This window comes from Mustela erminea, chromosome 7 (assembly GCF_009829155.1).
Source record: "Mustela erminea isolate mMusErm1 chromosome 7, mMusErm1.Pri, whole genome shotgun sequence".
Lineage (NCBI taxonomy): Eukaryota > Metazoa > Chordata > Mammalia > Carnivora > Mustelidae > Mustela > Mustela erminea.
The window spans coordinates 4347978-4407175 of record NC_045620.1 but is presented as its reverse complement, the minus strand read 5'-3'; the positions used below and the strand labels follow the sequence as shown (position 1 = coordinate 4407175).

The 59198-nt window shown below is 52.4% G+C and overlaps 1 protein-coding gene across 1 annotated transcript; it reads right to left on the bottom strand.

Moving 5' to 3' along the window:
• Positions 1–7828: 7828 nt before the first annotated feature.
• Positions 7829–57956, bottom strand: APCDD1L (APC down-regulated 1 like). Its single transcript, XM_032350217.1, has 4 exons — positions 57508–57956; positions 18185–18323; positions 14726–15278; positions 7829–10128 (listed from the first exon to the last, which is right to left on the bottom strand). Exons 1-4 carry the CDS (start codon positions 57554–57556, stop codon positions 9361–9363), a joined length of 1509 nt encoding a protein of 502 aa, XP_032206108.1. The 5' UTR covers positions 57557–57956; the 3' UTR covers positions 7829–9360.
• Between the last annotated feature and the right edge of the window lie 1242 nt (positions 57957–59198).

Below are 59198 nucleotides of genomic sequence, written 5' to 3'. Positions count from 1 at the left end.
GCCAGGCGCATTCTCGTCCTTCCTGCCTGTTGGGGGTGGGTGGGGAGCATTCGTCATGGACTGACAGAGCCCTGGCTGGTGGATGTTGCTAGCAAGTCTGCAAGGTGGGGCAGCCTCTGGCTTTAAGCGGTTGTGGGCAGCTCTCCATCATACGGTGTTATCCGGGTGAAGCGTGAGTGGCAACATTTCCATTTCTTTTGAAGAAGCGACACGCAAACGTTAAGACTTAACACCGGTCCAAGAGACCGCATGAAGATCCACCGGCTCCCCTGCCCCTGCCAGCAGCCCACACACCCACCGCTCTTCTCCAGAAACTCCGGAATGTCCCATTTCCCGTTTGCCTCTTTCCGGAGATCCTCTCCGCACATGTGTCTGAGCACACACCAGCCCGTGTCCCCTTACACACAGAGGGCAGCACATGGAGCCTGCCCTGCCCTGTCATGACTGTTTTTTGACTTTGTCACATGTTGGAGATCATTTCCTGTCCACACACATTTTCTTGATGGCTCTGTCGTTTTTCTCTGTGATGTGCCCATAATTGACTGAACCAGTCCTCCACAGAGGTGCACGTCCCCTGTTGCTAGTCTTGGCTGCTACAAACACAGCTACAGCGGGACTCCTGCCCACGAGCGGGAATAATGGGGCACAGTTCCTCGGGGTGCCTGCATTTAAAATTTGATCCCGTGACTTCCCCACTGGGTTTCGCGGAGGACATGCCAGCTCTGTTCCAGCACCGTCTGCCCGTCCCCCGCCCACTGCTAGCACGTTGCCATGTCAGATTTTTGCCTTTCTTTGCTCATCAGGAAAGGGCACACGGTTTCTTGGCTTCAGTCCCCATTTCTTTGCATGAGGTTGAGCCGCTTGTTCGTGTAAAGGTTGTTTGACCACACACGTGATGATCAGGAATGAAGGACGTTCAAAGGAAGGGGAGTCTTAACCACGGAAAGGGCCAGGGGTGAAACAGCAGAAATGCAATTGTAAAGGGGTACATTTACGAATGTGGAAATAGGAATGTACAGTATTTTGGTCCTGGGAAGAGCACTTGCCGCAGAGGATATAGAAATGGATTGGGCGGGGGGCGGGGGTGATAAATAACACTTTATTGCCAAGTGATCAGGCTCTCGTTCCTGACCTCTGCTAGTGACGTCCTGATGGCCTTAGTCTAATGAGCCTGTCGTCTTGCTGCCCAGGGGTCCTTATCACAGAGGCCGTAAGTGAGGCACATTTCAGTGTTCCAGACCCCAGGGGGTTCTGGAAGAGGGACTAGAGATGGTGGTCATCCTTAAAGCTGTGAAATAGAGGTGTTTTCTGCTCAGCAGTCACAGGAGCTGTTCTGGCATTATCTGTCGTGAGCATCTCGTTATTAGCGCATCAGGAAGACAGACACCGTCTGGGAAGTTGCCAGGGTCCTGTGATGGGGGGGAGATGAGCCCTGCCAGAAACAGATCCCCCCGCCACCGAATCTGCACTGAGAGTGGAGGCTTTCCCTTGTCCAAGTAGAACTTCTCTTTGTTTTCTTAGCAATGCTTGACCACTAAAATCACTTGAAAGAAAAAAAGAGTAAAAATGTCGAGAAACACATAAGTGCTACAGACTTTTCGAAGAACGGACCTTTATGCTACTTCAAAAACGTTACGAGAATGTGTACGGCAGGCAGGAGGCTTTTGAAAGTCAAGCCAAGACCCATTGTTCTATCTCGACCCCAGCCTTGCAGTCACAGTGCCCGACCTCAGTGCGGCTCCAAAGCACAGGAAGTGTTTCCCGTTCGTAATGGTAAAACCACCCAAAGGTATCTCTCCACTCGCTGAGAGCTCACGGCTGGTGCTTTGGGCATTTTCTCCCTTGTTTCCTTCAGTCTCAGACTCTGAGGACGAGTCTGATTTGTACAAACTCAGCTGCTCCCTCTCCCCGACCCTGGGATGCCTGCTCCACCAACCCTGTCCCCCAAAGCATTTTGATGCCTCTCTTGCCATAGTCTGTCCATACTGGATTGAAAGCAATTTGAAGGGAAGTTCTAGGTTTTGTTGTTGGATTTGGTTTTGCATTTTTTTAAAAGTTTTTTTATTGAAAGTCCAGCTAGCCAACAGGCAGTGTTACGTTAGCGTCCGCTGTTAATACGGAGACTCAGCACTCCCATTCATTGCCCGGCACTCATCACAAGTGTGCGTCTTCATCCCCATGCCCCCGCCTCCTGCCCCTTGAGAACCGCCTTTGTGTTCTCTGTAGTTAAGAATCTGTTTCTTGGTTTTTCCTCTCTCTTTTTTACCCCTGTTGTTCATTGTTTCTTAAGTTCCACATATGAGTGACATGATATGGTAGTCGTCTTCCCCTGAAATACGTTGTTGAGCACAATATTCTCTAGCTCCATCTTTGTCACTGCAAGTGGCAAGATTTCACACTTTTTTTGTGGCTGAGTAACGTTCCCGCATATGCATACACCACATTTTCTTTATCCGCTCCTCTGTTGGTGGACGCTTGGGCTACATTCACAATTTGACTATTGTAAGTAGTGCTGCTGTAGGCATCGGGGTGCACGTGTCCCTCTGGATTCGTGTTTTGGTGTTCTTTGGGTAAAAACCGAGTATGGCAGTTGCTGGGTCCTAGGGCAGCTCTATTTAACTTCCCGAGGCACCTCCATGCTGTTTTCCACAGTCGCTGCACCAGTGTGCATTCCCACCCACCGTGCATGAGGGTTCCTTTTTCTCCACGTCCTCGCCAACACGTCTTGTTTCTTGGGTATTGTTGAGTTTAGCTGTTCTGACAGGTGTGAGGTGGCATCTTGTTGTGGTTTTGACTTGCGTTTTCCTGGTGTTGAGTGATGCGGAGCCATCTTTTCATGTGTGATGTGTTTTGCGGCATTTTTCATTTTACCTTCTACCAAAGCATTTCATGTGCATCGTATAAAATGCCAGATAGTTCTAACAGGCTCATAGTGAAAACCAGCAGACCCTCCTGGCCCTGTGCTTCCATTTCCGGGAGGAAGCCATGTTAGCGCTTTCTGTCTTCTCATATTAACATCTATATTTCTCAGTTGTGTGTTTATATTACCTTTTCTTTCACTTCTAGATATTATCTGTTGACTTCCTTCTAAGGAAGGTAAGGAAGTGGCTCCAGCAACCTTTCTCTCCACCCTTGTCTCAAACATAGTCTCCTTCCCCTCCCCCTCATAGTGTTATGTCATGATTTTTGGCTATGTCAGTATCCTTTTGTTTGATGGAGACTTAAATATTGTTCACAGCAAGGTATTGTCTGTTCTGTGATTTTATTTCCCTTTTATACTTAATCCTGCACCTCTCCACTGCTTACTTTCTTACATATCTTTCATTAATTCAGCCCCAGACTCTGACAGACGTGTAAGAGCATTCACACATTTGGTATACTATGATTCTTATGTATTTTCTCAGGAAGGTCCCTCCTAGAGAGCACCCTGTTCTCTTGCTACTCTGCACTTGATCTTAGCCAAAAGGCCGAGAAGCGATTCTCTTGCTACTCTGTGGACTGACTGGCCTCCAGAACTGCTGCCTGACTTTTATCCCAGGAAGGCCCTTTCTTCACCATCATCTGGGGAATTCCCTGTGTTCTCTTCTGGGTGGATCTCCTGTTTCCTGGATCTCTAGCGTCTTCATTCTTGTTTTACCTCCTGCTTGCGGTGGAATACATCCTCAGGCTGGTTTCTGAGAAAGGAGCATGTGGGAGATAACTTTTCTGAGAAGGTTACATATCTGAACATGTTCCATTCAGCCCTCTCACTAAACTGATAGTTGTACTGGGTATAAAAATCATGTTCAGGATCCCGAGAATGTTTGCTGATTGCCAGCTTCCAGTGTTGGCCTTAAGAAGGTTAATGCCATTAACTCCTGATGCTTTTTTTTTTTTTTTTAATTTTTAGAGAGAAATTCAGCTTTAATTTCCAACTTTCTCTTGCTTTGTCTGTCATCATATTCAAAATTTTCAAGAATTCTTTCCTTTCTAAATACTAGTATTTGTTTTTTAACAACCTGCTTTTGCTAGATAGTTTATATTCTTTTCACTGAGGATATTCTAGTTCCTTTTTTTTTTTTTTTTTGTTCTTGTTCTGTAAATAGGAGGGACTGAAAAATGTTGATGGTCTTTAAAAGGTTAGCATTGTTTTCACCCAGGGTGGTGTAGGTCTTTTTGTTGTTCTGTCCTCTGCATTATCTGCTTCTTACTGGTTACTTTGAGTGTTTTTTAAGTTCATTTATTTATTTTTCAGTAATCTCTACACTCAGTATGGGGCTCTTACTAGTCTCTTTGGGTTGGGTTTTCATCTCTAGCATTTTGGAGGCTTTCCTTAAATGCCTGGTAACCCTTGAATGTCCTTTTATGTATTTATGAGTGAGGCCCTGAAGAGCTATGTTTGTGTAGGTGGGATTTGCTGGGTTTTGGGTCTCTGTGCAAGCGAAGGGGCTGGGGACCGCTCAGGTGCCTCCTCGGGGGAACTTCCAGCTGTCAGTATCTGCAGTTAGTTCAGTATGGGCTCGTTTCTTGGGAATCTTCCTGTCTCCTGCCTGGCAACAGAAGCCTGGCCGCTATTTCTCAAGGAGAAGGAGGCTGTGCAACCCAGCCATTTAATGGGTAGAATTTTCTTTGATATCTCTATTTTTAGTGTGACACCTTGCTCTGGATGGTCTCCTAAGTCCAGACATCTGTTTGACCTTCTGGTTTCATACAGGGGTTGGGAAGAGGATCTGGGGATAAAACTCCTTTGTAGACTTTTGGATAGTCCTGTTTTCAGCCCCAGTGCTCTCCTACCCCCAGACTTCTTGGACCACTGCTTCCTAAGACTTTGGGGGCATGAGTGGACTTGCTTCTGACCCCTGCCCCGAAACTGGCCAGGCAGCACCTTTCTCCCTGCTGTCTGTCACCTCTCAGCTTGTTGCCCATGAGCCCTCCAGACTCTGGAAGTTTGCTACCATCTCTTCTTGACTCTTCTCCTTTCCTGTGTATCCGTGTGACCTTGTGCCTCTATTCCTTTCCCAGAATTTACTGGGGGCTTCGGAAAGAAGTAGATGTGAAAGTGTGTGCTCCCCCTGGCCTGTGCCCGGTACTCAGTACCTACGTGGAATTCTTAATAAACTGACTGTTGATGTTAACAGTGCTAATGACCAAGAAAAATAAGTTTTCTGTTAATTATTTTTATCCTGCGGGATTGAAAAAAATACCAAGTGTAGGAGTGAGAGTAGCAGATTATTAATTAATAACCCTTAGGAAGTAAATCCGGCATTGCTGGGAGAAGACCCATCCTCCCAGAGAGTTTTGTTTCAAGCCATTCCTCTTATAAAATGACATTGCTGCTTCGTGAATCTCCTGCCAGGCGTGGACCTTCCAGGTGTTCGAGTTCGTTTTCCTGGTGAGGAAACTGCAGCCGGGCGCTCTGTAGCTAAGGACGTAAAGTCTTAGGTGCCTGCACAAGGCTGAGGGTCTCCCCGTCTCCATGACCTTGATACATGTGAAACCTGAGGGGGGCTGTCAGGATCCTGCCGATGTCAGGCTGTGTGGCCCCCTATTCTGGGACAGCAGCTGGCCCCAGTACCCTTCCTAGGAAGAGCCTGGGTAGGAGAAAACAGATGTGCTCAAGTTCACAGCTCTGGGCTCTGCTCTGCCAATCTTATAATAATAATAATAATGATAATCAGTGTCAAAAATTCCAAGCCAGATTTAGACAGAGTATGTGGCTGTCCTCTGGCTGCTTGAGTTCATAGCCTCCAGTCAGCCTTCAGAGGGTTTACTCCCCCAGCCCGTGTTTACTGAGCTCCCGCTGTGTGTCAGGCGCTGTCCACATGCTGGGGGCGTGGTGGGCGACAAGATGGACAAGGGCGAGCCGTCAAGGGACACCTAGAGGAGAGAGGCCGACGATGAGGAAGTGAAGCTCAGGGTCCTCCATGGTGACTGGTGAGACTAAGGTGCTGAAGCTTTCCAGGCAGTGGGGGGTTGAAGAGAAGGCCCTGATGGGTGGGGGCCCAGGTTAGCCCTCGGTCCTCACACCCGGCTAGTGGGGTTTGTGTGAGGGGGATCGGTCCAGGCGCTCAGGCCAAGCTCACCCCCACGGAGCGGAAGCGGCCCCCCAAGCCCTCCTGGGGCCCCACTGATGGCCCTGATGCGCCTCCCCGCTCCTCTGCATCAGGAGCTGCCGCTCCCCACACCGCCCGGTCCTCTCCAGCCTCCCTAATGCCTGAGTCACCAAGGCCCCATGAGACCGGCCTGAGTGCAGCAGAGCCCGCGTCACTGCAAGCTGCTCTTTCTCAGGCCGGGAGCACCATGGGGAGATTAAACACATTCGCTTAGAAGAAGCAAAGAAATAGCTTCTTTTGATAACCAGCATCTGTTAGTTAATGGGCCTCCGAGAGCTGTATACAATTTAAACTTTTTATTAAAAAAAAAAAAAAAAGAAAGCCTCATTTACTCTCCTGGGAGCTTGCACTATGAAATTATAAACTGCATGGGTTTTTTTTTTCCCTTCCCTTTTAAACGTGACTGAACACGGAATGGAGAACATTAATTTTGTTTTTGTTTTGTTTTGAACTAGAAGTATGGGTTTTACTTTCCCCTCTGTTGATTAAAGCTATCTTGGGTTTTATGCGGAGGGTTCTCCAAGGAGCCAAGAAAGGGGCCAGAAGGCTGGTGTCTGCAGGCTTCTCCCCCAAACCCCTTGGCCCCCTGGGTCCTCAGATGACGCCTTCTGGTTTCAGCCCAAGGGGAAAGGGATTGTTGTCTTTTCTCTAGCCGTGATTCTTTCTGTCGGCGTCCACTGCTCCAGAACCAAGAGGCCCTGGGAGGGAGGGCACCTCGGTCCTGTCAGGAAGACTTGAATTTGAAATGACTCATGCTTTGCCCCATGAAGCAGCTCTGACTTCCTTTCCCCAAATACAGTCAAGGAGTCCCACTCTTATAAAGGGAACTGGAACCCTGGAAGGACACCCCAGGACAGATGTGCAGCCCTCGGGGTCTGGGGCCCGGCTGCTGGCGACCTTGGGCAAAGCCCATTCTCCTCTGTGAGCCTTTAGCATCCCCAAGAGCAGAGATACACCCCTCACCTTCTGGGGTGCCCACCCACCCGCCCTGCTACGCCTGGAGGGGTACTATGCCAGCCATGTGCCTGTGTCCTCGTCGTGGGTCTTGGTGTGAGGATTAACTGGGACCGTAAACATTTGTTTCCTCGATTGTGGTTCTGAGCATGTTCAAGCTCTGCTGGAGAAGATGGCAGAGACTGACTTGGTCCTTCCCTGTTGCACCGAGCGTACGGGTGTGGTAGAGGAGGCGGAGAATAAGCAAGAACCGATGAGGTCATCTCCGACGGTGAGCAGTAAGCGTTAGAAAGAAGGGTCCTCATGATGGGATGGGTGGACAGACAGAAGGACAGAAGGGGAAGGGAGGCTGCCATTTGGGGGTACTGATGGCTGACCTCCCTAAGCAGGTGACATCTGGTCTGAGACTTGAAAAGGTCAAGCTTCTGAGCATCTGGGGGATGAGAAGCAGCAGTGACACATGCAAAGGCCCCGAGGTAGGGAAATAGTTTGTTGCAATCCAGAGCCAGAAGGAAGGCCAGTGCGGCCTGTGTGGGGGGAGGCACGGCTGGACCTTGCAGACAGCACTGACCCAGGAGCAGGGATTTTCTTCCCAGTGCATTGGAAGTTTCCAGAGAATTTGCAACAGGGCAGGGCAGTTGCCTGAACCGAAGGGGCGTAACAGAGAGCCAGGGTTAACCTCCACTGGTTTTATTCTCTTTCACACATTCCCTGGAAGACACTTCACTTCTTTTCTTTAGAACCGTAATCCCCTTGGTTGACTTTAATAACCGGCAAGAACATTTTTCAGGCTGTTTAATTTTATTAAAAGATTCAAATTTGATGACAAATGGCGTCACGGTCGCCTGGAGCCTCAGACACGAGACTTGCCGAGCCACGGCCACACCACCACCCCCACCCTCAGCCCCACCGGGAACCGCACCCCCACCCGCGCAGTCGGAGACCGTAAATAATCTAATTATTTCTTGTACTTCGGTAAATACTCCGGAAACACACGTAGCTCTCTGAGACCTACAGAGAATATTAACTTGGTGGGTCTTTCTTCTTTTCAAGAACAATGGGTAGATAAGTTGGAGCCATTTCAGTGGGCTGATGGAACCCCACACAGTATAATGGAGGACCAGGGCTTCCCTCTGAAAGCCCCGTTAACCTCACAGACAATTGTTCAAGATCAGTGATAAGAGCCAGAGATAGGGATCCGGCGGAGAAAGGAGGGGCGAGTCCTAGGCACAGAGTCCCCCAAACCCTCAAGCCCATGAGGATCCCAGTCAATTTCGCAGCGTGCAGATGAGGCCTCGGGAACACGGGCAGGGTCCCTGCAGAGGCACAGCCTGTCCCCCACCTGGATGACAGCCCCCTCCTAGCAGAGGAGGACATCGGCATCTCAGCACAGGGGCGAGCAGGCTGTGTCCCCCTCCAGAGGTTGCCGTGCAGCCTGGTGACCCCAACCTCTCCTTAGGGTGGTTCCAAAGACCCGTTCAGAGGTCTCTGCCTCCTCGTCAGTTGAGTGCAGAGAATCCTGAAAACAGAGGACGCCTGTACAAGGCTGATTACGGAGCACCTTAGTGTCACCGCTGTCGTTAGTATTAATTACTTTCTGAAGGCGGCAGGTGCTGCGCTCCTCCACAGACCTGCCCCCAGCAGCCAGCCGGGTGTGGGTGAGGCGGGCGCCCTTGTGGGCCCCAACGGGCGGCTTCCTTCGCATCCTGGCCCGGGAGGGCCGGATTCAGCCACGTGCGGTGTCGACAGCTCCGGGCTTGACTCGCCGATGCACAGTCAAACCCAGGAAAGCCGAGTCGCCCCGAAGAGACAGGCGCTCTTCCAGAAAGCCGCCAAGCACCGAAAGCCCGAAGCAGCATCTTTAATTCATAGCCCTGGTTTGAGTTTGTATTGCTAAATTCAAATTAATAAACTTTAAAATAAGAATCCACAGGCTCAGCAGAGCGGCGGTGGCCTCCCCGTGCAGGGCCTCACTCCCGTCCCCAAAACGCCAAGGACGGGGTGAGAGAAGGGCCTGCTGTCCTCCAACCGCCCCGGAAAACCAGGAGCTCGCATTTAGAGCCGCAGAGCCCTGGCCATGGCCATGCCCAGGTGCACGGCCAGTCCTCGAGGGCAGACCTTGCAGGTGCCGTGGGACTCAGGGGCTGAGCACTGTGGGGCCCAAGGCTGGTGGACAGCAGTGGGCGGGGAGGATCCGCAGCCGAGCGGAGGGTAGAGCGGGCCCTTCTCGCCGACGCAAGAGGAGTCTGTGCCCAGAGGGAGGCCACGGGGCACCGAGTGTCCCAAGCGGCGGTCTAGAGCTCAGAGACCGATTTCAGAGCCCCTTGAGGAAGGCCAGCCCTAGAGCCAGGGGCAGGACTGGGAGAGGGGCCGCTGGAGGACATGGCCCCCCACCACGGAAGGGCTTCGGCAGAGGTCTGTGCTGCAGGGGTCCGGACACCGCCTCGGCCACCCCGTCGCAGAGCACCAGGGGCGCTTGGTAGGACGTGGGGCGCTTCTCCGGGGTGTCGGGACTTGACCCGTCCGTGGGCCTTTGTCCGATGAAGAGCAGGCTTTGCCCGAGGGGGTCTAGCTCCATCTTGAAAAGCTCGTACTCCACGTGGGGGAGCCTGATGCCCAGCGGAAGACACCCGTTGGTGGCTGTGACGTCCCGCTCGGTCCCCAGGGACCAGGCCCCCGGGCCCCCGCAGCTGCTCGGTTCAGAGTAGTTGAGCATGGCCGTGGTGACCTGGTCCATGGGAGTCACTCGGGCCCGGGTGACCTGAAACACCAGTTCGGTGCCGCCGAGGACCTTGCTGGAGGGCCTGCCCCTGGTGTAGTGGCCCGCGGCGTAGACCGTGAAGGTGGGCTGGCGGCAGGCGGGGTCTGAGAAGTGGCGGTAATACCCTTCCCAGGAGCGGTTGTGCCCGTGGAAGGTGAAGAGCCTGGTGAGGAAGAGCACGGCGGGGCGCACCTCGCACCCGGGGCTGATCCACCGGCCCCCCAGGCGCAGGGGCAGGGCCGCCTGGGGGGGCAGCACGGGCGGGTGGTGCTCGTCAGAGCGCGCGATGAGGCTGCACGCCGGGCAGGGGCGGGCGTGGTGCTGGCAGGAGACAAACAGAAACAGGACAGCGATCGTCCGAGCTGCGGGAGCAGTCGGGGTGCGGCCGGGGGTGGGGGTATCGCGGGGTCCCGCCCGTGGGTCACTCCCCGCCTCCCACCGCAGTGGCCACTTCGCTCGTGTTGGATCTCAGGGAAGTCCTCCCTCTTCTGGGCCTGTGCACCTGCTGGCCCTCTACCTGGAAATCCCCCCACATGGGGCCTGGTGGGCTGCTTCTGGTCTGGGTCTCGGCTCAGTGAGGTCTTAGCGAGAGCTCTGCAGATCACGGACCTGTCCCTTCCTGCCTCCTTCCTGTCCGCCCCTCTGCCTCGCTGGATGGTAGGCTCCCCAAGCCGGGGGGCCCCGGTGGCTACCTCTTCCAGCCCCTGGGCCTGGCACAGGGCCTAGCTCATCGTAGCCCCATGCTGATGGGATGAATGGGTGGATGGATGAAGGAGAAAGGCCTTGGGGCTTGGAAGGGACCATTTCCACACCTATCCGGCTTGGTCCTGGGATTCGACCGTTCAAGTTTATCTCCCTTCTCCTGGCCCACTGTGACTCCCCCTTCCCCTGAGCCCAAGCACCAGGTGTTGGGCTCAGCCCTCCTCAGGCAGGTGTTAGGTGTCCGGGCCGAAGATGCCGGGCTTCAGTGGGCCTGGCAGCCTGCCGCGTCTCCAGCCCGAAGTGGTGGACACAGGCTAGAACGTGCCTCCTGGTGCCCCTTCGCATCCCCTCCGTACTGAGAGCTTCCGTGCTCTCACAGAGGTGCCTTCCCCACCTTGGGTGGAGAAGAGAGGCTCTTCTAGCTCCAAGAACCTCTCCCGGGGAAGGTGAGCATCGTTCCCTCACTGCCTTGGAGAGTGCACATGGTAACAGGGACAAAGTCCCATTTAAATACCCCTGCACGTGTGCCTGCCCCCGCTAGAGTCTGCCCTGAGGAGGTCGTGGGAAAGAGATGGCGCGCAGAGATGTTCACTGTAGTGTTATTTATAATGGGGGAAACCAGCCGCCCTCCAGTGGCCAGCTGGACCTTGGTCCCCGTTGTCCCAGGCTGTGCATTGCTTTGCCGTCTCTGTGGCCTTATTTACAGTTGTCCGTGCTTTCCGGAGTCATGGAGCTGGGCTCACTGTGAAGCATGTCAACGGGGAACAGATGCCAAACCAAAGTGTGTGGGCGTAGTCACTCTGCATTTTGGAAGGAAAAAGCTCAACGGAGCCGGATAGAGACACCTTGGTGTGGTTTTTTGTTTTCTTTGTTTTTGTTTTGTTTTGTGTTTTGAAAGGGAGCTCTTGCCCAGAGTTCAGTCCAGAGCATCACTCTGAAAGGTAAACACCCTGGGAACAACGGCTTGTCTAAGCAAGGTTGATGGGGGAACTAGCGGGCATCCCCTGCTTTTGCCATTCGAGAAGGAAACCTCAGGCCAGGGGCGCAGGCAGGACGGGCAAGGGCAAAGAGGGACATTTGGAGTGCCCAGCTGGGAAACAGCTCCGTTTTTTCTTTTCCTTGCAAAAACCAGAAGATTTCTGCAGGTTGCTGTTGGGTGAGTTTTATGCCAGACAAGTGGCGTTCAGGACTTTTTGTCTAGAAAGGAACTATCGGAGGACTAAGAAACTATTTGTGTTCTTTTTCAGTTTGTCACATATTCAGCTCTTATTTGTGTCTGTGATAAACCTAAACTTGCCTTGATCTCCATAATATGGAAGATTATATTATTTTTGGTTTGGGGGATTTTGACTCGAGGACAGAGGCCTCAAAGGCACTTGGAAATGCTAGTAAATGGGTCCAAAAGTGTGATGGGAAGAAATGAGCCGGCTGGGTGGTAAGCTGGAGTGCTGGTAATTGGAAGTCCGGCTGATTGGAGTCTAATTTAGGCATTTTAACCCACATTCCGACTGTTGTCACGCTGATGTGTATTGACAGAGCAGAAAGCCTTACATCAAAATAATACCAGGGCTGTCTTCCCCGCCTCGCCCTCTCCTGCAAGCAGGACATTTGAGATCCTATTTGGTCGTTGGGGCAGGGCAAGTGGCTTTCTGCATAACAGAAACAAACTGAGAGCTAGTGAGCCATTCAGGTGAGAGATGCGAGAATAGGCATCTCCTCCTCCGATGTGTCCGATGTGTTCGAAGGGGGTGAAAAACGAAAACCCCTTCTGGCGTCATTCTGCAGGGGTCCGGAGATGCATGTGTTAATAAGCAAGGCCCCAGCCAGCAGAATTCACACTTGCGCGGGAGCCAAACTCTTACTGGTTCAAACCTGTTACATAAAGTTATTTCTCGAATAGCACATAACAGTTTCTAATTAACCCCCAGAGGTGACACCAGGCTTAGATGATTTTGGTTGAGTGTTGGCTGATTGATTAGGATTCTACATCCAGGCAATGAATTTGGGGATCAAATTGGTTTTAAATTAACTTCTAAAAATGTTCATGTTTACCATCTGGTTTGGGTCATGGACAAGGCTCAGACCCTGGAGAGCATAAGGTAACGACTGATTCGTTACTTGGGGGTTTATATGCAGCATTTTCTTTAAAATTGTGTCTCTCTCTCTCTCCTTTTTTTTTTTTTTTCCCCGGGTGGGGCGGGGGCAGTTGCTGAGCAGGTATTTAATTTAATGTGCGCACATCTGGCACTGCTCGTCTCTGCCCACATTCCTGCTCTGCGGCACGATCACGGGCTGGGCTGTGTCAGCCGCGCTGGCTGGTGAGGCAGCAGGAGCGCAGAGGTCTCCAGCCCCACAGCCCTGCCTGGGGAGACAGGACAACTGTCATCTGCTGTGCCCCAGGGGGCCATCCTGTCCATGTTCTGAGCAGTTTGCCCTCCTAATGGGGGGGGGGGGTGCCTGTCATAACCCTGCTGCCGGCACCTTCTCCTAAGTAGGATTAACGTCAGACCAGCCTAGAACACTGGTTGCCAAAGAGAGCATAATTTTGAGGTCATGGAAAGAACTCAGGCTGATTTTCTGATTATGAGGACTTCTGTGCTTCTTCTCTGCTCCCCAGAGGAGGGGGTGGGAGAGGAGAGGGCAGTGGGGCTCATCCCTAGGACACTTCTTTGGGGTCCTTTGACAAGTAGCTGCTCCCAGAGGTGAGAAATTGCCCATCTGGTTTAGTTCCTTGAGTACTGAGTACACAGTAGGCACTCAATACTTGCTGAATGACCTGAGGGTTGCCCAAGGGCTCACTTGATAGGGGCTCCTGAACTCATGCCTCCAGTCTCTTCATTCTCACTTTTGAAAAATATTCCTGGGTTATGTAGTAGAGACATTCTCCTCATGGCATCCTACCTTGACTTCAGTTTCAAGAAACCCCAACTGATAAAAGTTAACTTGTAATTGTGGGTGTAGACAAGGGAGCCCTGCAATTTCTGGAACCTCTGGCTTTGTTTCCTGTCTCCTAGTAACAATGTTGCAGATACTGGGAACATGTTTACACTCAATTAGGGAGAATAAAGGTTCCTGTGTCACAAATTAATGCTCTAAGACTTGGGTAGCTGTTTTAATAGAATTGGTTTCTGTCTAAATTCACTATTTGATGCTTCTGCAAACATTTTCCTGGGGGTGGGGGTGGTGTGGTGGTCCCAAGTCTTCAACCAGCTGCACTGGAGAAGTCCTGAGCCTCCATGCCTTGAGGGCCAGGCTCTATGCCACGTGCCCAGAGTACATCTCACACACGAGAAGAGCGGATTCTTTCTGCCTGTGTGCTCATCAGGCAGAGAAGGGCTACCAGGTCTCCCCCAAATGGGGGCAGTGTGCTGTGATCACTTAATTTAAAATCTAGGTTAAGGACCTCAAGTGAAATTCACACTGGAGCTGGGTTGGGGGAAGTACATCTCCCTTCACAGGGCAGCCTTCTGCCCAGAGGGCAGTCCGTGGGCCATCTGGGAGCCTGTTGGAAATGCAGAGTCCCAGGCCCCCCCAGACCCCCCCCGACCCCCCCCCCCAGGACCTGACTCTGCATTCTCAGAAGATGTCCAGGTAATGGCATCTTGAGAACAGGGGCTGAGGAGTGCTGCTTTACCCGGCATTAGTGTGAATGGGTACACTCAGCATCTCTGGCTCCAGACACCAAAGAGGTGCACGTGGGGCTCTTGGGGTCACCTTCTCTGCGTTCTGTGGCCGTCCAGCAGAGCCCTGGAGAAGGGACTGACCTCTCCTGCATTCATTCACTAAGCTTTATTGGCCCCCATTGTGTGCCAGACCCTGGGCCGTGTGCAGGGACCCAGGAGAGGACAGGGCCCCACCCATGCAGAGTCTACTGCTAGAGAAGGTGGCAATTAACAAGTAAACAAACCATGCAGCCCCGGGAAGCTGAGTGCTGGAAAATGTGCAGAGTGGGGATCGGTGGGAACAGCTGATCTGAGAACTGAGACACACTTGCCCAAGTGCCCAGCACGAGCAGAAGAGGACCCTGTGGGGACCACGGACCAGGCACAGACAAGCTGAGCAGCGGTTCCTTTGGAAAAAGCCAGCCCTGTACAGACCTGTCTCAAGCAGAGGGAACAGCATGTGCAAATGCCCTGAGGCCAGCAGGCCAGCAAGGGGGTACGGAGAGGGTCTGAGGCAGGGACCAGACCTCGCCCTCCCAGGGCCCCAGACTCACCAGGGCACTCTGCAGCGGGCGCTGGTAGCCCGTCGGCCGGTAGTGCCACCTCTCCCCTCGGTCGGTGTGGATGTCCCCCAGGTAGAGCTCCTCCACCAGCCGGGGCCCAGCCCGAGGCTGCGGCTGCAGGTGCCGCAGCATGCGGACCAGGCTGAGCTCGTGCATGGTGAAGCCCAGGGCTTCTGTGCAGTCCTGCTTGGCCCGGGCGCTCAGCAGCTCGTACAGGGCCCCGGGCAGCCAGGCCCGGGCTGGGGGCAGCCGCCGGGCACAGTCCTGGCCCACCCGGGTCTGGTTGAGACTCCCGGTGACATCGAGCAGGCCATGGCGGCTGTGAAAGACAATGCCCACCTTGTGCAGGTGGTAGTCGGCCTCAGTGGCCCCTCGGGTGACCCAGGAGGCCCGGCGCAGGCGGACTTTGCCCTTGATGAGCAGGGAGTGGGCAGGCTCCCGGCAGAAAGGGTCCCTGTAGTAGAACTGGTAGGCTCGGAAGAGGCGGTTAGGGTAGAAGGTGTAGGAGCGGGTGAGGAACTCAGGTCCCGGGCGCACCTCACAGCTGTCAGAGAGAGAGAGAGAGAGAGAGAGAGAGAGAGAGAGAGAGAGAGACGGGGGTTGGGCAGAGCAGGGAGAGCCTACACGGTGAGCCCCTCTCCCTGCAGGCTGGACTCTGCTCCCACAGCCTCTATTTCAGACCTCAGTCCAGAGCTGGGCCCTGACAAGCCTCGGTTTCCCTAATTGGTCTCAGCCACCCCCTGTGGGGCCGAGGGCCTTTCACTTGCCTTGTGGCCTCCACAAAAGCCTCCTTCTGCTTCCTCCAATCCTAACTGCCTCCTTTAGCTGTAAGCCTCCCTCACGGCATGGGTCCTCATACCTGTGGATACTTGGGCCTCTTGTGGCCCAAGAAGTACGCAGACTCTGCAGCCAGAGGACCCAGGTTCATATCCCATTCCTGTCCCTCAGCGGCTGGGGATAATGCCCAGCTCCTTCCTCTGTGACACGGAGGCGTCAGACCCACAGTCAGGGTCTCCAGGAAACATGAAGAATGGTGGTGGTGCCCAGGAGGTGCTTAGGAAACGGGCTCTTTTGCATCATTTGGGGGGCCCCATGCCATGAGCCCCAGCAGGCAGTGGCCTCCCTGTTCTTGCCCCAGTAGATCCTCGGCCCCTGGCTCAGAGCAGACCCTCCCCAGGGCCTCGTGGAGGGAATCGTGACTAATGCGCAGTCACTTCCGGTCTCCCCTTCGCTCGGTTGACTTCCCTGACCAAGTTCCATTCGTGCCTGTGACAGGTTTGTCGATCTAAACCAGGGATCACCAAGCTTTTTCTGTAAAGGGTCAGGTAATAAGTATTTCTGTTTGGGTGCGTGAGCAGGTCTCTAGCGCTAAAGCAGCCAGGGACAATAAGTAAGTGGGGTGAGGTGGGGCATAGCTGTGTGCCAATAAAACTTTATTTACAAAACAGGTGGTGGGCCAGACCTGGCCCCCAGGATCACTTCTGCTGGTGGTAAAGCAAGCACGTGGGGTTGGGCACAAAGGGAAGCTGAATGACTCCTAGATCCACGGCCGCAGCCGGGTTTGGGGGCAGGGGAGCCTCTGAGACTGCATTGAGGGCGCAGACGGGGGGGCGGCTGGGTGAGTTCTAGGGGGAAACAGCGGGCAGGGCCCCCTTCACACGCTGCTGTGAACTCTCATAGTAGTTTTCATAGCAAGACGGATGGAGCGAAAGAAACATGTTCTTACCCAGCACGAAAACAGTTCCTTTTTCTTTTCTTCCAATCTTTCTGATTATGTTAAGGAGAAAGTCTCTGTTGGAGCTAACGTGTCTGTAACGCCCACCTCCCTTCTCTCCCCGAGAAAACGGACTCGGGGCCCAAGGCAGGCAACGAATCTAGTGAGAATCTAATTATGTTGTTTTGTTTTCATTGACTTTCTTTTTTACAGTTGCCTCCTATTTATGGCAGGGGGTTCTGCCCTCCCTCTCCGGGATGATACTACGCTTCCTTTAAAAATAATTGCAGTACGCTGTAAATGTGGACAGTTTACTGTTTACCAATTATGCCTCAGTAAAGCTGGAAAAATAAATGAATATATTTAAGTAAACGAAAGCAAGCCGGTGTAAAGAAAAATGGTAAAGAATTGCCAGGACAGGAGGTTGTTGAAGACGGAGAGAGGTGACTCACACACATGAGCGGGGTGCCATAGTCCTGTCCTCACCTGCATCTTGGACAGGGCCGGGGGCAAGAGATTTGCCTAACGGGACGCAGCAGGTCACAGTGAACAACCTCAGTGGGCCCCGGACTCTAGATCATTCCCTGCATTGCCTCCAGGAAGCAGCAAAGCCTGTCTGGAGAACATGAGGAGGAACTTTCTAGGAAGACAGTTCTAGAAGTTTCTAGAAGAACTGTCCTGGAACGCTGTTACCTCAGGGCAAAAGGAGCCTGGACCCAGTTCTGACCTTCCCCAGAGCCCAGTTCTGTCTTGGGGTGACCCACACCGGTGGCGCCTGGATCTCACCTGGATCTCAGGATGGGGACAGAGCCTGGGAACGCATCCAAAGTGGCTTAGTAGCGCTCACGTCCCCTCCCTCAACAACAGAGTGCTAACAGATGTTTGGCAGTTGAGTTTCTGCCTGACCCCAGGAGGTACATGGAGGACGTGGAGAGGCCAGTCCCTGGCCGCAGAAGAGGACGGGCCCGCAGGGGGTGGCGGGGGAGGAAAGGGTGTACTAGGTGTGGAGGAGGCCACGGCCGCCCTTCGCCCTCTCCCAGGAGGGAGGACTTAGAGCTGTTGTAGCGTCTGTGCCCCACAGTTGAGGGTTAGAGCACAAATCCCATTGGCCGGAACAGCTAACAGGGCCTCTGAAATGTCAGGCAAGCCTGGCCGGTTAGGAAGAAAATTGGACAGACAAGCAGGATGCCTGGGCCCTCTCCACCCTCTCCTCTGCCTTGTCCTGTCTCAGGACCTTTGCGCCAGCTTCTCCCTCTGCCTGGCTCCTCCCCTGGGTCTCTGGATGGCTGATTCTTCTTTCAGCTCTCAGCGGAACATTGCCACCTCCGAGAAGCCCCCCCGGGTTGCTGGCTCTCACATCCAGCCACATCCGTGGCTCCATGTCCTTCGTGGCAGAGCTTAGCACCATCTGAGGCTCACCACACTTACTTTTGGGTCCGCCTGTCTGCTGCCTGTCCCCACAGTGGCTCCCCCGTCCCTAGTGGGCACTCAGTAAGTCCTGTAGCCTGGGTGCTCAGTATGTCGCACACATGGATTTCATCCATGGCCGCGTGCGACTGGGACACATTCCGCCCACAGGGCTCGTGCTGTGGAGGGGGGTCAGCAGGGCCACACGTTTGGCAGGTAGCAGGCATCTTGGACGACCAGTTGAATCGGATCGTGTGGACACTGAGGCCCAGAGTGTGTGCAGTTTCCCTGCCCAGGGGCCTGTGATCAGGGTGACCTCAGGGTCTTACCCGGTAGAGACCCAGGGCCCGTCGAGGCGTGGGGGCAGCAGCACAGTGACGGGGGCTCTGCTCGGCGCGGGCTGTTGGCAGCGGGGTTCCCAGTGTAGACGGCCACCCCTGGCGGTCCCAGTCGCCTCAGTGGTGCGGGCTGCAAAGCAGACAGAGAGGAGTTAGGGGTCCTGACATGCTCCAGAGACTCTGCCTGCCCTCCCCAGCCATCCTGGGCCACAGTGGAGTCAGAGGCTAGCCGGGGTCTGCCGCCCCCTGCACCGTGGCTCTGCCCTGGGCATCCAGCTCTGCCTCAGCCACACCTGAGTCTGGGTGCCTGGGTCAGCGCCTGGAGTTGTCACCCGCGTCTCCACCATGGAGGGGCACGACCCCAGGCTCCTGAGCTGCTGTGCAACCAGGCACTGGCATGTGGTGACTGAAGGACTCCACACTCCGGGACAAGGGGCCTCTAGACTCAGCCCAAGGTGCTGGGGCAGTGGGACTCCTCCCCGCCCCCCACCGCCCCAAAGAGCCTAGGTTCTCCTTGACCTCTGCCCTGCGGAACAGACCAGAACTGCCGCCAGCCTCTGGAGGCCGCTCGTGGAATGGTCCCTCCTTGGTGCCAGGCCCGTGTGCTGCCCGCCTGCGCAGCACGGGCCCCAGGCAGGTGCCCGGGAAGCGTGTGGCGGGTAGCGGGGCTGATGCGTGCAGCTGGCGGGGGGGCGGGGGCAGGGAGGACTCGGAGGCTCAGGGAGGACGGCTGTGAGCAGCCGGGGCCTCACACCCTCCTGAGTGACCCCACATGTGCTCATCTCATGGAGACAAGCCAGGCACGGCCTTGGGAGTACGCCCGGTCTCTTCTACGTGTTGCCCCAAGGCGAGAGCACCAGGGCCTTCAGCTGCTAAAGAGCAGCGATTTCCCCAGAAACCGTCATCTCCACTCAGAGGGCTGGGCTTGACAGAGCCCAGATGGCGGGATGTGTGGGAAGCCTGGCGGCCAGCGAGGTCCAAATATTACAGCAACAGGCTGTGCTAAGGGGCGGCCTCGACCTGCTGGCCGCCCCTGCCGCAGGCCTGCCAAAGACACTTCCTCCCGCCGAGCCTGTGGGCCAAGTGCTCGGGGGCCGGCTTGGTGACACAGGCCCAGAGGGGCCCCGGGGGACGCCCCGGAAGGCTTGTGGGCTGCATGGAGAAGCACGTGAAAGGTACACTCTGCCCCCTTCTCCACCGCACACCGCAGCTTCCCGGCGCCACCAGGGAAGGCCTGGGGAGGCCTGAGGTCCCCACACTGTCCCTCGGCAGCTGTCTGATGGGGCGGGTGGCCCCGGACAGCTTCTCCGAAAAATGAGACAGAGTAGATCCCTCCCCTCCTGGAGGCCCGGAGGCTCCTGTGGAGACTCAGGGGGTCCCCAGAGACCCACAGACACAGAGAAAGCGCAGGTGGGACCTGCCACAGCAGGGACGGCAGCCACTGGTCCTGTAAACCGTGTCTCCATCCCACGGGGTTTAGCGGCCGCCTGATCTTCGCGACGACACTTGGAGACGGCCGTGAGCGTTCGCTTCCTTTCTGGGACAGAGAGACAGCCTGGGGGACCCCAGATGCTGCTCAGATGTGACAAAGGACAAAGCTCAGATGGTCAGACCGGCCTGATGGTGCCACCGTTGGCCGTCTTCCATCACAGCCAAGGAGGGGCTTTTTTCAAGACTTGTGGGGGAAGAATTTGCTGAATGGATGAATGAATGAATGAGCAAGCAGACGTGCTGGGGCAGCTCAGGGTCCTTGCTGTATTCCTGCTGTGTCCTCCCTGGTTTTAACCAGCCAAATAGGAGAAACGAAAACCACCAGCCAGTCAGCCGGGGCTGGCCTGGCCCCAGACGACGCAGGGCCACTCTGCGGGGAGCTCACGGGGAGCACGTGGCGAGGGGAGTCTTGGGAAAGAAGCTTGCGGGTAGTTCCGCAGTATCTTGAGCACATCTCATTTCTTGAGGACCAGAAGCAGGACCTTGTGGCTTGTGGGCAGGCACTGAAATCAGGCCAGATGGCCAGCATGGCCCTGTCAGGGAACCCGAGCCAGGGCCGCCTCCGAGTCAGCTTCTCCAACCTTCTCGTGCTCCTGCAAGCCCCCTCCTCGGGAGACACGGGGTCCCCTGGACTCAGTTCTGCGGGTTCACGCGAACACCATCAGTGTCAGGGAGACCTATCCGAATGTTTCAATTTGGGGAATGTTGATTCGGAGAAGCACAGGGAAGAAAAGGACCAAAGGGGTCAGTGTTACTTGCCTGGTCGGAAGATCGAGATTGTATCTCAGAAAAAAAGAGCAAACGGGCCCTGAAAATTATATTGACATTGTTTCCACAAAGCTCTGTTTCTTGAGGAAATGTTTTCTGTTGAAAGCAAAACAGGCCTTCTCCGCCTGTACTCCCTGAAGCACCGAGAAAGCCCTAGATACTGCTTTTTTGCTTTGAATTCTCAGATGGCATGTTCCTGCGGAGGGTGTTTTAGTCTGTTTTGTTTTTCAGTGAGAAATTGGGATTTAATGAAGTCAGGAGACGACACGAAATCTCGCTGTATCCACAACAGACACACAAAATACAAAACACAACTGGAGGCCTTTGCGGAAGGACCAGAGCGGAGCCGGCCTTGGCCTCTTGGCCATTTGCAGAGCTTCAATTTAAAGGTTGCAAAAATTAAATTAACCAGTTACAAATGAACCCGGGCAAGTTGTTCTGTTGTAGCTTTTGAAGTAGCTTTTTAATTTTTTTCTTTCTCTCCCCTTTTCTTAACCCCCCCCAGTTGGCCCCCCTCCCCCGCCCCAAACAGTCTCTGCTAAAGGAACATCTGAAAGCAGATGGTACCGCAGGCCAATTGCACAACTTTTCACAGGGACCTGTTAGACTGAGTTCAAAGCACGGGCCAAATTGATTTTTATCAACCATGGATTTTTAATTAACAGCAGTGTCCACTTACCGCCATCCATTATTTACTGTTTACCCACTAATTAAAAATTATGCTGCTTTTGCACTCGTAAGAGCAGGGACATTTGAAATTAGATAGCCTCGTTCAAATTACCTGCAGAATTACATCCAGAGCGCCCAACTGCTCAGAGCGAGCTTCTGGGGTTTAAAATATGATCTGCTCCAACCTTTACGTGTTACCGTGAGTCAAGATGCCAGAGACAGCCCACACAGGCCCGCACCGTAGGGAGCCTGCCTGGGATCTTAAGGGGGAAGGATGCTTGATTTTCTCGGCTGAGCACAGACACCCAGCGGAGACCATCTCCAGATCAGCGGCTGCTGAGTCCTTATAGCAATCCCAGAGGGAGCGGCCTGTCTGTGCCTTCCATGTGCCCATCATGTCTGTGGACCAGCGGGCGTGGTCTCACTACTACCCAGGGGATAGGTTCTGTCCATGCCCCCATTCTGCAGATGAGGAAACAGGTTCAGAGAGTGGGGATAACTTGGCTGGTGTCACTTACCCCAGGCAGACGCTTCTTATCCAATTAAAAAATAAATTTTGGCGAAATAAACCCAACGTACAACTCATTGTTTTAACCCTTGTAAAGCCTACAAGTTAAAATTCAGTAGCGTGTAGGCCATTCCCCAGGCCGTGCAGCTCTTACCACTGTCTGGCTCCAGAATGTTCTTATCACCCCAAAAGGAGGCTCTGTACGCATCAGTGGTCACTCTCCATTCTCTCCTCTCAAACCCCAGCAACCACTAATCTGCTTTCTATCCCCGTGGATGGGCCTATTCTGGGTTTTTCCTAGAAATGGCATTACAAATAGGTGCCCTTCTCATATCTAGCCTTTCGAGCACGTCTGTTCGGTGGATGTGGTGATCCTCATTTTAGAGATGAAAATGAAGGCTTAGAGAGGTTCACACCCCGCTCCACGATGAGTGTTTTTTTCAAAGATCACGACAAATATGGGGCCGAGAGAAAAGGGGAGGAGGTGAGAGAGACACGGGGTGCCTAGGCAGCAAAACATTAGGTCTTTGGAGGTCATTCTTTTGGGGACAAAAAAGCAACAGAAAAGCAGTCATATCTCCTATCCTAATTGGCTTGTGCCGGGGTCCCAGGAGGTGAGCCCGGTGATTTGGGGGTGGCGGCGAGCACTCAGCCGGCTGGTTTTGCACCGATTTCAGAGGGTGTTAAAAAGCAGCCACAGTTCCCATAGCAAACTTGGCCTGCATGGTCCACATTGCTAAGGACAAGACTGAATTTTAAAAGGGGCTTGGTCTGTGCTTGATTTGAAAATATTAAAGAGTGCTTTACGTGAATAATCCCTAATGAGTAAATGCATAAGTGACTCGTCTATAGCGCGAGGGGCACACAGAACGAGGGGGGACGGGCGTGAGGTTCACTCATCACTGCACGCCAGCCATGCAGAAGGGCAGTGGCTGTGTGTCCTAGAGCAGCTCTTTCAAAAGACCACAAGTGGGGTGACCTAAACAACACGACTTCATTCTGTCAGAGCCGGCAGACCGGAGGTCTGAAATCAAGGTGTGGGCAGGGCCATGCTCTCCTGAGGCCGTAGGGGAGGATTGTTCTGGTATCTTCTGGCTTCTGATGGCTCCAGCTATTCCTTGGCTTGGAGGTGCATCACTCTGGGTTCTGTCTCTGTCGACACGTGGACTTCTTTCCTGTCTTTCCAGCGTCATCCGACACATCCCATCATAGTTCTTTATGGGGTGTTCCTAGGGAAGGACAGGGATGAAACTTTCCTGCCTCAGGGCTGTTGTTCATGCTGTTCCTTGGGCAGAGCACTGTTCCTCTGCTTCGTGCTGTGTTCTCCCTCTGTGCGGAGGTCTGAGGATACACGGCAGCTCCCAGCAGGTTGACATCGGACACTGCCTTCTGCTATTTTCTGCTCCCTTTTTGTTCTGTGCGGCACTCACTGCAGCTGACAATTATTTTTTTTTGCTTTCTGTCTTTTATGTACTTTTATTTTTTGACTTTTCCATTTGAAATCATTTCAGACTTACGAAAATGTTGGAAAAGTAATAGAAAGTTCTAGCAAACTTCCTCCAGTTCCCCAAATGTCACTATCACCCACAGACATGGTACTTGATCAAAACTCGGACACTGACATTGGTAAGGTGTTACTAAGTAACCTACAAGCCCTAGGCAGGTTTCACCAACTCCCCCATGAGTTTCTCCTTTTTGGTGTAGGATCCACTTCAGGATCACACAGCACATTTATTTTTCACGTCTCTAGTCTCCTTTAACCAAGAACTTCCTTGGTCTTTGTCTTTCACAACCTTGACACCTTTTGAAGACCTCTGGCCCCATATTTTGTAGTGTGTTTCCCAACTTGGGCTTGTCTGATGTTTCTTTATGATTCAATTCAGCTTTTGCAGTTTTGGTAAGAATGCTATGGAGGTGATGTGTGACTCTCAGGACCACATCTCAGGAAGCACACGGTCTCACTTTATCCCAATACTGGTGATGTTCACTTTGGTTAGTTGCTTTAGGAGGTGTCTGCCACGTTTCTCCACACTGTTAAATTACCACATTTCTCTTTGTAATGAACAATTATCTTATGGGGATAGACTTAGATAATGTAAACGGTTTGTTTCTCATTATACGTTCCCCCCACTAATTTTAGCATCTGTTGATGACCATTGATGATTCTTGCCTACAACAGTTATTCCTGCAGTGTTTTCCAAATGGGCGTTCCATCATCTTTTCTGAATGTACTGATTGGAATTGTGCTGTAAGGAAGCACTTTCTTTTCTCCTACGCATCTCTTTGTTTAATTGTTATTTGCATTAGTATGAACCCAGATATATATGTTTTATAGGTTATGACCCTTTGCTATCATCTATTCATTTTGTTGCTGAATTGTCCCTGAGTTGGTCTTTAGGCGATCATTCAACTTAGCTCTTATGTAACTTCCTACATGACTTTGTCATTTTTGTGAGCACTTCCTTATTTTCTGGTACTGAAAGACCTTCTAGGCTCATTGCTCTGGAATCAACCATTTCTTCAAGCAGTCCTGGTTCTTTTTCTTTTTTTGGAGGATGGTGTTTAGAAACCAAGATCTGGGTGCTAGGTGTGCTCACTGCTGCTGGGGTGTCCCTCTAGTTTCCTCAATTTTTTCCTTCCTTCCTTCCTTCGTTCCTTCCTTCCTTCCCCTCTCTCTGCCTTTCTTTCTTTTCTTTTTTCTTCCTTTTCCTTCCTTTCTTTTCCTTCCTTCCTTCCCTCTCTCCCTCTCTTTCTTTTTTTTTCTTCTCTTTCCCTTTCCTCTTTTCTTCCTTCCTTTCTCTCATTGTCCTCTCCCACTAATCTGCCTGTTCATGAGGACAGGTCTTTATCTCTCTTGCTCTCTGCTGATTCTTCAGCACCTAGCATAGTGCCTGATGGATGCTCAATTCATATTTTTTGTCATGACATGAAAGCACTTAGAATAACGTCTGTACATCGTAAGTGCTCAATAAACATTAGGTATAATTGCACCTTTAGTTGAATGAATGAATGAATGAATGAATGACTTGTGCACCAGAGGACTGATGCACGTGAGCTCCTTGTTGACACTTCTCCCACCCTTTGGGTTTCTTCTCTTAAAAATCACTGGTAATTTCCATTATGTGTGGCTATTAGAGTCAGGCTTATTAGAGAAAGGCTTATTAGTCAGGCTATTAGAGAAAGAGAAGGCTTATAGTTGTTGGGATAACTAACAGCCTGGCTAAGGGTGGAAGGATGGTTAGTAAGGGAGTTCCCAGCAGGCTGGGGATCTTGGATGAACCAAGAAAATAGAGAAGAAAGAGAAGTAGGTGGAGATATAAGTGTGGGCATTGAATTCTGCTGAGAGCTTTGAGGACAGGCTGGATCCAGCACCAGGACCTGATGCCAGGTACTTTGCTCAAAAGCCTTTGTTGAACCTTGGAGCCCACCCCAGCTAAACCAGGACGCTGCTGTGGTTGCACACCCCAGGGAAGGCTCCATCTAGCTCCTGGCCCTGTTCAGTAGAAACAGAATGGAAGTCACAAATGCGAGCCGTGTATGGGATTTTGTATGGGATTTTATATTTTCTAGTAGCCACGTTAAAACAGCTAAAAGGTAACAGGTGAGATTAATTTTAATGATATTTTGTTCAGCCCCAAATACTGTGTTTTAACATGTAGTAAGTATGAAAACAATTAAGATAAATGCTTTTTCTTCATAAAAGACTTGGAAATGAGGTATGTATTGACAGTCTTGACACAACTCAATTTAGACTGACTGCGTTTCGGGGGCTTGGGGCCACATGCGGCTGGTGGCTGCCGTCTTGGGCAGCCTAGCTCTGGCTCAGGCATGGAGTGTGTGTCCCCCCATTTTGTGGTATTGGAGTTTTTCAAGCTGGTTTCTGAAGACCACTGGCATCTGAGTGGGGAGCAGAGGGGAAACCTAGTGACTGGAGCTCTAGCCCCACCCCCAGCTTTAGCCCAAGTAGCCCCTCGTTTATATAGTGGGATGCTGATTAAAAGATCTGCTTTGGGGGAAAAAAATAAAGTGTTCTCTTGCTTAAAAAAAAAGTCTGAAATCCTCTGGTTTATTTCAAAATCCTCAGCTTGAGGTAATTCACCTAGAATGTTTGGACTTGGAAGCTTATGCACATTTTAAATGAAAATCCCCCCCAGAAAAGAACCTCTCTTGATTAGAGGTGACTGCCCTTTACAGACTGAGATGTGCTGGCGTGTAACGGTGCGCGCCGGCAGCTTGGCCAACAAGCTTCGGAAACCGGCTGTTGAAATGGTGGCCGTCGCTGTGTTGTGCTTTCCAATGAAGTCATTGCACAAAAGGCACGCAGAGTTTCCATTTAAACTCCCCCGAGAAGTCTACAGATCGTCATGCTACGACAGTACCAGGCAATCGCAGAAATATGAAGACAAACTCAGAATCCTAAGGAGTCTAAACTTCCTTTTTGGTGTGGATGGCTGCTCTTCGGATCCCTTCTATGTCCCTCATTTGGCCGTAACTGAAACTCATCATCCATCTAATCCGAGGCCTTCGTGTTCAAGGCCAAGTGCTGGGGCGGGGGAAGAGATGGGCTTGCGTTCTTAGGAAATGCAGAGATGGTGTGCACGAGACGAAGTCCGCTCCACCATCCACGCCCCGCAGCATCCTGGACCCCGAAGCGTGCCCTCCTTTGCTGGCAGAGCTGGGAGAGTGGAAAGTTGCCCCCGGGGCCTTCTGGAGGGATTAGGTGCCCGGAGAAGCGGATTCCCAGCTGGCGGGAAGGAAGAGGGCATGAGAGTCAGATGTCAGTTATTGAAAGGCTGGTGACGGGTCGAGCGTGGTTTGCCCCCATCTACCCAGTTGTCCGTGAAAAGTCCCAGGTCAGGCGCGACCATGGACGGGGTGGGTGGATAAAGGTGGGTCTCCCTCGGTGCTGCCTGGAAGAGGGGATTGCTTTATGTTGGTTTCCAAAATTGGAAACATTTCATATGGGGAGCGGCCGCTCACACAGCCGCCCCACCCCCCACTCCAGCCTGCGCTGAGCATTTTCTGCAGAGGGAGAAGGAACCGTACAGCTCCTGGGCTGGGAAAGGAATGCGGGGGTTTGGGAGACGAGTCTCGCCCACCAGGCCTGGCTCATCAGCCAGCGTTTTTTTGTTTGTTTGTTTAGGAATATTCCAGAACAAAACCGGTTCACCTCAAAACTCTCCCTCGGCCCCATGATAATGCTAATTACTGCTCGTTCTGGCTGGGACTTCCATCCAGATGAAGACTGGGAAAGCCCAGCCAAAGCCCAGCTGTTAGCAAATAGCCAAGGCATTAGGGTGATTGATGGAAGGTTTTGCTTTTTCACCCAGATGTTCTGGTGACTTGGAGACAAGGCCTCGTCAGCTCAGTTCTAGTGCTTGTGTTCCCAGATGTGCATGCTGGCCCTCTGATGTTCATAATTCATGCCGAATCCAGTCAGCGCTGTCCACTGATAGCAGCGTTCTGTCCTGTGCTTTGAGGAGGGGGCGACGGGTGTAGGGGCTTGGAAGGAAAGCGTGTGGGCTTCCCCAGGCCTTCTGAGTGTGCCTGGGCCAGACGCCCTGGTGTCTGCCATGAGGGTGTAAGTTACAAGTCAGGATTTGCTCAACAGAATGTGTCTCTCGAAAGTCTCCCTTGTTCGCCCTCTTGGCAGAAGACTGAAGCTTCCATTGTTCTACGGAACAGGAATTTGGTAAGATAATCACTAGGTTTTGACATATTCAATAAGAAGGAAGACATGTGTGTCATCGCGGTGAAGACTCTGGAAAAAAGTAAAGGAAAAGGGATCTTCAGGCCGTATGTTGAGGAGCTCAACTCTTCATGGGGCCTTGGGAACTGCTTCTCCACCAGTTCTTCCCTGGAGGGGCCAAGAACGTTCTTGTCCCACGGAAATGTTAGGTCTTGAAGAGAGAAGGATGGAGTTTGGTGGTTTCTATTGAGCGTCTTTGGGCCTGAGAACTCCTGGGAGATGTGGGGGGTCCCGGGGAGCAACCTGGCGTTGGGGGGGAAGTACACCACTTACTGGGCTGTTTGTGGGAGTCTCCACAAGGGGGCCCTCTTGAGCTTTGGTTGGGGTGGTTGGGCGCCCTGGGTGCGTCGGAGAACCACCTCCTCCAGCACCGGCCTCTAGTCCCGGGCCACCAAGGCTCCCTCATCCAACCTGACGTTGGTGAAGAGCGAGCCCATGGAAGGCCAGCGCTGGGCCCCATGCTTTCTCCCATGGGGCATCGTGTCTGCTCCCAAAGAACATATTTGGAGACTGAAGGACATGGGTAATGGGGTCACTTAGCCTTGCCTCCTTTCAAAGAAGTTTGCAGCACAGAACAGAAACTCCAATGGGAACCACAAGAAAGAGCATCTAGGAAGCTTCATAAACAATGAAACAAAACATCCTGCCTCCTCGGGCCTTTCCCTAAAGATGCAGGTGGGGGAGGGGGTCCTTTGGGTCAGCGGCGACAGGAAGCACGGAGATTTTAAATGCAGGAAAATTATTGTAATTTCACAAATCAATTTTTCTTACATTGTGTTGAGATTAAGTTCGTGGTCTCTTCCATACGTTGAAAATAACGAATTTCCCTAGAGAGCAATTTTGTGGGAAAACCTACATCATGTTTCGAAAAACCCATTTTGTTAGGAGTTACCAGATTTTATTTTAAGAGAAATGGTAATATTTAATTATGGCATTATTTTACCGTCTAGAAAATTAATGTGCTTTCAGAGTTTCAGGAGAAAAGCCTGCTGTAAGTCCAAACCCTATTTTTAAATTACCATACAAATAGAATCCCAAAGACGCAAATATTGGCTTAAGTGTTGCAGATGAGGTCCAGGAAAATGCGTTGGTTCCTAAATGTTAAATAAACAGGCTTGTAATTCTTGCTTTCCCCTGCGACCCTGGGCCAGGGCAGTCTCAGGCCACTGGGGAGACACACACAGCTCACAGCGGGGACGCAGTCGGTGCACGGGGGACGGTCACCACCGATTCGTCATCCATGTCCTGCGACCGTCCCGGGAATGAGCCCACATTTCTGTAAAGCTCTAAAGTCTGCAAAACCTGCATTTACTTCTCCGATCGGTTGTGCCAATGAGCCTTTGGGGCTGGGAACTGTGATCGCCCCATCTTCCAGATGGGGAAACAGAGGTACGGGGAAGGAGAGTCTGAGAATGTTACCCAGGTCAGTGGGTGGAAAGTCCCAAACTCCAAACCAGGTCTGTTACCTGTCCTTCCCGGCTTCCTTCAACCTCCCTGCAGCCCCTGGTCCTCCTCCCCATTTATTGAACACCTACTGTGTGCCTGGCCTCTCACCGTAGCAAAGATGCTTCTACGGCGGCTCAGGGTCTGCCATTCCGAGCGGGGCGATCAATAGAACCTTGGAGATGTTCTGCCCGATGCTGATCCCCTTTGCTGATGGGAGATACAAGGAGGGGCCTCGAGGAGGGGCCTCACTGCCCACATGCTCCCTGAGAGCCTTGCAGGGCGAGGAGCTGCTTGACAGGTGGACGAGAGCCGTAATGGGCACTCGGGCTGAGGCTGCGAAGGTGGCAGGGAGGTGTGAAGCAGCAGACAGGCTGAGGGAGACGTAATTAGTCCCTGTGACGTGCGGGCACAGGGCGAGGGCTGTCGGGGGAGTGAGGGGGAGGCAGGCAGCTCTGGGAGCCGTGTGGGGGGCCCTGTGAGCCACTTCAGGGATTCTGGAGTGTTCCTCAAACAGAGGGAGCCATGCGGGGGGCTGAGGTCAGGTGGGCGTTCTGAAAGACAGTGCTTTCCAAGGACTCTGTGCCCATCTGGGGAGACACTGGCCAGGATTCGGGGGGAGCGTGCTGGACAGCTTGCATCTGATTAGTGACATGTCCCCATTTTGATTCGGTTCGATAACTGACACATGCGGCCAGGGATTTTGTTAGCACGAGGCTAACGCATACAGGGTTAGGTTGTTTTTTCTGAAATAAGTGAAAATGAGTTACTTGCTTTAGAGAGAAACGGTGACCCAATTATGGACAGTAGCGGTCAGATGTGGCCAAATTGTCATGGAGGCATAGGCTGATAGGCGGGGGCCAAGGCTCAAAGGTCTCCTGACTCGGGTTGAGGAGACCTAGTGTGTGTGTGTGTGTGTGTGTGTGTGTGTGAAGGGTGCGAGGTGGGGAAGGAAGGGCTCCAGCCCGTGAGTGACCACCTCAAATCCCAGGCCCTGAGGCCAGGCCGGGACAGGCAGCGTGGAGGGGCCAGCGCTGCTGAGATGTGGGGCGAGGGCAGGGGAGAGGTGTTGTGGGCGTGTGGGTTTGCAGCCTGGAGCCTGGAGGGGACGGACGGGGGGGCCACTCTCCAGACTGAGGCCTAGGGAGCTCTGTTGCTGGGCTGTGCTGTTTGAGGGGGGGCTGCGACATCCAGAAGGAGGCAGCCTTCCCCTGGGGGGCTCCCTGGGGCCACCCACCCGTCCACGATGCGCACACAGGGCGAGGGTGGAAGTCGGCCAGGGGCGGCGGCCCCAAGGGAAGGGCCAGATGGGGCGCAAGGAGGGCCACCCAGAGAGCGGCAGAAGTGCTGGGCGCAGGTTCTTTAAAAGTAGGGTCACAGCTAAAACACAAGACGCACGCTTAACATTTGATTTCCGGGCACATAACGCAACACTTTTTAGTAGTAGAGTATCTCCGATATCACACTGATGACTGTAGGCGTTTGCAGGAGAGAGACACAAAACCAGAGGGATAGAGAGATTGTGTTTTATGACTTAATTATTATTTTTATATAAGATCTTTTATGACATACACAGGGCAAGAAAAAAATGAATCAGAAGATACAGAAGGGCATGAAGGTGATGGAAAAGCTCACCCACATTTGCCTCAGCCACAGTGTATTGCCATTAACCTGCTGGCACACAGTCCCCTTCAGACCCTGGAGGCTGGGCGGCAGGGAGAGGCAGAGCGTGGGGACTGTGGTACCTTTTGAACTTCTGTTTCTGTAACAATGCCCGGCCCATGGCAGGCACACAATACGTTTCTGCTGAATGAATGCATAAATCTTTCGGCACTTTATTTTCTTTTATACACAGATACATGCATTAGTTCCATTATTATTTACAAAAACGGGACTGTTGTATGCATATTATTTGAAATCTATGTTTTTAACTTCATAATAGATTTTAGAAATCTTTGAGGAAGGTGGGCATTTTAGGACCGGAGGGACTCAGGCATATTCACCGTTTTCAGGGGAGGAACTGGAGGAAATAATGAAGTGCCACGAGCAGGAGATGTAATAACCAAGAGAAGCAGGTTCCCTAATCAAGAAGAGTCCAATAAAAACGGACTAAACTCTTCAAACAAAAGCAATACGTGGCTTGCAGTGGAATTTTCAAAATGTATAAAAAGGTATAAAATGAAAAGCAAAAGTTGCTTTCTACCCTGAAGCCCTGGTTGCTTTCTCCAACGTGAATCATTTTAAGTTTCTTGTGCATTCTCCCAGAAAATAGTTTCGTGCCGATCTCTGCATATAAATGTATATGTTTTTTATTTGGCTATTAAAAATTTTTTATGAATGCAATCTTTCTATACACATCGTTCTGCATTTTGCTTTTTACACTTAAATTATCAGGGCTATCTTTCCACCGTAGACATACCCCTTTGTGGAAAGGTAAGAGTATGCCTTTACATAGATGAACCTCGATTTAGCTAGCCAGCCCTTTGCAGATGGTCATTTAGATCGTGGTGTGGTTTTTTGGTTGGTTTGTCTGTTGCTATTATTACATAAGACAGTATGTTGGACATCGTTTTAATGTTTTAACATAGCTGGCGTACATTTTGCATGTGTCCTTTGGAGAAATTCCTAACAAAGAAATTGTACATTCAATATTCTACTAGATTGAACCAAACGGTCCTCCAAAAATGCTATTTCAACTTAGCCTCCACCAATGGTATAGAGAGAATTTGGCCACACTGGGTATGATCAAAATTTTCACTTTCTGCTATCTCGCATATGAACGGTAGAAGGGAAATTAAAAATTAATGAACATTTGTGGCTAATTGCACATTTTTTGCCTGCAAATAAATGAGGGACACAAGTTAATAAGCAGATACTCCAGTAACTTGGATTTCCACCCCTCGGTTTATTCTCACTGCCACCACTCTCGGGCAAGCCACTATCATCTCTCGCCTGAAAACCTGACAGTTGCCCCTCACCATTCTCCCAGCATCTGCTCTGCCCCCTGTAATCCATTCTCCATGGAGCAGCAAGTGCAATCGTTAAAAAATGTAAGTCAGCCTCCTGTTTCTGCAGTGTGGCTCTCTGCCTCTTCTAAAGACACTCTCACTGTGCACAGGCAGATTTGAGGTAACGTATAATTTTTCAGACAGTAGGGAAGCCCCCGAGATCCCCGGCCCCCAAACAGAGCTGAAGTGGGACCAATGGAACCCGTTCTGAGGGCGAATGTCAAAGTCAGCATTGCTTGTGGTGAGAACCAGGGGGCAAACCAGAGGTTACAGCAGTCCCCAATTAGCTCCACCCCTTGGCTCCTGGGAGATGCAAATATGAATGTTCTTTTGAGAAAAGCATGATCACTTTTTCCAAGAGTTTTCATGGGTTAAGACCAAACAAACATGACTTCCCAATTAAAGATCACCAAATACACAAGTAAATGGCTCACTACAGACTAAGAGTTAGAAGAGAGAAAAAACTTACATCCCAAGAGCATCAAATATTGGAATTCCTATCACAGAAAAAAAGAAAAGTGTGTATGAGATGTTCCATAAACTAAAGCCTAGAATGAAAAAAAAAGATGAGCAACAAACAAGAGCCTATAAAAAAACGACTAAGCAGATTTGGAAAGAGAGTCAAATAGAACCTTAATAAATAAAAAATATAATTATTGATACAAAAACTTAGTGGCTGGATCATAGAGCAGGTTAGACACGGTTGAAAAGGGAATTAGTGAACTGGAAAATAGATGTAAAGAAATTACCCAAAGTTCAGGAAAGAAAGAGAGGGGACTGAAAACTTAGGAAAGGTGGTGGAGAGACATAGCAGCTGTAGGGGGAAAGTCTAATGTCTCCAGGAAGGAGAGAAAAGGCAGCTTAGCAGAGAAGCAGCAGGTGGAGAAAGAAGATCTGAAATTTTTCCAGAAGTGATCAGGACAACAAAAACCACAGGTACCAGGAAGAACAGTGAGTACCAAGCAAGATTAATAAAAATAAATGAACCTTTGAACCTCTAGAACACTAAGAGTAAAAAGAGGAGAAAAGACCCCCTCAGCCTAGATTTGTGCACCCAGCAAAATAATCTTCCAAGAACAAGGATAAAACAAAGGCATCTTCAACTAAATGGTACCAAGTGTGGCAGGGAGGACCACTACCTTAATAACATTTTATGCAAAGGAACTGAAGAAGGAAGGTCTGATTTTTAGAAAGATTTAATGAACAAAGAATTTGAAAATATTGTAAATACACACACACACACAACACAAGTAAACTAATAATCTCTAATTTTGTGGGTCAATCCCCCCCCCAAAGAACCACCAGACATGACTAAAATACTGGAAAACAGCAGTACATGATTTTGGAGAGGAATATTTAGGGTTAGTGTTCTAAATTCTTTGTGTTATCAGAAAACCGTGAAGATATTAAGTGTTGAGGTGTTAAAATTTCAGAGGGAGCCAATAAATAATAGAAGTACCATATAAGTTCTAAACCAGAAGAAGGGGAAAAAAGTAATAGGAACAAACACAACCCAACTCATTTTTTAAATATATATATGTCATATATGTGTGTGTGTGTGTGTGTACATACACACACATATGACAAGAAAGGAGGAAAAAGGCATCAAAACACAATTTGTAGAAAATAAGAAGAGAATAGAAACAAATCTGACTTGCTTGCCAGTTAGCAGACATTATCAAATTGGATTTTTCAGAACTCCTGCTCTGTTACTTAGATTCCTGAAGCATAAGGACACAAAAAGGTTGAAAGTAAAGTGAGTGAAAGCCACTTACTTTCTAATACTAAATAAAAGGAAACTGAATTCAGATAAAACAGGATAGACTATAAAAGCATTATTAAGGACAGAAGCCACTCCACAAATGGTTCAATTTGCCAGGAAGATATGATCATAAAGCAGCATGAAAATATACAAAGCAAAAATTGCTATAGACATACAGAACTATTGACAAATCCATCATCCTGATGGAGGATTACATGGCACAATGTTTTCAATTATTTATAGGGCAAACAGACCAAAGTTAGTAGCATGAAGGAGATTTAAAAGCACAATGAATAAATCTAATTCATTTTACATGTGTGTGTACATGCACAAACGGGCATGTGTGCATACGTGTGTGTATTGTGTAAGTGTCTCTGTGTATAAAACCGTGCTCAACAATGAAAGAATACACATTCTTTCCAAGCACATGTGCAGTATTTATAAAAACTGATCCTGTAGTCTGTCAAAGAATAAGTCAGCAAATTCAAATAATTGGTATCACACAGGCATAATTCCTGATCACAATGCAACTAAATTAAAAATCAGAAAGTAAAACATTTGAAAAATTCTATGTGTCTGCAAGCTAAAAACACTTTGTCTTCCACTCCGCCAAGATTTATTTAGTTATTTTAGAGAAAGAGAACAAGTGGTGGGGGAGGGTGGCAGAGAGAGTCTTAATCAGACTCCACGCTGAGCGCCAGAGTCCAACCTGGAGCTCGATCTCACAACCCTGAGATGGCAACCTGAACCACACTTGATCTTAGCCAAAAGGCCAAGAAGCGATGGTAACCTGAACCAAAACCAAGAGTCAGACGCTTAGCGCACTGTGCCACCCGCGTGCCCCCAAACATTTCTAAAACACCCAGTTATCAATGAGTACATCAATATAAAAAATATAGTTTAAAAAATACAGAACTTACAGCTAATGAAAATTGAAAATAGCACCTACCTAAACTTGTGGAAGGCAGGGAAAACAAGGCTTTTAGGCATATAAAATAAAGGCTTATAAGCATGTATTTAAAAGAGGAAGGCCTGAAAATTAAAGATACTTATTCAATTTAAAAAGTTAGAACCAGAAAAATAGAATAAGCCCAAATAAGGTAAAAGGAAAGAGATTAAAAAAAAAAAAAGCAGACATTAATAAAAGAATAAACGAGGCCCAAGTTGGTTCTCTGAAATCCTTAATAAATTAGATAAATCTCTGGTAAGACTTAACAAAAAAAGAAAGAAAGAAAAGAACAGAACAATGGTGGGTGGGAGAGATGAGCAGAGAAATAAAATCGGGAATGAAAGGGGGCATAACTACAGGTCCAGCAGAAGGATTTTTGTGAAAAGGAGCTTAGGATTCAGCTGCCAATGAACAGGTTCATGACTGAGAAATTGAGCACTGATTTGAAATCGTCCCTCCCCCAAATAAACAGAAAACAAAACAAAAGGAAATGAACCAAAAAGCCCAGGCCAAAGTGTTTCTACATGAGTTCTGCTAAACTTTATTACATAAACTCTTGCAACGCAGTAGAAAAAGAGAGGGCGCCCCACTTCCTGCGTGAGCCCTTTGTACCGAGGGCAGGGCCCAAAGTTTATTCAATTTGGGAAACACTCTTCAGAAAAAAGGGCAAATGTATACAAACATCAGATAAAAGTAGATATTGACTTGGAAGGAGAAAGACAGCACAAGAAATTACAAATTTTATAAAGTTGGAAGAGACCACAAACAGTACAACAGCCAGGAAAACAGCACTGTCCTTATCAGTCAAACATTTTGGGGATCATATTGTCTTCGGTCACCTCTTCGTATGACAAAGATTTTGTACTTTCATTTTCTATGGCAAGAGTAGAAAGGTCATTCAGGCTTTCTGCCGTCTTTGTTGACTGAAACGATTTTTGGTTATTGATAGTTTAGAAACTTTTTTTTTCTTTTTAGCCTCGTGAACTCACTGCTAGAGGTCATGCATTTTGCAGGGTGTTATCAAAGTTTGGAAGTCTCTACCACATTTCTGTCACACACGAGCAAAGTACTTTGCATACGCTCCCTCTGGATCTCTGTGTCTCACGCCTTATCTCTACACCACCTGTGTGGTTTGGGTGACTGGTGCCAGAGGACAGATCCAAATGGAGGGTCCTTCATGACGGTAGCTCCTACTTCCTACCCAGAAGCAAGAGTACTCCTGAAGCCAGTCCCACGCAGGCTCAGATAACAGTAATTAACCACACAGAGAAATGGCTGCAAAGCCCACGAACATATTCCACGGAGTAGAAGGATTCCCAACTCAACTTCTCCTTCAGCTGGATCCCCAAAGTGCCTGTGGTCACTGCAACACTTCACAGCAAGAGGCAGGGATGGAAGGCAGTCCGCGTGGACAGAGCCCGCAAGGAGCAGGAAGAGAAGGTCTTCTAACTGGCTAATGTTATACTAGTTTCCATTTTCAAAGTCTGCAGACCCTGGTGTCCCTGTGAACACGTGGCTAGGGCTCCTGCCTCTCTCCAGGTTTGGAAAAGGACCCTGAAGCCTTTTGAAGACAGTGTGGGGAAGGAAAATTAAGGATGGGATGAGAAAGGAAAGTTATGAGACAACCTCATTTTGGGACATGGTCGCGAAAATCCCAAATAAAATATTACCAAGTGGAATGCAGTAGTATATAAAAAAAATCAGGCATTATGTCCATGTTGGGTCCATCCCAACGATGCAAACATATTTAATGCTAGAACAATCTGTCAGTGTCATTCCATTTACAGATTAAAAGAGGAAAACCATATGACCTACTATTCATAGATGGACTAAAAGCATTTGATAAAATCCCACACCCAGTCACAATTTAAAAAACTCCTATCAGGGGCACCCGGGTGGCTCAGTGGGTTGGGCCTCTGCCTTCGGCTTGGGTCGTGATCCCAGCCAGGGTCCTGGGATCGAGCCCCACATCGGGCTCTCTGTCAGCAGGGAGCCTGCTTCCTCCCTATCTCTCTGCCTGCCTCTCTGCCTGCTTGTGATCTCTGTCTGTCAAATAAACAAATAAAATCTTTAAAAAAACCTCTTATCAAAAGAGAAATAGTTTTGAAATTTCCTTATGCTGATTAAGGGCCTTACTAAAATTTATACATTGAGTGACATTTCTTAAAGGTGAAATACTGAACTTTTGAGATCCGGAAAAAGAAAAGATGCCACCAGTTAGTTCCAACATTTACTGAGGGTCCTAGGAGTAAGGGGGGAAAAAGGCATGAGGATAAGAAAAGGAATAAAGTGATCACTATTTGTAGATGACATAATTATCTTTGTACAGAACTCAACATCTACAGAAAAATGGAAACAATGTGAGCATTTAGCAAGATGACTGGATAAAAGAAATCAATGTAAAAAAATCAATTATATTCTATAACAGCAACAAATAGTTGGAGGGAAAAGACACCACTTGCAACAGTAGTAAAAAGTAGAATGTACCTAGGAATACATCTCATAAAAGTAAGAAAGACACATTTGGGGAAAATTATAAAAATGTATTGCGAGACAATAAAGATATAAAAAATGAAGTGATGTATTAATGGATAGAAGTATCAAGAGATGTCTGTTCTCTTCAGATCCACAGATACAACTCATTCAAGTCAAAAATCCCATTTTTGAGGATCTTGACAAGGTGGTTATAAAATTTATATGAAAGAGCAACGTTGCCAGAAATTGAAGAAAAATAGGATATGGGGGCACACTGTATCAGAGATCAAGATTTACGGAAAACTTGAGTAATTATAACATAGTATATTCTGTGAAGAGATAAATTGACCAATAGAATAGAGAACCCAGATACTGGCTTATGAAATTTATGAGCTTGATATAGGATGGGACTCCTGATCACTGGGGAAGAGATATCTAGCCAACAGTCAGGCCAAGGACAATGGTTATCCATGCAGAGAATGAAAAGACATCAGAGCCCTTCCTCACACCATACCCCCAAGTCAATTTCCAGTGGATGGAAGACTTACATGTCAATGCAAAACACTAAAACTTTTAGAAGAAAATGTGAAAGAATATGTTTAGGACCTCAAAGTAGCAAAGGGTTTCTGAAACAAAATGCAAAGAGTGTTAATGCTGAAAGACAAGATAAATATGATTACATTAAAATTAGGACCTTCTGTGACTCAAAAGACACCGTAAAGTGAATGAGAAGGAAAGCCACAAACTGGGAGAAGATGTTCGCCACACAATAACCAGCAAAGAATTAATATACACAATATGAAAAGAAGTCCTCCAAATCTTAAGGAAAAGACAAACAATACAATAGAAAAATAAGCATAATGCACAAGCCGGTATTTCACAGAAGAGGAAATGAAATAGTAAATAAAGCCATGTGGAGACATTCAGACCCATTAATAGTCAGGGCCATGCAAATGAAGACCCAACAAAGTAACATTTTATACTCATTAGATTAGCAAGAATTATAAATCCCCAAAATAGCAAGTGTAGCTGGAGATTGGTGGGAGCCCTGCCAGGGGGAGCGTAAATTGGAATAATTACTTTGTGAAGCAACCCTTGTAAATCAACTTTATAAAAAGTTTACAATGTGAGATCTGTGGCTTACAAGCGGTTTCTGTGACTCCCAGTTAGAAATATGTTTAACATTAACACCCACTAGGCTGCCCACGAATGCACACTCATGCACATACACACGTGTCCATGCATATAACGGAAATAGACATTTTAGGAAACAGCGCCGGCTCTCACTATTCGCTCTCTGCTCTGCAGCATTCTCTTCTCCTTCGTTGAAGAAATCCCGCTGGGGGGGCCCCGCCAGTGTGACTTCCTAACCCATCAATAAATCACCACTCTGATTGTATAATTCTTGCACACGTGTTCTGCACGTGTGTTCCCCACCCGGTCACCTCACGAGTCCAGGAGTGTTTGTAACAAACTTGCTTCCAAGAGCCCAACACCAGAAACAAATAGAATGTTTGTTGACCCAGGAACTGAGGAATAACTTGTAGCTGCCTTATATACTGGAGAATTAGACAGCAGGGAAAAATGGATCCACTGTGCCCACACCCAACCACACCCACATCCTAAGAACATTCTAGAAACAGTACGGAGTGACAAAAGTGTGCAGAATAACAAACACATGCCAGTCCCAATAGCTCTGAGATCGCTCAACAATAAGCAGTAGCTACAAAATATATGCAGGGCACCCCTGTCCTGAGGAGGCTGGGGAAGGACAAGCACAGGTCAGGGAAGGTGACGGGTGGATAAAGTCACTGGCCACGTCCTGGTTCATCGTGTGAGAAGAGGGTTCATGGCGACGCGTTGTATATTTCAGAGGACACAGAATCTTGCTCTTATCGAGTATTGGAAAATAAAAACATACATACAATTGAGTTGCTCTCCTAGTTAAAACTCTTCCCATTTGTAAGTCCTACAAAATCCACTCTTCGCCCCGGATTCCTCTCATTGTCTTCTCCTGGAGCTCTGTGGACCGTGCACACTGACCTCCCGTGATTTTTTTTTTAAATCGCACCCGGTGTGATGTGCTGAATGTCTGTGCCCTCCCCAAATTTGTAGGCTCAAGCCCTGCTCCCCCAGTGTGATGGCATGTGTAGGTGGGGCCTTGGGGAGACAGGAAGTTTCCATGTGGTCATGGGGATGGATCCCCCATGATGGGATTATAGTTCCCTTGCAAGAATAGCAAGACACCCACTGAGGACATAACAAGAAGGTAAACCAGCAAGTGGGCTCTGACCAGATGGAGAATTTTCTGGCGCCTGCATCTTGGGCCTGCTGCTAGGCTCCCAAACTTCAAGAGCTATATGTTTAAGCCTTTCTGTCTATGGCGTTTTCTGTAGCAGCCTGAAATGACTGACACACCTATCTTGTTCTCACCCCAGGGCCTTTGCACTTGGCACTGTCCCAGGGATGCTCTTTTTGGGTCTTCTGGCTCATTCTCATCCTTCAGCTCAAGGGTCACCTCTTTGGTGAGAACTTACCCATGACCCTACCTCGAGTTCGGCTCTTCTGGTGCCCCTGGAGTCTGCTCCTCCCTCCCCCTCCCCCAGCAGGGGACAATGGAGTACCAGTCACTACCTTCTCGGCACTGACCGCTGTTAGTGCAGGTCAGGGCACTTCTGATCGTGGGCCTCTTCAGGGGACTGTGAGCTTGGGGAGGGCTGGGATGCCTCTGTCTCACTCGCCTTGTCACCTGCCAAGCCTGGTGCCGCGTCTGCCGGAGTCTCACAGTGAACACGGCTGCCGGAACCAGCCACCTGGTTTTTGGGGCCCAGTGCATATTTGAAAACATGGGGTCCATATTCAGAAACCAAGGAATTTCAGGACAGTGATAGCAGAGCTTTAAACCCAGTGCGGGGCCCTTCTCAGCATGGGACTCTGTGGGCCCACCCAAGCCCCATGCCCACGAGGCCGGCACTTTTGCAGATAAGTGTAGCAAGACCTGAAGCCTTAGCATAGCATGGGGCCTTGGGGTCGCAGTGCGTGACCTAACCACGAACAGGCCTGAACTCGCTGCCGAAGGCTGGCTTCTCTGAGGGGAGCCGGCGGGGGTCTCCCTGCTTCCCAGGCCCGGCACACACTGCTCTTCCTCCTCCCTGTGCCCGAGGCTCCTCGAAGGCAAGGACCGAGTCCATCAGGTCCCGTGGCTGGAGCCCAGGCTGGGTCAGCCAAAGTTAGCTTGGAATCCAGCACACGTGGCCTCATGTGAGATGCCCATGCTTTGCCCCAGGAAGGCTCAATGTCCTCATCTGTTCAGTGGGTTCAGAAGCTTGCTGTGGGGAAAGAGGTCACATAGGGGAGGGGCTTCCCGTGCTGACTGTAGGGAAAGCCTCGGCATGTGTGTGTGTGTGTGTGTGTGTGTGTGTGTGTGTGTGTGTGTGTGGTGTGGCGGGGGTTCCTGTGCCGCACAGAAGGAGAAAGGTGCAGGCCCCTTGCTCTGGGCGGGGGTGTGACATCCTAGCCACCAATGCCTCTTGGCACTCAGCTGGCTGGAGGAGGCCAGGACCCCCAGCTCGAAGGTCACTGCTCGCTTGACTGTGGGCACCTGGCCCCCTCCCCACACCTGTTCCCTCATCCCGAGCCTGGGGCTAATGCAGCCACATCACTCATTCCCGGAGCCGGGAGTGCAGACCACATGACGGAGGGCGGCGGAGAGCTGCTCACTCTTTATGACTATTTTTACGAGCAGATGAGGGCAAGGGGCATTTCTATTCAGTCCCGCTTCCCTCAAGGTTAATGAGTTCAGGTTGGTTTTCTGAATCCTGAAAAGGAATTTTAGCGCATGCAATTACTTCTTTTATTCAGCCACAACCTGCGCCCAGCTCCGGGCCAGGCGTGGGAGGGCCACGAAGGGGGATACAACACAGAGGGGCACAGAGGGGCTCCCAGCCCTCCTCGGAAGCCAGACCCCAGAGGAATCGTGGCCGGGCAGTGGGCCGGGGGGGCGGGGAGGTGATGATGCCATGGGGCGGGGCCTGGCCTGTTCTCCACGTGGTGGGGAAGCAGGGCCCACGTGCAGATGGCCCACGTGCAGATGCCCCACTGCGGGCCGCGTGAGAGCCCGCCTGGCCCCGCAGGTGTCTGTGGGGACAGATGTTGTTCAAATAATCGCGTAGATCAAATGTAACGACAAACCTGGCGTGAACGTGCAGATAAGAGCGGTGCCTTTGAGGAAGGCAAGCCAGGAGGGCTCCTGTTTGGGGCCCCGGGAAGGGCCTTTGGGGTGTGACCCATGAGGAGGAGGTCAGGACTGCCTAGGTGGGGCCCAGCGTGATGGGGGAACAGCACATGCAAGGACCCCAAGGAGGGGCCGAGCCCGTGCCTGCTCGGGCGTGGAGGAGAGAGAGAGGCCGTGGCTGGAGCCCCATCTGCTGTGGGACGGTGGGCCGTGAGGCTCGTGCATGGGGGCGGTTTGGACTTTATCCAGAGGCATCAGAAGCCCTGGGAAGGCGCAGGGAGCCGAGGCAGCCCAGGAAGCCTGAGCCTACAGGGGGAGGGTACAGGAACAGGAGAGCCCTGGGGGGCTTTCTGGTGGGGGAGGCCTGGGCTGGGCGTGGAAGAAAGGAGGTGTCAGTGGTAAGACTCTGATCTACTGTGAAGTGGGGAAAAAAAAAAAGATTACCCAAACTCTGGGAAACAGAAAAGCCACTATTCGAATTTGCATGCACGTGTGACAACGCCCGAGCGAGCAGGCCTGGTCATGAGGTCCCCGTAGACCGACGCTGGGGGGGGTGTGTGCGCCGGGGCCGCAAGGCCAGCTGTGGGGGTGGGGGCTGTGGCCACTGCATGGACTGGGCGGGGGACGGCTCGGGAGCCCCTTGGAGCTGAGAGCCCTGGAGGCAGAGCGGGTTTCGCGGGGAGGGTGATGGCGGTTTGAGGAGTTGAGTCTGAGCTGTCTGGGGGCCTCCAGTGTGCATGAGGGGTGGAGGCCTGAGGGGCGGGTATGGGCCTAAGTCTGGCCCCGGGGACTGACTTCTCTTTGAGTCTCTAGGGAAGCCCACTGGGGTGGGGTCCACAGGGAAGTCCCGAGGAATGGACTGGGAAGGGCGTGCCCGAGCCCTTCTCTCTCCAAGGCCAGTCTGGGCAACGTGGGTGTCCGCTTGAGCGGGGGTGGGGGGGGTGGGGGGTGGACACGCCCTGAGGCCACTGCCTGTGCCGGTGGGCACCTAGGCCTGGCCAGGGTGACCGAGGAGCTGAGACTTGGAATTACGAATAAACTTTAAATTTAGCAGAGTTCCAGATTTACCGAAAAGTTGGGAAGACAGTGCAGAGCCCTCACACCTCCCCACGCTTCCAGACTAGTACTGTCGTCCATCATAGTAATACATCATCATTAACTGAAGTTTATTCTTCATTCAGATTTCCTTAGTTCTTGCCTCGCGCCCCTGTTTTAAACGGGATTTTACATTTAATTTAAATGTGAACATTAAAATTCAGTGGAGTGATGGGTAGGTGCTTGTCCTTTTCAACTGTGAACTGTATGAAACCGAAATACAGATCAAGGATTTCTGATGGAAATCTTGCATCTGAAACGGTACGTGCCGTGAGGGGTAAACTACACGCCAGGGTTTGAAGACTTCACTGTGAAAAACGAATGTGAGCCGGCTCAGTAATTCTACAATATTGATTCCATGTCGAAATAACAATATTTTGGCTCTGTTGGGTTAAAGAAAATGTTGAATTAAATATATAATTAAACATGAATTAAAATAACATAGTTAAAGAATTTCATCTCATTCTGTTTACCCTTTAAAAAGGTGCCAGCTAGGTCGGTTAAAATTGCCTACGTGGCCGGTGTTCGGTGCCCACTGGCCACTCTGCTTTAAGGGGCAGCGGCCTGCGAGAGACAGAGGCGCAGGAGCAAAACCACAAGGAAGCAGAGCTGTCAGAGCCGATGATGGGGAGCTGGGTGGGCCTCCTTGGCGCTTGTGGGGGGCCTCTGGAAACAGAGAGTGAGGAGGAGGGCAGGGCATGCTCAGAAGGAGCCCTGTGGAGGCGGTGGGGATGAGATCAGTCTGGGGAACCCTGGGAGAGGGCCCAGGAGGCCTGACAAGATGTTCCACGGATCGTAGGCGTCTGTCTGAGGATTGAACAAGAGAAGGCAGAGAACGGTGCGGGGCTCTGGGGGTGGCCAGTGTGGGTGAGATCTGGCGATACAGATCCTTCCCAAATCGCTCACCTCGTGTGCAAGATGCTGGCGTGGTGGCAGTGCTGGTGGGAGGGCAGGTGGAAGGGCAGGTGCACGGCAGCCTGAGTGGAGGCTAGAGGAGGTGGTGTTGGGGGGACGAACAGGCGGCCTGCACCCGTGTAGGGCCACATCTGTAGCTCCATGTCCAGCTCGGGTCCACCCCGACACCCCACTCCACAGACGGACCTGGACCCCCTCGTGACTTAGCTGGATGCCTGGGACAAAGCACCATACACTGGGGTGCTTCCACCACAGAAATGGGATTCTTTGCAGGTTCTGGAGTCTGGAAGTCCCAGATCAAGGTGTGGGCAGGGTTAGTTCCTTCGCAAGCTTCTCTCCTGGGCATATGGAAGGTCGTCTTCTGTTTCCTGTGTCTCCATGTGCCTTTCAAGTGTCCCCTCCTTGGAAACCAGCCCTGGTGGAGGAGAGCCCACCCCAGTGACCTCAGTCTCACTCTGTCAGCTCTGTAAAGACCCTACTGCAAATAAGGCTGCATTCTGAGCTACTGGGGTTGACCCTTCAACATATGAATTTGGAGGAGGGGGGACGTGGTTCAACCTGCGTCACTTACCCAAGCTCACACTGTGGATCGGAGCCCTGGCTCACTATCTGGCCTTCACTGATACACGTTCTCATTATTAAAAAAATAATCCGGCATGGGGAAGCAGACTCTCCTATTCGTATCCTCAACACTCTTCCCTCTTCCTGGCAACAACCCTTATGATTAGGCTGTGTATCTTTCAGGCCTTTTTAAATGGAGGAATATACATAAATTTGTGTTGTTGGGTTGAGGGAGGGGGCCTGCTGTTTTTAAAAATAAAATTTAAATCCTTGTTACGGTGAAAAACCTGGCTAATGAAAATTATGTTTCAAAACAGACTGAGGCGTTCTTTGTGCTAAATATGGTGTTCTTTGTCTCATTTGCAATGGAAAAGTCCCTTGTTTCAAAAAAAAAAAATACATTATTGAGAGGCCTTACAATACAAACTACATTTTCCAATTCAATAGCGTACAAGGTCAGCCAAGCAAAGACAATGTAAACTAGCTTCAGAAGTGTCTTGTTCAATAATGAAATTTGTTCCAAGGGGCCAGCATTCTGATCAGAGCCCGGTGGAGGCTGGCCGTGCGCCGCTCTGGTCTTAGCCCCCCGCACGCACCCGCTTGCTAACTGGGAACCTATGAAAGGCTGCTTAACGCCAGTCCGCAGGTCACGGTGCCGGGTTAATGAGGGTCTGATGCCGTTCACAGCCTCCGTTTTCCCCAGTTGGCCTCTGAAAACAGGCCACGTGGCACTGGTCGAGGTGGGAGGGGGCAGGGGTGCGCTTGACCAGGAGCAGGGTCCTAAGGGGCCAGCGGGATCAAGGGAGCACTTTCAGGAGAGTCCGTGTGCAGTGGCCGCCTGAGCTCTGGCCAGGTCTGGACGCTGGCCGAACCCACAGCCCCGTCCCTGATTGCCTCGCTCTCCACCCGTGTGTCTGTGTCCCCGACCGCAGACCCTAAGCTAGTGCAGCTTCCAGAACCTGCCTCCTCCTCCCTCAGGCCAAAGCAACCTTGTCGCTGGAGGCGTCTCCCTGTTCTGTGGTCTCACCTCCTGGTGGACGCCGTCTCCAGCCACGGGCACCACTCTCACATCTCCCTCCCCTTCCCTGGAGTCTCGGGTCTGTCCTGTGTCCATCTGGGTGGCCGGTCCCCACCTTGGCTCCAGAAGCGTCTACTTCCTCCCTTCCTGCACCTGCAGTGCTGACAAGAACACAGCTGTGGCTGCTGTGGTGGTGGTGGTGGGGGGGGGGCGCTGAGGAACGGTCGAGGAAGCAGGTGGAAGTCTGTTTCTGCTCTGCCCCCTGCTTGGGTGTGACCGTCCCCCGCGTGTCCCGCCAACCAGGCTCCGAGTGTGTCTGCATCTCCACCGGGGAAAGGAGGAGCGTGCTGTTAGTCGCACACATGGCCAAGCCGGTGGCCCGCCAGCGGCGAGGGAGGCTGGAGGACGCTGTGTTGCCTCCGACGGCCTCGAGACCAACAGAAGGGGCTTGAGAATGGTAGGAGAGGAAGGAGAAGGGATATTGGGCGCCTCTCCCCCACTGGTCACACCCACGCCAACCCCCCGATTTCTCACTCTCGGTTGCCACCAGCCTTCCCAGAGCCAGCGCCTCAGTGCTGGGTTTCACAGCGATCAGTCACGGGACCCACCTTCCTTGCCCCAGCAGCTGCTGGAGAGAAGGCCCCAGACGCGCCCGAGTTCTGGCTGTGGCTCCTCCTCGTCAGCTCCTTCCCTTTCCCTGATTGTCCTGCTCGGGGGGTGACATCCCACCTCCTTCAGCAAGACATGTTCTCAGGGTCGTGGAGTGCAGCGACCCCTGTGCTCCAGAGTCCCCCTTTCTGGGCCCCGCCCCAGCAGCTCCTCTCCCGAGCTCTCTGCCCCTCTCCTTCTCCACAACCTTCTACGCTTTTCAGAGACACGCATGCCTGCTAAGCTCCGTCACCCACCTTGGCCTCACTTCCTGTCTGGAAACACCACAATTCCTCCACTTAGCCTTCCAACAGGTGTCCTGTGTGCGTGCCTACTACGTGCCCGGCACGCCTGTCTCTCACAAGATCATGCGATTGAGAAACCTGGTATTTTGGCTTTTAAACAAAGACAATACCTAGTTAAAAAACTACAGAAAGCTGCCCTCTTAGACCACACAGGCTGTCCAAGTGAACTTGGTACGAACTTGCTGTGCCAACCCAAGGGTGTCGCTCCTCGGCTGCACACTGACAAGCCCCCCACCGGCCCGGATGGAGCCCAGGCTCCTGTGCCAGGCTGGGGGCCACTGCAACGTGCCTCTTCCCTCCGTCTGCCTCCTACCACAGCTGGAAGCCAGAAATGATGGTGGTACGGGGCGCCCTTCCTCCTGTCCTCTTGGCCAACTCCCACTTAACCCTCGAGACTTCACCCAAACACCTGTGCTCGGGGAGGCCTTTTTCTGATTCTCCAAGGGGGCAGCCCGCCCTCTTGGAGCATCTCCCACCTGCACTGGGATTTTGTAACTGCTGTCATTCACACATCTCTCTCTCTGCAGCCTCCTCTGTGAGTTCTGTGAAGGAGGGACCGCAGCTTCAGTCGGGAGGCAAGCCTTCTGGGGGTGCTAACATAGCTAAGACCATCCCTGCTCTTGGGTAACTGAAGCACTCCCCAGCCAAACAGAATTCTTGATCTCCCCCTCTCCAGGCAGCCCACATGGGCTACAGCTAGCCTGTAAGGCTAGTAAGGAAGTTAGAAAGTGAGTTAGAAAAAGGCGTCCCTCTGGGTAGGCATAGCCCCCACCAGGGCCCTTGGCTGGGCTTGTGGAGCACAGACAGCATTTCACTCTTGTAGAGTGAACAACCTACCCAACAGTACATGGTGGTTCAGCCGCCGCAATCTTCATCCCCCTGCCCCAGGTTCCATCATCCTCCCAATATTAGACCACACATCTGGGAGTCATCTCTTTATCGCCTGTTGTGGGTTGAATTGTATTGCCCAAAAAGACACGAGTCCTCACTCCCAGTACCTATGAGTATAATCTTGGAAATGGGGTTTTGGCAGAGGCAATCAAGCTAAGATGATGTCATGCTGGCTGAGGGTGGGCCCTATAGCTGGTGTCCTGGACACAGACCCAGAAGACGCAGGGAACGATGCCGTGGGAAGACAGAGGGAGATCGCAAGGACATGGCCACACGCCGAGCAATGCCTGGAATAATCAGAAGCTGGAGGAGGTGAGGAAGGAGCCTCCTGGGAGCCTCTGGAGGGAGCACAGCCCTGCTGAGACCTTGACTTTGGGACTTCCAGCCTCCAGAATAGGAACGAATACATTTCTGTTGTTTTAAGCCCCCTAGTTGGTAGTACCTTGTTCCGGCAGCCCCAGGACATTCACACGACCCCCACATCCAATCCAGGGACAAGTCCTGGTGTCCGGCCTTTGCTTTTGTTCGGAGATAGTCCTACCTCTGTCCATCTCTGCCCCTACAGCCCCGCCTGCCTTGCTGCCCCCCAGCGATCCATTCTCCATCCAGCAAAGGGAGAGCCTTTTTGAGCCCCTAAACTTGCCACTGGACTTGACCACAACCTTGTCGGAGGCCGTCCACTCCCACACGAGTGGGCCCGCCCACCTTTCTGACTTGTCTCCATCACCCTCTCCCATGCGGGCTGTTCTGATTTTCCTCCCGTTCCTTAAACCGCCCGAAGTGACTTCTGTCTTAAGGCCTCCTCTCCTGCTGGGGTCGACTTCTTGACATTTTGTCTTTTTGGAGTGAGCCTCAAAGTCACCTCCTTCCAGGGACGCCTCATCTGGAAGCTCCCCCTCCCCTGCAATCGCACCACCCCCTTGCTTTTCTCCGTTTCGTAGCGATGTCTCCACTGGTCATTTTCTCGTCTGTTTTCCTATTTAATGACTGTGTCCCCCTCCCCGCCCCAACCCCAGCACCCAACTAGAATGTGGACCCCCCGAGGGCCACACAGGCCCATCTTGTTCACGGTCACGTCACCCTGCCCCAGGGTGGAGAGCGCGCGCCCCTGAGTGCCCTGTGGAGGGAACAGAGTATTTGAACGGAGAGATATTTCCACCACTGAGTCGAAGTTGCGGGACGTTACCTGAACACCCAGTACCTACATGGTCATTCCTTTGAGTTCCCAAATTAGACTCTGGAGGAGGGAGAGAGAGAAATTTGTCTTTGTACTTAAGTGGGATATAAAAAAAGAAAAGAACTTTCTGGGCAATTTATCTGTATAAACAGGGAGTATGTTTCACCTGTTAGTCATGAACTCCAGCAGCCCAGCCTAGACACTTGGAGGATCTCTCTGGTGATGAATGTGCAAGAGCCAAGGTGAATCTGGGTCCTCTGTGAAGCCCTTACAGGATGTGGGGCCGGGGATGGGGCTCCGGGCCCCCACCTGCCTTCCCGCCCGGGGAATAATCAATGTAATAATGGAAGCAATAATGGTTGCGCTGGATAGGAATGGACTTAGCCCTTCGCCTGTACCCGGGCACGCCGACGTTTCAGGAAGTCAGGCGGTCCCCTGCACCGTCAGCATCGGAGCTACGGTTTCTGAACTGCCCTGAGCAGGCACTTACAGTCCCTGAACGCTTGGGGTGGGGCCGCTGTCACTCGGTCACCAAGTTGTTACCTTCTCTGAGGTATCAATGTTTACCTTCTCTGTTTTCAGTGGTTACTTTAAGTCGATCCTTTTTGTAAAAGGCAGATGCAGAAGTCTTGGAAGACCACAGAAGCGAAAACGAGCCCGAACGTCAATCGCTGTAAGATGCCCGGCACTCCTAATCACGGGCAAGCTGGTTTTCATTTCAGTAACTGCGGGTCGCTGTTAAGGAAATTAGAGCCCGACAGCCTTGGATAAAGCTGATGGGCTAAACAGTAGACTTAAGTTTCAAACTATCTAGAAACCACACCCAACCACCAAAAACACATGTTAAAACAACTCTAATTGTATATTTCAAAGAACAAGTAATTTAGTTTTACTGTGGTCACTGGTGATTCCAAGCTAAATATATCCGTGTCTTGCTCTCTGTTTTTATGCCTTTTTTTTTTTTTTTTTTTTTGAAAGAGTGGGGTTGGGTGTGAGCTAATGCTTTTCTTCCCCTTCTCCATATAACTTAACACTGAGACTGGGGGATGGTAACTCAGATTTTGTAATGCACACCGAGCTCTGGGGATGGCCAACAGTGGAGGACCAGAGTGTGGACGGCACTTAGCTAACTCAAAGTGGGCTCCGGAGGCTTTGGGTAGGTGCTGTGGTCGTCAGCAACAGAGACCACGCCTGACTCACGCAAACTGAAACGGAGCCCCTTCAAAGGGCATGGGGGCTCACCGACCTTAAGGGCTGCCCCGGGAATCCAGTTGGTGGGAACGACTCTGTGGTGCCTCTGAGACCCCCTCGGCGGGCATGACCCACTCAAGCTTCCAGTCATGGCACCAAGATTCAAGGTCCTGGAGCAAGTACCCATCTTGCCCAGCCCGAGACTCTGGCCAGCCGGAGGGGAGGTTCCTTGACCGCCACGTCCTCCAGGATGAGAGCCAATGGGGGGATCTCGCTGTTCGCCAAATGGGGCGTTTGTCCAATGCATTTTGCTTCAAGCCAAGAGGACCCAAGAAGGGGGTCTGGGAGCAGGGATTCCTCGGGGCCAAGGGACCAACAAGTAGCACAGCGACTCTCCCTGGCGATGGTGAGGGACCCCACCTCATGGACACCGGGCTCCATCATGACCTCAGCCAGAGATCGTGACCTGAGCAGAAATCAAGAGTGGGCCGCTTAACCGACTGAGCCACCTGGGTGCGCCCTTCTAGTTCATTTTTACAGAATAGGGGGGCCCCTGCCAAGGCTCATAAAACCAAGATCAAAGCTACAGACACTGTGGTTTTGTTCTAACGTGATGTCAGAAAGATCTTCCATATCACCCAGTGTTTTTTGTGACTTGGAACTCTTTGTGGGGGATTTTCCCTCACAATTTATGCATGCCATTGCCTAATGGCGGAATATTTCGGTTTCGGTCTCCTGGCCTCCCTTTCCTCCCTGGGTCCCTGGATGAGGCTTGACACGCCCCCTCCCCCCTGCCCCCTGCCCCGCACACTCTCAGCTGCAGGCTCATCATGTAACTTCTAGAACCTCCACTTCCCAGAAACGCCCGCTGCCATCCACCCACCAGTGGGTCCTTCACATACAACACGAGGTGTTAGGGGCTGATTGGCCTCCCTCCCACCCAATATATTCAAGTCCTAACCCCCAGTACCTCAAGACATGACCTTATTTAGAAATAGGGTCATTACGGATGTAACTAGTTAAGAAGAGGCCCTGCGTGTGTGATGAGGGTGCCCTCGTCCAAGGTGACCGGGTTCCTTCCAGGAAGGGGTGAGGAGGCTCAGATAGAGGGGACAGGCAGACACAGGAGGGGCGCATCTGAAGTCAAGGAAGGCCACGGATTGCCAGCAAACAGCGGAAGCTAGGCGTGGGCTTCTGACCTCCCTATCCGTGCTACGCACGCCTACCCACCTCTGACCCTGTCCAGCCATCATCTCGGATCCTTCCTCCCCGCCCCGCCCCGCCGCCCCAGCCATGCTCCTTTTGTCCCAGAATGCCTTGCAGCTATCAGGAAGAACCAGTAGCTTGCTCCCAAGGCTGGAACGGGCAGGCAGTGTCCTATCCCTTGGTGATGGGGGGAGTGACCCCCACAAAGCACTGTGCTGACATTTCCCCCCGGACAGTCTCACTGACTCCTCACAGCAACCCCCTGTGTAGGTGTGATTTTGCAAAGGAGGAAACTGAGGCAAGAAGGATCAAATAATTAGCAAGTCGAGCAGCTGGAGTTTGAATGTGGGAAGGGGCTTCCAGAGCCCAGCCCACTCTGCCATCTTTGCAGATGGACAGTCAGGGTCCTTCCTGCTTCCACGACTCTCGGATTAGCCAGCATGCCTCTCTGCTCCGTGCTCCCTACATGAGAAACCACCAGCCCAGATGCCTCAGGCGAGCACATCTCTCGGTACCCAGACTTGGTGCCCAACCCTGGCTCTTTGAGAGGGGCAACAGGGCAGGGAAGTCCTTGCCTGGGCTTGGAGTTGGACCATCACTGGCAGGGGGCAGTTGAGGCACGAAGCTCCGTGGCCCATGAGTCTGGGCCCTGGGCTTGCTGCCGGGTGGCCCTAGGTATCTCTGTCTTCCATAAAATATGCCCATCACACTGGGTGGGGAGGGGGTCATGAGAATCAAAGCAGGGAAAGTGTCCAGTGCCCTTGGAACAGCACTTGGGTTTTGCTCCTCTCTGCAGTGAAAGTCAGTCTCTCTGTCTTTCTGTCTCTCTCTCGCACAACACTCTATGTGTGGTCAGTTATGGTAAGAATACCCGACCATCTAGTCTCGCCTCTGGGGAGACATGCGCACTTAGCTGGTGATGTGTGCTGCTGCGTGTGAGAAGGAGGTGGAAAGCTTGGGAGGACAAATGGTAGGCTGAAAAAAACTGCAATATCCACAGGACACAGTTTATCTTCTATATATAAAGAGCACCAACAAATCAACAAGAAGATTTTTTTCTCAGAGGTCCAATACAAAAATGGGCAAAGGACATGACCAGAGAGACCCTAAGGAAATCAATAAAAGGGGTCCATAAAAATACAATTAGATGTTCCTGTCTGCTTGTAATCAAAGGATTGCAAACCTAAACAACCAAGCATTACTGCCGGCAAGATTCTTAAAGAATGATAATGACCAGGGTTGGCCAGGGCGGAAACTGGCGCTCCCGTGGGCTGCCTGTGCGGAGTGTGGACTGGGGCAACCCATTGGGAAGGAAGCCCAGTGCAAGAATGTCACACACGTTCTGCTGTGGCAATTCCACTGTTAGGGATTTATACCCAGATGAGCAGGTGACAGGAAGGCTGGGGAAGGGAACAGAGTTGTAAGCAGGAGGAACAGCCTGTGCGTGCGTGGAGAGGGCAGTCGAAAGGACTTCATGTGACTGCGTCACGGTGGTAGCTAGAGACCGCAGTCTTCTCCGAGGGGGAGAAAGCTGGTCTGTGACATGCGTGGAGGTGAGGTCACCTGGGGTCGAGGAGCACCCGAAGGGGAGGAGAGAAGAGGGATAAGGGGGGACCTCGGCTGCGCTGGACGGAGGGTGTGGCTGAGACTGAGTCCCACACTTCCTGAGTGATGCCATCGGGACGCTTTCCTCCACCCTACATCTTGACAGAATGGGAGCACTTTTTTTTTTTTTTTTAAGATTTTATTTATTTATTTGACAGACAGAGATCACAAGCAGGCAGAGAGGCAGACAGAGAGAGGGATTGGAGGAAGCAGGCTCCCTGCGGAGCAGAGAGCCCGATGTGGGGCTCGATCCCAAGACTCTGGGATCATGACCTGAGCTGAAGGCAGAGGCTTTAACCCACTGAGCCACCCAGGCGCCCCCGAATGGGAGCACTTTAAACCTCAGTGTGCCCCGGAAGGGGCTGAGAGCCGCCACCAGACGCATCAGCAACGGGGTAGAGAGGAGGTGAGGAACGGGAGCCCGAGCGATGACCGAGCGGCGGTGGCTGGGGGGGGCTGTGTGTCCCACCGGTCCTCACCCCGCGAGCCCCGTAAGCGGGGGGTCACACCAGGACTGCCTCCGTGGGTCCTGTGGCTGACACGGGTGCCACGTGGAACGTGGGCCTGGGGGACATGTGGGCCCCTGGGCAGTGAAGCCCACCCCCCTTCCTAGCATTACCACCAGGCTCTGGATTTGGGGATCTGGATCTGTGGGGGCCAGAAACAACAGTCGAAAGCCTGTGTCCTGTGCAAGGAGGGTGGTGGGGCTCCTTTTACTCAGGGACGTCCGGGGATGGAAGCAAGTCCAGGCAACTTCCTATCAGCACTGCCCCCCACATCATTCGGTTTGCTCTTGGATGCCTCCGGTGATGGGAAACTCACTCATTCGGGAGCCATCCCATCCCTCCACTGCCAAAAAGCCTTCAGTGGACGCTCCACTGCCCTTGACACAAAACCCAGCTCCTTCCCGAGGCCCCCAGGGTCCTCCGTGACGGACCCTGATCACCTCTGCGCTCACATCTGCCCCGGCCCCTCCCTGTCCTCTCTCCAGCCCCAGGGGCCTCCTCCGTGGTCCCCCCCACGACACGGATTCTTCCACACCTAGGCCTTTGCACCTGCTGGTCCCTCTGCCCCGATGCTGTTCCTCCTCCTCCAGCTAACCCTTGCTCTTTCGTCAGGCTTCACCTGCCATGTCACCTCCCAGCCTCGGCTAGATGCCCCTGGACACACTCTGTGTGGCGCTCGTCACTCCCATCACGGATCGCTCATTTAGGATCTCGTCACCCATTTGACTCAGACTTCCGTGAGGACAGGGAGCTGCTTCCTTTGATCCTGTCTTCAGCGCCGCCTCCCAGCAGGTGACGCGTAGACAGGGAGACACCCAGGGCCGGGCCGCTGAGCGGAGCCTCCCGTGGGCTCAGCGCTGGCCTCACCCGACACCATCAGTACGTGCTGCCCGAGTTCCCATTCCACAGAGGAGGGGACCGGGGACGGCGGCCGAGGCTTCGGGATCATAGGAGGCAGCGCACAAGGATAGCTGAGCCTCCCTCACCCCTAAAGGCGAGCAATGTCTCATTTTGTCACAGTGGTGGGTACCATTCCAGCAGCCACGGTGTCTTGGGGACACCCAGGACAGCACAGTGGGAAGGAGACGCACATTAAGAGACTCAGGCAAACGCAGGTTGGACCGGCGACCAGAGCAGGGGCCTGCCTCTCCCCTCCGTGGGGGTGGGTGGGGTGTGCTGGCGAGTTTCGTGCAGGGTCTGGTAGGAGCTCGGAGGGTTCACCAGGGTCTCCATCAAGCCCTGACCCCAGATCGTATCCCCGAACCCTTCTAGCACAGCTTGAGGCTACACCAGTCACTCTTCCCAACTCACTGGTGGGGATGGAGGGGGAGAAGGGGACTGTGACAGAGCCGGGACGGGAACTGGGTCCGCCCACTTCCCAACATGCTGCTCTCAGGCTCCCCGGAGCACACACAGCGCATGGGACTCAGCCCCGCCCAGCCGGCCTCAGGGCTCACAGGTGGAGGTCGTGGTTCCACAGCAGTCCTGTCCCTCCGTCCCCCGCCCTTGCGGGACCCCAGGCTGGCCCTCCCCCTGGGAGGTCTGACATTGTCTGGGACACGCAGGTCGCTCTGACACCCTCACACCCGACCTTGCTCTGCAGCTCACTTACTAGCATGTACGGTTTCCTGTATCAGGGTCTTTTGGAAATTCTCTGACTCTCCCAGGAGGACAGGGGACCGGCTTTGCACAGATGGATCCTGAAAGCCATTCTGGTTTAAGGAACCACTGCACCAACCCCCTGATCACAATTCACAGCCACCCCCCAGGTGCCAGCTTCAGAATTTAGGTCTTCCCCTAGTCTCCCCCCAGCTCGGCTCTGTTGTCCTCAAGTTCAAACCGATTTCCGTGCCCTCCCTTCCTTTGCACGGGGCTACTGATCTTCATTTCCCAGGGCGGCTCTGGTGGTGAAAGCTGTGTGTCTTGGAAGGTTTTATCAGGGGCTCATTCTGGCTTGAAGCTTTCATTAACATAGTTAACTTCCAGTACATTGCCCAAGTGTTTCTTCATGTGTGGCTTCTAACAGGTCTGCCATCCAGATGGTTTTGAAATTAAGGAAGTGGCTCTATTTGCCTTGAGCTGGTTATTTGGAATTTGGAGATTAGAGCCCTGGTCAGGAGATAAGCTAAACAGCCACCATGACCCGTCCCCAGCAAGGGAAAGTTTCCGATGGCAATTTTGTTTGTTTTGAATAACTAATTCAATTACTGTTCTTTATTCACATTTGATTTTCGGATGAGCCCATTTAAGTCCATTCTCTTCCCAGTTTTTATTCTCAGTTTCGAAATGGAGTCCCACGTCAACGACTCATTTATTATGGAATAGCCTGTCCCTTGGTGCTAGTTAATCTGGCTCGAAATGATAACTTGCCATCCCCAAGTCTAGGCTCGAGATAAAAGCACGACTGAAATTAGCAAAAAGAAATACAAATGAGGGGGGAAAAAGAAAAAGAAGCTGTGGGTTTTTTTTTTTTTTTCATATTTTCCCCCTCAAGCATAACTTGTTGAGTAAGGAGATTTTTAAAAGCCAGAAATTGCTGTGGAGCGAACCCAAGCCAGAGGCTGGCGACCTGGCACAGGATGCGTCTGGCACCGTGGGGCCTGGGGGATGGTCTGCTGCGGCGGGAGCTAACCGCGACCCACGGCCCCGCTGCCGTCGTCCCCCGAGGAGGACATTTTCAGAGACAAGAGGGAGGGAGAAATCAGCGTCCAAATTAGAAACTACCTAAGCTGTGTTGTTTTTCTTGGGGCCTCACTGTGCCTTTGATTTCCTGATTGCTTAGAGCAAAAATAACAAAAATTCATCTGACCCAGTGATTTTGACAATCATTGGAAAAGCTACCAGTTGAGTTGGCTCTCGCCACACCAGTGGGTCTCCATCAGAGGTGGTTTTGCCCCTGCCCCCTTTCCAACCTACCCCCAGCCCCAGGGGACACCAGGGCGGTGTCTGGAGACCTTTGTGATTGTCATAACTGGGAAGATGCTGCTGCTGGCCTCTGGTAGGGGAGGGGTCAGGGATGCTGCAGAACATCCTACAGGGCACAGGCCGGCTTCCACAGCAGAGGACAGGCTGGATCTCGGTTATCAGTTGTGCTGAGGTTGAGAAGCAGTGTGTGTGTGTGTGTGTGTGTGTGTGTGTGTGTGCTCAGTAGGAACTCACTGGGGGGTGGGGGGCTGCTCGTGTGCCACCCTATACCGCATTCGCACAACTGCAGACCTGATGTTCGGGCATGCCCCAGCTCAGGTACCGAGATTATGTAAGCATCTCAAGGATTAAGCGGGTTCTGTTTCCTTTCACGAAAGCAAAAGGATCTGGTGTGTGGCGATGCAGCCAGTGGAGAAGAGAACTTTGGAAGAAAGCGTCCAGTGGGGAAGGGTGCCCGAGTCGGGAGCAGGGAGTGTGAAGCTGCCCGCATGGGACCCTTCCCCTCTCTAGGGTCTGTGTCTGCCTCGAGGGGCGGCGGGCTATGGAGGGGCTTCCGTCTGCCCACCCGGGGCCACCGGGCCCCCCGGCGTCTCTCTTGTGGCCTCTGTGGCACTTGCTGTGGCGAAAAGTCGCCAGGGAGAGAAGCGGCGGCGCTCCCCAAGAGCAAGCCGCGATGCGAGACCTCCAGTGGTTTCATTGGCATGACGAGACTTCGGGGCCTGCCAAAGACAACAGCCCTGTGCTGTGACCAAGACCGAAGGTTTCTGGGGTGTTCGGCCCTATTGCTGTCCATGGCACCGTGCCAGGGAGGTGGAGGGCTTCCTCCCTGCCCTCCTCCCACCTCCGTATCCAGAGGAAAGTGTGGGACCTCCGTGCACAGGCTCTCACCCTGCCCTCTGTCCTCGCCTGTTCCCTCCGCCCCTCGGAACCAGCAGGGTGGCCCGGCCTGGTTTTGCACTGATGGCGGACTCCAAGGCAAAGGATAGCTGTGGGACTGCTCCCTTCCAGCCCCGGCAGGAGGCAAAGGAGCCCCTTCCGGTGGGTGGATGTCGCTGTGAGGGGTCTCGCACTGCTAACCCAGCCCTCCCTTGACCTTCCTGCAGGTGCCTTTCGTCTCTTCTTCAAATATCCTGCTTAGAAATTGGGGGTTGGGAAGCAAAGAGCGTAGCTGATGAGCTCCTGTGGGTGGAGCAGACGCGCCTAGACATGGAGCAGGGAGCCCGGTGGGAGCCGACAGCCCCGTCCCACCGGCTGCCCCTCACTGAGTACTTCCCTGGTGCAGACAGTGCGCTTAGTGCTTCCCTGCGGACCTCACAACAGTCCTAGGTGAAGGGGTGATTCTGTAAGCCCACTGGACTGATTGGAAGGTTGAGGCTAAGACAGCTAATGGACATGCCTGCCCAAGGCCACGCAGGTTGAAGATGATCTGGGTTCTGAGCCAGGTGCTCTGACTCCAGGGCCAGAATTCTTAATCCTGAACCATGTGAGGGTCCTCGGGGCTGAGCCCAGGGCTGTACACCCTTCCACGGCTATGGTTGTTATTGTCCTTTTGGCTAATGGTGACACACCGTGGTCAGGTGGCACTTGCAGAGAGTTTTGTCCATGCCCACGCCCTACAGAGGGCCAGCAGGAGAGCAGTTAGTCCTGGAGAAGGCACTGCCTCCTCTCCCCGGGGTCCTCTGGCTGCCCTCCCTCCACGCCATCAGGCTCACTGGACAGCAGCATGGGCTCAGGGGCACTGCACGCTCCAAGCTCGGCTGCAGGGCACAGACCCTGAGCACCCACAGCTTCGGGATTCAGTGGGCGAGACCGAACCTGCATCTCTGGGCTATGGGATCCGGGGCTCAGAACTTGCCACTGGGCTGCTCAGTGGGCCTGGGATCCTCCTGCGTCTCCTTGGAGGCCCCGGCCCCACCTGGGGCCTGGCACAAGGGGTTGCCCCAGGCGCCTGGAGACCAGGCCCCCACAAGCGCACAGCGCGGAGCACTGCCCGGTGGTGCAGGACCCTGGAGGTGCTGTAGGCGCAGGCCAGGTGAGGCCAGAGAAGAGCGCCGCCCCCCCCCCCCCCCAAGAGCGCGCAGAGCGCAGCATCACCTGCCCAGCCCACAGGCCCACACAGCAGTCCCCTCAGGCTTCCCAGTAACATCCGACGGCGAGCTCCCTCCCTTCCGAACTCGGGCAGCGAGCCGGTGGAGGGAGGGAGGGCAGCACCTACCTCCCAAAAGCACCAGGACGCAGGCGTAGGGGAGCATGGCTGTGGGCATCCCGTCCGGGCTGGCAGGACGGCCCCCCCGGGACGCCTCCGCTGTTATGGAGAGGAGGCGCGCGCGGAGTTCTCCTGCGGCGGACGCTGGCCTTACGGCTGGGGTCCCGAGAAGAAGTTGCAAGGGTCCTGAGCCCCCCTCGGCGCTCACACGCGCTCACCCGCCCAGGCTGTTCCCAGTTGTAAGTCGAGCTGCGCACTCATAGGTCCAACTTGCCAGAAGAGGTGGAGACAGCCCCAGGCGTTGCGCGCATACCCCCGCCGCGCGCCCAGCCCTCTGGCGCGGCTCCTCCTGCCATTCGGAGCCCCCAGCCGACCCCCTCCGTCCTCTGTCCTCGCCTCCCCCAAAGTCTTCGCAGTGAGCCCAGAGGCCTCCCTCAAACTCTTGCCCAGGCCGAGCCAGAGCCAAAGAGCACCCCTAGCCACAGGCGAATCCCAGGAAGGGCGAGGGGTTGCTGGGAGGCTCTTCTCGGCCCCGCTGGGTCCCAGGACCCCCAATGTTTTAGTCAGGCGGTTCAGATACTCTTAGAAAAGTTTCCTCAACTTGGAGCCTGGTAAGCGCAGGAACACAGTGAAAGTGGCCAACCCGGGCGCCCCGCAGCCAGCGGCCTCCCTGTAATTAGCGCGTCCTGCTCCAGAGAACATCTCGGCACACAGTGTGGAGGACCAGGGCCGGTTCCCTTCCCCCAGCCCAGCTCCTCCTCCAGCCACCCCCCTTCTCATCCCAGTGAGTCAGTTTAGGGTGGCAGCCCGGGGGCAAGTCAGCTGGGAGGAGGAGGAAGAGGAGGAGGGGACAGACACCCTGCCCCCAAACTAGTCACCTCCTGCCCCCCACCCCAGGCCGGGGCACCTCTCTGAGTGGCAGGCAAGCCTTGAATGGAGGTGGTGAGCATCTGGGAAGGAGGTTCTCTGCCAGCTGTTGGATTTGTGAATGAGGCAGAGAGAAAGCATCACTTGGGTTGGAAGGTTTCAGCTGGGTTGTTCCTGCCCGCATGGACCGTTTGGGTGCCGGAAAGCAAAGCTGTGCGGGGCAGGCCTGGGGGGGCGGCTGGGGTGCGTGGATCAGGATCCGTCCATGCTGGTCGCCTTTCGCTGGGAGGACAGAGGAGAGGGAGAAACAAGAGAGACCCAGAGCGGAGGGAGGGAGGAAGGACTGGAAGGCAGAGAGGGGGCCACAGAGACAAAGGAGGAAGCAGGAGACTCAGGAAAGAGAGAAGGAGGAGAGACGGAGCCGGGGAGGAAGTGTGAGGCGAGCGAAGGGGAGGGAAGACGAGAGATGGAGGCTACGCCCCAGGTGGGCGAGGGGACCGCAGGACCCTTCTGTGCCCGGGCCGCACTCCAAGCCATTGGCTGCCCTTTGAAGGATTCGTAGACTGATGGGTATGCACCTGTCGTGGGGGGGGCTCCAAGACAGCACCCCTCCTTTGGCTTCCTTGCCAGAAGCTTCGGTGAGGCCCCTGGGAGCCCTGCAGCTAACTGCAATGTCAGGGACCCCCGATCTGGGGACACCCCCACCCAGCTGGGTGTTCAGTTCCCTCTTCTCCGGGCGCAGCAGAGATGAGCGGAAAGTGCTGAATGAGGCCACAGCATGATCTTACACGAATGGAAATGTGAGAGAAACCATCAGTTCCCTTCCTGAAAAT

Coding starts and splice junctions, on each gene's coding strand:
- APCDD1L (XM_032350217.1), bottom strand. CDS start 57,556: ATGCCCACAGCCATGCTCCCCTACGCCTGCGTCCTGGTGCTTTTGGGA. Junction 18,324..57,507: donor CGTCCTGGTGCTTTTGGGAG/GTAGGTGCTGCC, acceptor TCTGCTTTGCAG/CCCGCACCACTGAGGCGACT. Junction 10,129..14,725: donor GCCCGCTGCAGAGTGCCCTG/GTGAGTCTGGGG, acceptor GTCTCCTGCCAG/CACCACGCCCGCCCCTGCCC.